Raw genomic sequence first — 72,089 nt, 5'->3', positions numbered from 1 at the left:
AGACCACGATTGCCCATGTCATATGATATGGCACGTAACGAATGAACTGTATTAATGCCACAAAACAACAAAGTTCATGACATATGCCAATGATAATAAACCCAATCCTGATTCCGTTACATGGTTCACTTCATTTTTTATCCCCAAGCTACCTGCTTGGTTCTACATGAACACAACTAAGAACTTACTGGTTCAGCTACTAACTTTCATTTTGTCATCGATACTTAACATAGACAGTAGTCTTAGCAGCCATAAAAGTTTCAGTAACATACAGCAACTGTTTGATCATTGAGGCTTGATGAATGAATGATTGTCAAATCATTGGCAAAATCTCCCAGCAGCCCCTGAAGAACTGACGCAGAGCACAGACTCAAACTAAATCAGCAGAGGAAGATGTCATTAGCTGTTCTCTCAACCCAAGATATGTCTTTGAAACGGTAAACATTTTAGTGTGTAATTAGCTCTGATACTAAAACAGATCCAACAGGAAATCGGCTGCATTCACTCAAGGCCAGAAGGCCTGTGTGATGTCACAGCATAATATGGTCATGTGACTCAGGAGCTTTGGAGCAATTCGTGCACAGTTCTAAAGAGAAGCCATCATTAATGAAGTTCCAACAGCTGATGGAGGGTGCAAATCACTTTTTAATTTTAGCCTGTTCCCCTTTCCTTTCCAGTCCTGATGAAGGTTCCAGGCTCAGAAAACCGACTATTTATTCCTTTCCATAGATCAGTCTGCCCTGCTGAGTTCCTCCAGCATTTTGTGTGTGTTGTTCTGGATTTCAAGCATCTGCAGAATCTTTTGAAATCATTTTATGAAATGATTGCATTAACTCCCACCCACCCGTGGAGATCTCCAGTGATGGGGAGACTCCATTCAAACGAATGTGCAAAAATGTGTCCGCTGAAGAGGGCATACCATGGCCACTAAATTTTCACTCAAAGTACTTGAAGCTTTCAAATCAGCCACCCACCATACCAACTGGGCACCTTGAGGTGGTTTTCTTTGGCCCCAAACAGGTGACTGGTGACTGCAAAGAGCCCGACCTGTTTCCAGCTCACAAAATCTAACCACCACCCAAAGAACCTGCCCAATGCTAGCAACAGGCTGGAGGGTTAGAGGCAGGCTTTGCGCCGCTGTGGTCATTTCTCCTGGGGACTGGATGAAGTTTTCCTTATTGTGACGGCCTGTGGATTGTGGCAAACTCCATTGTGACGGCCCTGAGCGCGTTGCTGGTTTGTTTTTGTGACGAATGGAACTCCTCACCATATCTCACGGCACATCACTCAACTCATTCCGTCCAGCGCTAGCTTCTGTGTAGATCAAAATTAAAAACCAAACCCTGGTCAGACTCTTGTTTGAACGCACGGCGAATCCAACGCACACCTGCCCGAGGCTATGTCTGCACACCAGAAAGCCACCCCAGTGGCAAAGGAGGGCGAGACCAAAGGGGACACACGCTCCACAGCGCCGGAGCTCGGCGAGTCCGAGCAAAAGGGTGCCGCCCAGGCCACTGAGAAACCTCATGACAGATCATCAGCCGGCCTGGCTTGTGACCACACAGCAGCGGGCGACTCGGACCTCCGGACAATGCTGGAAGAAAATGCCCTCCAAGCCCTGGCCGAGGAGTCGGTTTTAAAAAGACCCAGACTTGTCTACTATGAAGAGGTAGGTGACACTGACCTTATGTCACTCACCTTCCCGAAAAAGCTCTGGAAGATCGTTGAGAGCGATCAGTTTGCCTCCATCCGGTGGGACGATGGTGGAAACTGTGTAGTTATAGATGAGGAGTCCTTTAAGAAAGAGGTGCTGGAGCGGCGCGGCCCCGCCAGGATTTTTGAAACTGACTGCATGAAAAGTTTCATTCGGCAGCTGAATCTGTATGGTTTCAGCAAAATCCGCCAGGATTTCCAGCGATCTGCCTCTCTTTCTGAATTCATTGCTGAAGAAAAAGGAGCGGTTTCAATGACCAAGGTAGAAAAAAAACAAATATAGATTAACAAATGATTATTGTCGCTAATGTTTTACAACCCTCCAACCCTCCCCTTTAAACCATCTGTTCTCAAAAGTGTTTCTAGGAATGCAGAAAGTCTGCGCTAATTCGTGAGGCGAACGATTGCCACACTTTAGTTTTTGAAAATGTATAACACTACTGGATCGGAAAATAGATAATAATATTTATAAAGCTTCCAACCAAAATATAAATAGCTCAACTAATTGGCATGGACACGTGGCAAAGTATTTATAAACGCACCTGTGTAAGTGTTGATCCTTGTACATACGTTATTTAAGCTAGCGGCATAGGAATCCACAGTGTGTTTGGAAGTCTGTGATAAAATTATATTTTTTTCTATGATTATTTAAAATGATCTGTAAAAATGTAAACTGACAAACCAGGTCACTGCAACACTCTGAAAGAATTGGTTCTCTGCGGGAAAAATGTCAGTGCTTTCCCCTCAAGATCCACAAGTTTCCTTGTAAAATGCTTAAACTAATGGAAATTAAAGTGTTTCAGTGTATATAATTGGAATAAAATACCAAGAGCTGATAATCCATGCTTTTGTATGTAACGGTGATCATCACAATTATATTGCTGGTAGATTGCGACCAGACTGGAATCACTCATGGAATAAATGCATTGCAGCACAAAACTGTTGACCTCTGCCCTCAGCTCATTTGTACCAGGTTGACCCTAATAATATGGTTGCTAAGGTGATGATGTCATAAAGGTCATTCCCTGTTGCTATGCTGATTATATTATCTGTGATGTCAAAATGAATTAAAGGCTTCACCTCCCTGACTAACACACTTCTTATGTAGAGAATATGTGTTGGGGATTCATTGCCTATTCAATTAATCCAGTCTGACCAAATAAAACAAATGTTTTAGAACATTACAGTACCATACAGGCCCTTTGGTCCATAATATTGTGACCACCTTTTAACCTAATCCAATATTAATCGAACCCCTCCCTCTGACATAGGCCTCCATTTTTGTTGAAGTTAAGAAGAATGGGGGGGGGGGGTGGGGTGGGGTGTGTAATCTCATTGAAACCTATTGAATATAGAAAGGCCGATATAGAGTGGATGTGGGAGGGGATGTTTCCTACAGTAGGTGAGTCCAGGACCAAAGGGCAAATCCTCAGAATAGAGGGATGTCCGCTTAGAATGGAGATGCGGAGGAATATCTTTAACCAAAGGATGGTGAATCTGTGGAATTCATTGCTGCAGACGGCTGTGCACACCAAGTCATTGAACATATTTAAAGTGGAGGATGATAAGTTCTTGATTATTCAAGGAGTCAAAGGTTATGGGGAGAAGGCAGGAGAATGACGTTGAGAGGGATAATAAGTCAGCCATGACATAACGACAGAGCAGACTTGATGGGCTGAATGGCCTAATTCTGCTCTTATGCCTTACAGTGTAATAGTCAAGTTTACGCATGAATTAGGAATGCCCACGTATTTGGGGTTGTGGAGGTAACTGAATTTTGCTATAAATCACCTCTGTCAGCAGAAGGAGAAAACAAAGGGGGGGGGGAGTGAAGCAGGAAATAAACATTTTGCTATTGGTATTGTAATCACAAGAGATTCTGCAGATGCTGGAGATCTAGAGCAACACACACAAAACGCTGAAGGAACAGCAGGTCAGGCAGATTGTATGGAGGGGGATAAACAGTCAACATTCTGGGCCCAGGCCCTTGATTGGGACTGGAAAAGGAGGAAGAAGCCAGAATTAGAAGGTGAGGGGAGGGGGAAGGAGGACAAGTTGGCAAGCGATAGGTGAGACCAAGTGAGGGTGACTGGGATGGGGCGTGAAGTAAGAAGTTATGAGGGGATAGATGGAAGAGGTAAAGAGCTGATGAAGAAGGAATCTGATATGAGGGGAAAGTAGACCATGGTAGGATAAGAAGGAAGAGATGCATGGGTAGGTGAGGAGATGAGTATGGGTGACAGGGGAACCAGAATGGTGAATGGAAAAGGGAGGGGGGAAGAAATGATCAGAATTTAGAGAAATCAATATTCATGCCACCATGTTGGAGGTGGCCAGGTGGCATATGAGATGTTGTTCCTTCAGTCTGAGGGTGGCCTTATTGTGACCACCAAGGACAACATGGACCAACATGTTGGAATGGGAATGGGAATGGGAGGTTGAATTGGAATGGGAATGGGAATGGGAGGTTGAATTGAAATGGGTGGTCACCCGGAAATCCCACCTTTTGTGGCGGATAGGCGAAGGTACCCAACCAATTGGTTCCCCCTTTTATGTTGGTTCTCATCGATATGAAGGTCGTCACACAGAGAGCACCAGATACAGTAGATGACCCCAATCGACTTGCAGGTTAAGTGTTGCCTCATCTGGAAGAACTGTTTGGAGCCCTGAATGGTGGTGAGGGAGAAGGTATAGGGGCATTTGTGTAGCACTTGTACCTTCAATACCCAATAAGTACCACTGTGTGTATGTTCGTGGTCTTCTACTGCTGTAGCCCATCCACTTCAATGTTCAACGTTTTGTGCATTCAGAGATGCTCTTCTGCACACCACTGTCGCAATGCGTGGTTATTTGAGTTACTGTCAGCTTGAACCAGTCTGACTATTCTCCTCTGACCTCGGTCATTAAAGAGGCATTTTCGCCCATAGAACTGCAGTCTTCTGTTCATTCTCTGTGAACTCCAGAGATTGTTACGTGAGAAAATCCCAGCAGATCAGCCATTACTGAGATATGCAAACCATCCCATCTGGCACCAATGTTCATTCCATAGTCTAAGTCACTTAGATCACATTTCTTCCCTATTCTGATGTTTGAACAAGTAAATCTCTTGACCATGTCTGCATACTTTTATGTATTGAGTTGTTGCCACAGGATTGGCTGATTAGATAATTGTATTAACGAGCAGATGTACAGATGTACTAACAAAATGGCCACTGAATGTATGTGAACTTCATTTGTTGAAAATTTAAATATGGCTATTAGGAATTTTGTTTCAATGGAATGCTTAGGTGATCTGTTTGCATAAATTATAATCCATTATGCCATGAGTTAATTTATGCCATTTCCAAAGGCCTAGCTTATTACTGGGGTTAGTGGTCTACTTGGAGTACCTTGCAGAGTCAAGTAGGAAGATCTACATGTTCAGAGTTAATTTTTGGACACAGTTGTCCATTAACTGCCTAAAATAGCAGATATAGACAATAGACAATAGGTGCAGAAGTAGACCATTTGGCCCTTCAAGCCTGCACCGCCATTCTGAGATCGTGGCTGATCATCTACTATCAATACCTGGTTCCTGCCTTGTCCCCATATCCCTTGATTCCCCTATCCATAAGATACCTATCTAGCTCCTTCTTGAAAGCATCCAGAGAATAGGCTTCCACTGCCTTCCGAGGCAGTGCATTCCAGACCCCCACAACTGTCTGGGAGAAGAAGTTTTTCCTTAACTCTGTCCTAAATGACCTACCCCTTAATCTCAAACCATGCCCTCTGGTACTGGACTCTCCCAGCATCTGGAACATATTTCCTGTCTCTATCTTGTCCAATCCCTTAATAATCTTATATGTTGCAATCAGATCCCCTCTCAATCTCCTTAATTCCAGTGTGTACAAGCCCAGTCTCTCTAACCTCTCTGTGTAAGACAGTCTGGACATCCCAGGAATTAACCTTGTGAATCTACGGTGCACTTCCTCTACAGCCAGGATGTCCTTCCTTAAGCCTGGAGACCAAAACTGTACACAATACTCCAGGTGTGGTCTCACCAGGGCCCTGTACAAATGCAAGAGGATTTCCTTACTCTTGTACTCAATTCCCTTTGTAATAAAGGCCAACATTCCATTAGCCTTCTTCACTGCCTGCTGCACTTGCTCATTCACCTTCAGTGACTGATGAACAAGGACTCCTAGATCTCTTTGTATTTCTCCCTTACCTAACTCTACACCATTCAGATAATAATCTGCCTTCCTGTTCTTACTCCCAAAGTGGATAACCTCACACTTATTCACATTAAACGTCATCTGCCAAGTATCTGCCCACTCACTCAGCCTATCCAAGTCACCCTGAATTCTCCTAACATCCTCATCACATGTCACACTGCCATCCAGCTTAGTATCATCAGCAAATTTGCTGATGTTATTCTCAATGACTTCATCTAAATCGTTGATGTAAATCGTAAACAGCTGTGGTCCTAATACCGAGCCCTGTAGCACCCCTCTAGTCACCACCTGCCATTCCGACAAACACCCATTCACCGTTACCCTTTGCTTTCTATCTGCCAACCAGTTTTCTATCCATGTCAATATCTGCGCCCCAATGCCATGAGCTCTGATTTTACCTACCAGTCTCCTATGTGGGACCTTATCAAATGCCTTCTGAAAATCGAGGTACACTACATCCACTGGATCTCCCTTGTCTAACTTCCTGGTTACATCCTCAAAAAACTCCAATAGATGAGTCAAGCATGATTTGCCCTTGGTAAATCCATGCTGTCTCGGCCCAATCCTATCACTGCTATCTAGATATGCCACTATTTCATCTTTAATAATGGACTCTAGCATCTTTCCCACTACTGATGTTAGGCTGACAGGACAATAGTTCTCTGTTTTCTCCCTCCCTCCTTTCTTAAAAAGTGGGATAACATTAGCCATTCTCCAATCCTCAGGAACTGATCCTGAATCTAAGGAACATTGGAAAATGATTACCAATACATCTGCAATTTCCAGAGCCACCTCCTTTAGTACCCTAGGATGCAGACCATCTGGACCTGGGGATTTGTCAGCCTTCAGTCCCATCAGTCTACTCATCACCGTTTCCTTCCTAATGTCAATCTGTTTCATTTCTTCTGTTACCCTATGTCCTTGGCCCATCCATACATCTGGGAGATTGCTTGTGTCTTCCCTAGTGAAGACAGATCTAAAGTACTTATTAAATTCTTCTGCCATTTCCCTGTTTCCCATAACAATTTCACCCAATTCATTCTTCAAGGGCCCAACATTGTTATTAACTATCTTCTTTCTCTTCACATACCTAAAAAAGCTTTTGCTATCCTCCTTTATATTCCTGGCTAGCTTGCGTTCGTACCTCATTTTTTCTCCCCGTATTGCCTTTTTAGTTAAGTTCTATTGTTCCTTAAAAATTTCCCAATCATCTGCCCTCCCACTCACCTTAGCTCTGTCAATCTTCCTTTTTTTTAATGCTATGCAATCTCTGACTTCCTTTGTCAACCACTGTGGCCCCTTTCCCCCCTTTGAATTCTTCCTTCTCCAGGGGATGAACTGATTTTGCACCTTGTGCATTATTCCCAAGAATACCTGCCATTGCTGTTCCACTGTCTTTTCTGCTAGGATATCTGTCCAGTTAACTTTGACCAGCTCCTCCCTCATGGCTCCATAGTCTCCTTTGTTCAACTGCAACACTGACACCTCCGATCTGCTCTTATCCTTCTCAAATTACAGATAAAAACTTATCATATTATAGTCACTACCTCCTAATGGCTCCTTTACTTCAAGATCGCTTATCAATTCCTGTTCATTACACAAGACTAAATCCAGAATAGCCTTGTCCCTGGTCGGCTCTCGTACAAGCTGTTCCAAGAATGCATCCCGTAGGCACCCTACAAACTCCCTATCCTGGGGTCCAGCACCAACCTGATTCTCCCAGTTCACCTGCATGTTGAAATCCCCTGTAGCTACTGCGACATTACCTTTGCCACATGCCAGTGTTAACTCCCTATTCAACTTGCACCCAATATCCATGCTACTGTTTGGTGGCCTGTAGACAACACCCATTAGGGTCTTTTTGCCCTTACTGTTCCTCAGTTCTATCCACACAGACTCTACTTCTCCTGATCCTATGTCCTCCCCTTGCAAAGGACTGAATCTCATTCCTCACCAACAGGGCCACCCCCACCCCCTCTGCCCACATTTCTGTCTCTACGATAGCACGTATACCCTTGTACATTCATTTCCCAGGTCTGGTCTCCCTGCAGCCATGTCTCCGTTATCCCAACAACATCATAGTTACTCATTCGCACCTGAGCTTCAAGCTCATCCGCCGTATTTCTGACACTTCGTGCATTCAGATATAGAATTTTTAGCCCATTTCTCCTCCCTCTGTTTAAATTGCTGCCTATTGTGCTTAACCCAACTTTCCTATGTCGGGCTATACGCCCCTTGAATTTTGTTGTCCTTCCTAAATTTATTTATTCTTTCTGCACATTTAACTCCATGTTCCGTCAGACCATCCCTCTGTACATGTGTCCTCCTTATCACTTGTTCCGCCTCACCTTTGTCTACTATACACTTAATATTCCGGAAACTTGTAGTCCCCACCTGTAGTCTCATCATATGAGAGAAGATGGAGTGATTAAGAGCTTGTTTGCATCTTTGGTCTGCAAAGAGAGAAGGGGTTGAGAGGGACAATAAATCAGCCATGATGGAATCACAAACAAGAGAAAATCTGCAGAAGCTGGAAATCAGAGTAATACACACATGGAGTAACTTAGCAGCCTAGGTAGCAGCTATGGAAAGAGCTGTCATTTCTGGCCGAATCCTGAATGGCAAAGCAGATTTGATGGTCCAAATGGCCTAATTGTGCTTATAAGTCTTATGGTCAAAGGAAGTGTGTTGTGAGGGTTGCTTTGTTGAGCAGTTAATGCTGTGCTGGGATCATATCCAGTGTACTGAGCCAGAGGTTTTTTATATCACTGGCCCGAACTGGTGTAGATGCAGGTCTGTGTAAGGGGACTTGACCCAGAGATGCACAGACAAGTTCCAAAAGACTTAGGGTCATTGAGGTCTAGAGCACTACAGCTCAGAAACAGGTCCTTCAGCCCATTTAGTCCATGTCGGACAATTATACTGCCTCGTCCCATCAATCTGCACCTGAACCATACCCCTCCCATCCTTTTACATAAAATAGCTTCTCTTAAATGTTGAAATCCAACCTGCATCTCGCGCTTCCACTGGCAGCTGGTTCCACACTCCCACCACCCTGTGAGTGAAGAAGATCTCCCTTGTGTTCCTCTTAAACATTTCACCTTTGATCAGACGTCGTGACCTCGTTAAATTCCCACAGATACTGGGTGAATCCCAGAGTTGTTAGCTGAGCTGATGACAGGGCTGACAAACCAGATGGCCGGAGGATCACAGAGGGTCAGGCGGCATTTGTGGAGGGAAATGGACAGTCGACGTTTCATCCAGATGAAGGTTGAGACCCTTCATCTGGACAGAAAGAGAAGGGAAGAGTTAGCTTGCGTAAAGAGCTGAAGGGAAGTGGTTGGCAGGTGATGGGTGGATCCAGGTGAGGAGAGGGGGTAATAGGTAGATGGTGGAGGAAAGGTTGGGGATTGTGACAGAGCCTGGGAGGTGAAAGGCGGAGGGGACAAAGGGCGGTAGATGGTGGAATTTGATATTTCAGAAAGGTGGAGCTTGGAACCAAATAAGGGAGACAGGGTGGGAAGATAGGGTAGGAGGAGGAAGAGGAAAAACTGGGAGATTGGAGCCCTAGTATGGGTATAGCAGGAACTGATTAAGAGAATAGGCAAAAGGGTCAGAAGGGGTTCAGGTATCTGAAATTGGAGAATTCAATGTTCATGCCGTTCAGGTTGTAGACTACCCCAGGTGTAATCTGAGGTGCTGTCTTACTGGCTTGCATTTAGCTGCATCCTAGAAGTGGAGGAGGTCAAGGGCATGTCAGTGACATTTTGGGTCTGCTGGAGAAAGGAATCTCACCAATTAGATCCAGGCAATCATATACATTACAGATACATTAATGAAGTGATTAAAATCAATATGATTTCTTGGATGAGGGGGTTGAAGAGTGGGCTAGTATGTTTGAAGATGTCACAAAGATTGGCAGAGTTGTGAATTGTGTAGAAGATTGTCGTACGTTACAACAGCTCGTTGACAGGATGCAGAGCTGGGCTCAGAAGTAGCAGATAGAGTTCGACCTGGAAAAATGTGAATTGATTCACTTTGGAAGGTTGAATTTGATGGTGGAATACAAGCTCACTGACAGGTTTCTTAGTAGTGTGGAGGAACAGAGGATTCATATCTGTAAATCCCTCAAGGCACCTGCACAAGTTGATAGGGTTGTGAAGAAGGCGTATGGTGTGTTGGCCTTCATTAGTCATGGGACTGAGTTAGGGCCATGAGGCTCTATAAAACCCTGGTTAGACCACACTTGGAGTATTATGTTCAGTTCTGGTCACCTCATTATGGGAAGGATGTGTGAGCAAGAATGCAGAAGAGATTTACCAGGATGCTGCCTGGATTAGAGAGCATGTCTTGTGAGAAAAGGTTGAGCAAGCTAGGACATATTTCTCTTTAGAACGCAAGAGGATGAGCTGTTGTAAAAGATTCTTAGAGATAGGATCTCTGGGCATTTAGAGAATCATGGTCTGATCAGGGACAGTCAGCATGGCTTTGTGAAGGGCAGATCATGTCTAACAAGCCTGATAGAGTTCTTTGAGGAGGTGACCAGGCATATAGATGAGGGTAGTGCAGTGGATTTGATCTACATGGATTTTAGTAAGGCGTTTGACGAGGTTCCACACGGTAGGCTTATTCAGAAAGTCAGAAGGCATGGGATCCAGGGAAGTTTGGCCAGGTGGATTCAGAATTGGCTTGCCTGCAGAAGGCAGAGGGTGGTGGGAGTACATTCATATTGAAGGGTTGTGACTAGTGGTGTCCCACCAGGATCTGTTCTGGGACCTCTACTTTTCATGACTTTTATTAACGACCTGGAAGTCGGGTAGAAGGGTGGGTTGGCAAGTTTGCAGACGACACAAAGGTTGGTGGTGTTGTGGATAGTGTAGAGGATTGTCGAAGATTTCAGAGAGACATTGATAGGATGCAGAAGTGGGCTGAGAAGTGGCAGATGGAGATCAACCTGGAGAAGTGTGAGATGGTACACTTTGGAAGGACAAATTTCAAGGCAGAGTGTACAAAGTAAATGGCAGGATATTTGGTAGTGTGAAGGAGCAGAGGAATCTGGGGGTACATGTCCACAGATCCCTGAAAGTTGCCTCACAGGTAGATAGGGTAGTTAAGAAAGCTTATGGGGTGTTAGCTTTCATAAGTCGAGGGATAGGGTTTAAGAGATGCGATGTAATGATGCAGCTCTATAAAACTCTGGTTAGGCCACACTTGAAGTACTGTGTCCAGTTCTGGTCGCCTTACTATTGGGAGGATGTGGAAGCATTGGAAAGGGTACAGAGGAGATTTACCAGGATGCTGCCTGGTTTACAGTGTATGGATTATGATCAGAGATTAAGGGAGCTAAGGCTTTACTCTTTGGAGAGGAGGGTGGAGGAGACATGATAGAGGTGTACAAGATATTAAGAGGAATAGATAAAGTGGACAGTCAGCGCCTCTTCCCCAGGGCACTACTGCTCTGTACAAGAGGACATGGCTTTGAGGAAGTTCAAGGGGGATATTATAGGAAGGTTTTTTACTCAGAGAGTGGTTGGTGTGTGGAATGCACTGCCTGAGTCAGTGGTGGAGGCAGATACACTAGTTAAGTTTAAGAGGGTTATATGGGAGGCAGGGTTTGAGGGTCAGCACAACATTGTGAGCCGAAGGGCCTGTAATGTGCTGTACTATTCTATGTTCTATGAGAGGTAACCTGATAGGGGTGTACAAGATGACAAGAGACATAGATCGAGCAAATAACCAGGTAATTGGAAGAAAGCGTAGGGGGCTTGTCAGAGGTAAATAATTTACATTGAGAGTGGAGAGTGTGTGGAATGCACCGCCAGGAATAGAGGCAGATACTTTAGGGGCATTTAAGAGACTCTTAGAGAGGCACATGAATGATAGTACATTTGTAAAATGGACAGCTGGTTGGGAGGGAAGGGTTGGATTGACCTTAGAGAAGGTTAAAAGACTGGTACAACATTGTGGTCCAAAGGGCCTGTAATGTTCTATGTTCTGGTTACCGCAATGAAGTGATCAGTAGTATTGGCCACAGTTCCATTCCCTTGAAGTAAAAATGCAGAATTGCCCCCATTACAGTGGTCCAAAGGTATACAGGGTTGGAAAGGTTAAAACAGTGATGTCCATGCAGAGATTAATAAAATGATGGTATTCTTATTTCAGTTTCAGTTTTACCATAACCTGAATTTCAGAAGAGATTACCCTCATCTGCTGCCCAGAATGAAGCGAAGAGTTGGGATTAAAAGTGCAGTTCCTAATCTTAACTGCATGGAAAATGATTCCAGTAGTGACCCCCCTGCCAGTGGGGGAGCGACAGGTGGCACGAGGCAGATCATACAGACACTAGCCGTTAAGCAGAACAGCTTGGTCTCGCCGACGAGGGAACACGAGCCGAAATTTGCATTTGAGACTGATGTCAGCAGTCATCGGGTCGCCAGTACCGCGAACACGAGCGGCTCCGGCAACGCGGCTTCCTCTGCCTTGGCGGTGAGGCCGGCCGAGCACGTGGCGACAGAGCAGAGCGCCAAGGTAAACCACGTGGCTCAGTTCCACCCGTCGCAACACGGCAGCCTAATCCGGGCTGGCAATCACGCGGTGGAGACCAGCAGCACCACCTCCGCTACCTCCGTGTACCACCTCATGCCTCCTATGGCGGCGAGTTTCGGAGCTATGATGGGGATGCCGGGCTTCCAAGGCGTGTACCCGGACCTCGCGGCGGCCGCGGCCCAAGCCCACCTGGCCAGCTTGCTGCCATTTTGCAATCCGTGGTTCTCCATGCCCATGATGGCGGCCGCCTCTGCTATCTCCATGTCGTCGGGGTCTTCAGTCCACCACCACCGGCCTCCGCCACACCATCACCACTGTCCAAACTGCAACTGCCAAGGAGGCAGTGCGTCATCCACCAGAGGTGGCCCTAGAAACAGTGAATACATGACAGGACCACACAGATAAAATTAACTAAGTGATGAAGACACTTAACTAAATAATAACTAAAGAACATGTTAAAATAAACTCCTAAACAAATGTTCCTATCAACATTGGTGTACTTGCCTGTGATTTGTCTCCCCTCTCTATTCTCTTCCTTTGCTGTCCTTCTGTTTTTAAGTCTCCTTACCCGACTTTAATTGGTGTTTGCCATAAAAATCATTAATTCTATTTCCTAGCAAACTATGTGTGTCGTGAAATGGATATATGGTAACTGTAAAGAAGAGATACTGTTTAGTTGTTCATAGTGATACAGTGCTGGGCTGAGCTTACACTAAACCTTCAATTTTGGTTTATTTTTTATGGACATTAAAATGTTGTTTAAAAAATCTGTATTCCTGATTTGTATATCTGTTGCAACCTGTTGCCCCTCTGGAAGGGTCTGCAAGCTGTAAGAATAAGAAAGAAAAATAAAATACTAAGAAAAGCTGTAGCAATTTGACAGTTGCCTCTATATTTAAACTCATAAAATAAACTCGTTTCATCGTTCCAGTCCCTGGTAAGACAAAAGTCCTTTTAAACTTTGGCTTGTTAGTTCCCGTCCAAAGACTTTAGTTCTTCCCAATTTCTATATGACCCTAAGTGCTAAGAGGGGAGGCTGTCATGGTGGTTACTTGCAAACAAAGCAGAATTCCTCAGCAACTGACTGCGGGCGTTGACACTGTATAACTTCTAAAATAATGAATTTCCAAAGTTCAAGGTCGAAAAAGGTACGTTTGATCCTTTATTACAAAACCCGCAAAGATGAATGATCTTATAGTGATTTAAAAAAAAAGCTAACTAAATTAGAACTAGAGATATAACGAAATTAATGTTCCAATTAGCGTAACTAAGCGGTTGAACTAAATTAGCATAATCAGAAGTAGTGAAGTTAGCATAATAGAGAAATTAACGGTCAATTTAAAAAATCACCTCCGTCCCAGCTCACTCTGTGGCTCTAACCAGACCAAACTGACCCAAGACAAAGTATGAATATGTACCACACTCCAACCCATGCGAGAAACTACCCATAGGAAACACGCAACACAAAATACAAAACAGACAGACAGAAAATAGATTCATGGCTCCTGCAATTGTTGTTTCATTAAAACAATGCCCAATTTCTAAGACCCCATTGCAGGGTCAGTGGAGTAAGAACTCCAGAAGCTTTTGGTCCTAAGTTTATTCAGTAGAGCTTTCCAGATGTGTTGGTCATTAGGCATATAACTTGATTTCAAAAATCCATCTTCTTGCTTATTACAAATTGTCCATTTGTGGACATCTTTGATACCTTATGCACGCCAGTTGGAAGGTTATCTAGTCATTGGATGCTTGGTTAGATTGATTAATAGTGGTCAGTGTTAAGTTATTCTTCTTGGGGTGGTTTTGAAGAGGCAGTTCACCACTTTTCAGAGTTTTTCTGCATTGAATGCTTGTCTGGCTTGGGCGGGAAAAAGTACAACCAAGTTTTGATTTCAGTGCATTGGAACCTGGAACCAAAAAAACCTCAATTACTTTGAAAAATAGTTTTATTCCAAATCTTAGCAGAAGAGGGCGACTTTCCTAGATTTAGGATGACTGCAATTCTGAAGAATTTGCTTGTCTTATTAAATGGCACAAATTTAGAATTGCAGGGCACAGATGTAAAATTCTTTTGTTGTCCTCTCCAAATTATCTTCCCGTAAATTACAGCGATAATGAAGGAATTAGTATTTGCGGTGCACTGATTGATGCAAGTGTAGAAATTTACATTGACACCCATATGTATAAAAATTACCACTTTAACTGGCAGATTGTAAACATCATTTACTTCTAGTTCATGTGTCTGATGGGTGTTGATCTCTGTGAATGTTAAATCATTGCCCATTCAGCCCAGCCAGTCTGGTTTTGCATTTTTCTCCAAGAGTCGTGTGATTATTACTCTCTCCGATGCCTTCTCTTTATATCCCCCCTCTCAGCTTTCCAAAGCTCCTGGGGCTCTACCTCAACAGTGACCGGGAATTCACATTCTAACAATGTTCTAGGTCAAGATTTATTTTTTTCACTCCTCCCCATTTAATTTTTTTGTGTGATTATCTTAATGTGTGGTTTTCCTGCAATTGTATCTTAATGTATGGTTTTCCTTCAATTGTTTCACAACAGGGGAAATAAATAATTATGTTTCTCTGCATCACTCTTCCTCACCCTGATGATCTCATCCTTAACCTACTTTGGTGCAAAAGAAACCTTCATCACAGTTTTCAAGTATTTTTCACATGGTTTCCTATAGATCACTTGAAACTATAAATGATCTTGTTGAAGCTCAATGTTATTTCTATGCTTTTGTATTTGAAGCCACTGATGGTAATAGTGGCTGTGTCTATCTGAATTATGATCTTGAATTACCTGTGCATGTGTACACCAATTTCCTTCATCTTCCCAACTCACTTAAGTTCTCTCCGAATGCTTTTATCCAAAATACTCTATTTTACATTTTCCATGTTGCTTATGTCGTGTTTTTCCACCTGTGACTTCCTAATCCTTGCTTCAGTTTGTCACTGAATCTGCCTACCCAACCTGAACCCAATTGATTTCATCAATAGTTGGGTAGGGTATTGTTAAGAAGTCCTTGGGCATGGATAGGATTTTAACCTTAAGCCCAACCAGTTCTTGGTTATCATCCTCTTTTCTAGTGTGGTGTCACTAGCATATCTAAAAACTGTTCATTACTGTGCAAAAAGCTTAGGCATCCCAGATTTTTTTATATGGTTTCAGATGGTATGGCCTAACACAGAGCCCTGATCTCAATAGCATTGAGGCTGTTTGCGATTGCCGAGAGAGACCGAAGCAAGTGAGACAGCTAAAGTCTGCAGTAGAACTGTGGCAAGTTCTCCAAGATGCTTGGAACAACCTACCAGTCGATTTTCTTATAAAACTGCATGGTGTCCCTAAGAGAATTGATGCAGTTTTAAAGGCAAAAGCTGGTTGCACCAAATATTGATTTGATTTTGTATTTGACTGTTTACTGTTCTTTTTAGATTTTTTTGATATTTAGAAACCTTTCACTTCATTATTTTTGATAGCATCTTCACTTTACAGAATTTTTTTTATATGTGCCTAAAACTTTTGCACAGTACTCTATATGCTAATAGTCTTATCAAGTTTCTGCATTTCTAATAAAATGAGAGATAATGTACTGTATGTTAAAAATATATGAAAATAAAGTTAATTGGTTTCCTCTTTGTAAATGTTTGGCATTTGATTGGCTTTAAAATTCTAAAGGACATTATTGGACATTGCATAACACTTTTTAAATATGAATGTTGATTTGCTGTTTTAATTCTTACTGGATGCTGTATGGTACAGTTTTATATTTCACATATAAATTATGATTAATCTCAGTAACATTATAATATCGGATATGTTCAATTGTAGATTTGTTGTTTTATTATGTCACAGTTACAACTTTGTTTTCCAAAGTTGTTTCCTCATGCCTTTCAAAAGAAGCTGCAGAATGTAATTTTAAAGCAGTCCATCCTGGAATAATCATTTTATTTTTTTGGCTTGAGTTTACGATGTTTGGAACAACCCTTCCCGAAGACCGGCTGGTGAATTTATCCAGCATCAGCAAGAGTCTCCTTGAGCAGTGGTGAAGAGATCTGAGAGACTCCACTGCATGAGCATCCTTCCCAATCACCACTTTTTAACCAAGTCATGTGACCCAATTTCAAAGGAGTTGATATTGCCCTTTTTTAAATTGTTAACTGTGTTTTTTACTGTTTCACAAACTGAGACTGATAATAAACACTTTCATGATAAGCAGTCACTGTCACTTCAGATTTTCATACATTAATTGAAATTTTGTCTCCTGGTTTTGTCTGTACTTATGCATCGGAGATTATGTGTATGTATATAAGATGTAAAAAAAAGTTTAAAATTCATTGTTTTTCCTATTTTTATTTATAATTCTTCACTGTTAGACATTCAAGGGAGCATATTTGCTTTGTTTGATTTAAAACAAAAACTTGCATGTTGCTTCTTTTAAGGGAAATATCTTTTCAACTGAAATGCCAAATTACAATAAATGTTATGTCAGTAATGAACAGCGCATCCTCTGAAGTTCACAGTTACTCTTTATTGGGGTGTTCTATGCTTGTAAATCATTGTTGAAAGCAGTTCATACAGCGAGTGCTTTTTCAGCTTGAAGCCTGGCTCCAGTGGCATGAAGCATCAGCAGTTGGAGGCCCGATGTCAGAGTCCACAGCCAAGGACTCGAGGCCTGGAGGTGGCCTGACCTGGGGCTGGTGGCAGGTCTGTGTGTGTGAGTGGATGCAAGGTGGGAGGGTAGTGTGGCTATCTTGTTTTTTTATTGGTGCTGTTGTTCTGCTGAACACCGTGGGTATGCTATGTTTGTTTATTTATTTATTATTTACTTACTGAGGCACAGCGTGGAGTAGGCCTTTCCAGCCCTTGGAGCCGTGCCTCTCGGCAATCCCCCGACTTAACCCTTGCCTAACCATGGGATGATTTACAATGGCCAATTAACCTACCAAACAGTATGTCTTTGGACTGTGAGAGGAAACCCACGTAGACACGGGGAGAACGCAGAAACTCCTTACAGACAGCAGTGGGAAATGAACCCGGACCACCCGCACTGCAAAGCATTGTGCTTGCCACCATGGTACGATGCCATCCAGTTGTTGCTGATATGTGTGTGGAAACACTTGTGGGCTGCCCACAGCACATCCTTGGTTCTTAACACAAATGACACATTTAATTTGTACGTGATAAATAAGAATCTGAATCTGAAGAACGGGCAGAATGCTTCAGTTTACTATTGCTGAGAGAGGAATTAGTACTATTTGCAATCCATACATTTATTCTTGTCGAGACAGCCAAATTACAAGTCAAGTCAAGTCACTTTTTATTGTCATTTCGACCATAACCGCTGGTACAGTACACAGTAAAAAGAGACAATGTCTTTCAGGACCATGGTGCTACATGAAACCATACAAAAACTAGACTGAACTACGTGAAAACAACACAGAAAAAAAAACTACACTAGACTGCAGACCTACCCAGGACTGCATATAGGGCACAAAACAATGCAGGCATTACAGTAAATAATAAACAAGACAATAGGCACAGTAGAGGGCAGTAAGTTGGTGTCAGTCCAGACTCTGGGTACTGAGGAGTCTGATAGCTTGGGGGAAGAAACTGTTACATAGTATGGCCGTGAGAGCCCGAATACTCCGGTGCCTTTTCTCAGATGGCAGGAGGGAGAAGAGATTGTATGAGGGGTGCGTGGGGTCCTTCATAATGCTGTTTGCCTTGCGGATGCAGCGTGTAGTGTAAATATCTGTAATGGTGGGAAGAGAGACCCCGATGATCTTCTCAGCTGACCTCACTATCCGCTGCAGGGTCTTGTGATCCGAGATTTCCATTCTGAACGTGGAGCTAGAACGTAAAATCCTAGATTAAGCACCTTGGACCAATGCAAACTGCGGAGGGAAGGAGACTGCCATCCTATTAGTCCAAATCTATCTTATATTCATCCTTCACAAAGGCACTGAATTCACAGTAACCTTATTTTTTATGTGTTCAATTTCTCACATTGGAGCCTATAAATCAGGTTACCGCTTAGGTAACTGTCTATTTTACATCTGATTGGCACATTTCTACAAAAATCTTTTGTGTCTCTTTACAATATTGGTAAGAATTTAATTTAATCATAAATACTATACTGAGAATTTGTAGCATTTTATACAATGAATGCTGCATGTTATTCAAGTGCGTGTAATAGCTAATTGTCTACATCATGGTAATTTCCCTGGTATTATGCAGGTTCTATTGTGACACTTCAGTGCCCTTTGGTGCTTAATTCCTTGCCTGCTGAGATGTTAGGGAAATTCCGGACTCTTTAAGCTAACAATTTATACACTTACACTTTGGTCATAACTTAATCATGAAGTGTCATGAATAAAGATTTTTTTAAACAAGTGGCCATTTTACTCCACCTCCTCCTTTACCCCAATGCTTTTTCTCTGGAAGTGTTAACATATCTTTGAGTGCAGCTCCTGGTCACTGGCAACACTTCATGTGAGTTTCGATATTGAATGAGCAGATTAGTTTGACTTTAACCACAACTCATCGAATTGGCTTAAAGTCACCCATAAATAAATTCCTTTTAAAATAAACCTCAGTATATATTGCAATGTTCTGTTTGTACAGTGTTCACTTATATTTCATTTGTTGTAATGTAGAGGCAACATGGCAACAAGGTAAATAGTTAGAAGAGCCAGCTGTACAGTCGGGGTTCAATTCCAGCTGCTGTCTCTAAGGTGGTTGTACGTACTCCCTGTGGCGGTGTGCATTTCCAAAGATGTACAGGTTAGATACAGAGCGTTGGGGCATGCTATGTTGGCGCTGGAGGTGTGCCACACTTGTGGGCATCCCCAGCACAATCCTCGCAAATTTGACTTGATGCAAATGATGCATTTCACTGTATCTTCTGATGTACATGTGACAAATAAAGCTATCCGAAGTTGGTTTGGAGGGTGAGAATCTGAATCAGGTTTACTATCACTGGCGCATGTCATGAAATATATTGTTTTGTGTTAGCATTACATTGCAATAGAAAATAGTAATAAAAAAGATAAGTTATAATACTAATAATAAGTACTTTATTGATCTCGAGTGGGAAATTCTTTTGTTACTTGGCAGTGTGCAGACTTAACTAATAAAGAACAGAATAATAATATAATACACAATAATTTACCAATGTGCAGTAATAGTGTAGCAAATAATAAGAGACTATTGTACTATGATGTGTCTTCTCCTGTTGCACAGAGATGAACTGTTGTATATGCTGATTGCATTTGGTAGGAAAGATAAAAAAGTTCAATTAGTACAAAAAGAGAGGAAAAAATGATGAGGTGGTGTTCATGGTTTCATTGTCTATTCAGAAATCTGATGGCGGAGGGGAAAATGCTGTTCCTGAAATACTAAGTGTGTGTTTTCAGGCTCCTGTTACTAGCTGATTGTAACATTGCTATTGATGGTAGCAATGAGAAAAGGGCATAGGGGTCCTTAATGATGGATGCCACCTTTTTGAAACGTTGCCTTTTGTAGGTGTCCTGGGCGCTGGGGAGGCAGTGCCCATGATGGAGCTGGCCAAGTTTACAACCCTCTGCTGCTTTTTCTGACCCTATGCAGTGGCCCCTCCATACCAGATGGTGATGCAACCAGTCAGAATTTTCTCCATGGTACATCTGTAGAACTTTGCAAGTGTCATGAGTGACACGCCAGGTCTCCTCAAACCCCTAATGAAATGTGCTGTCATGCCTTCCTTGTAATTTCACCAATATGTTGGGCCCAGGATAGGCCTTCAGAGATGTTGACACCAAGGAACTCAAAACTGCTCTCCCTTCCCACTGCTGACCCCACAATGATGACTGGTGTGTGTGTTGCCTTGACTTCCTGAAGACCACGTTCAGTTCCTTGGTCAGTGCAAGGTTCTTGCTGCAACACCCCTCCACCAGCTGATTTATCTCACTCCCGCACGACTCCACATCACCATCTGAAATTCCGCCAACAGCAGCTGTGTTGTTGGCATGTTTATAGATGGGGTTTGAACTGTGCCTAGCCACACAATCGGTGTAGAGAGAGAAAAGCAGTGGGCTAAGCACACATCCTTGATGTGCACCATGTTAAGTGTCAGTGAGGAGGATAAATCTGTTACACGATATTCAGAAGATAAACACATTTTCCTGCTTTGAAATTGGTAACTTTCATAAATCTTTCATCATGATGTAGCACAGACAAATGTTAAGGTAACATTATGGTTAACCTGCTGGACTATTGTCCAGAGGGCTGGAATGTCAATCCGCAGATGTGAGTTCAAATCCCACCACGGCAGCAGGCGAATTTGAGCAATCAATTAAATGGTGACCATGAAAATCCATCTGGCTGTCTGACCTCTTTCAGAAAAGGCCAATCCAGTCTCTTTACTCTGTCTGACTTGCATGTGAATTCCATACTCACTGTTGCTGATGACGCTGAACTGCTCTCTCTAGCCATCAAGCATGCAATCAGTCCGAGAGCTAATTAGGGATAGAAAATATGGCCAGTAATGCCCATATTTTTAAAATAAATGAAAACATCCAATAAACAACAGCCAGATTAACACACACAAAATGCTAGAGGAAGGGCGAAGGAGCAAAAAGTCAAAATATTCTTGCTTCTTCTCCCTTCCTTCCCCGTCCAAATGAAGGGTTTCAGTCCAAAACATCTACTGTTTATTCCTCTCCATTGATGCTGCCTGACCTGCTGAGTTCCTCCAGCATTTTGGATATATTGTTCTGGATTTCCAGCATCTGCAGGATCTCTCGTGTTTACATTAAAGGAAACCAATTGGTAAATCAATGTGAACAGACTATTCTCAGGCCTGATGTACTGCTGTCAGTACTGAACCCAGTTTTGTGTTGGGGTCATATGAGCATTTTCAAAAAGTAGGACATTAAATATAGTACAATTGCGCCAGACTTCTTGTTATACAAGAATACTTTAAGAATACTTTTATTTCAAAATAAACTTTATTCATAATGAAATAGATATTCAAAATGAAAATAAATCATAAACACAGGCAATTCTGCAGATGCTGGAAATCCAGAGCAACACACACAAAATATTGGAGGACTCAGCAGGTCAGGTAGCGTCTATGGAAAGGAATTCATTAATTCGTTAAGTGCTGTGTTGTATGATATGGGCGTTCATGGTCTTTCCATGACCGTGATTGTTCTTGACAAGTATTTCCACTGAAGCAGTTTGCCATTGCCTTCTTCTGGGCAGTATCTTTGTAAGTCTGGTGACCCCAGCCATTATCAATACTCTTCAGAGACTGTCTGCCTGGCGTCTGTGGTCACATAATCAGGACTTGTGATCTGCACCAGCTGCTCATACGACCATCCACCACCTGCTCCAATGGCTTCACGTGACCCTGATCAGGGGGCTAAGCAAGTGCTACACCTTGCCCAAGGGTGACCTGCAGGCCAGCAGAGGGAAGGAGCACCTTACACCTCCTTTGGTAGAAATGAATCTCCACACACCACCTCAATGGAGAGGAATGGAGACCTGATGTCTTGGCCTGAAATATCGACTGTTTACTCCTCCCCATAGATACTGCCTGACCTGCAGAGTTCCTCCAGAATCTCGTGTTTGTTACAAAAGAAAAAAACAGTGCAAAAACGTTTTACACTTTTAGTGTCACTTGCTCAAAAAAGTCACTAGTATTAACAATTTTTGAAATAAATCATCGCATCATTGCCCCCTCCAAGTGACCCCTGGGGTAATGCACTCTTTCAGTGTTGGAGGGGCTGCCCTTCATGTCTCAGCCCCTTCACATCCAGTAGTGGACAGACCCTAGACTGTGGACCATCCCTAAAGATCCTTTGTGTTGGCCACACCAAGCTACAGTCCGTCACTCAGCACATACTCCTGCAGCCTGGAATATCCCAAGAATTATTATACATCTACACTAAGTTGCCACTTCATTTGTGACACCTGCTCGTTAATGCAAATATCTAATCAGCCAATCATATGGCAGCAACTCACTGCATAAAAGCATGCAGACATGGCCAAGAGGTTCAGTTGTTGATCAGACCAAATATCAGAATGGGAGAGGAATGTGCTCTAAGTGACTTTGACAATGGAATGATTGTTGGTGCCAGATGGGGTAGTTTGAGTATCCCAGAAACTTTTGATCTCCTGGGATTTTCAAGTACATCAGTCTCTAAAGTTTACAGAAGCACAAGAAATTCTGAAGATGCTGGAAGTCCAAAACAACATGCACAAAATGTTGGAGGAACTCAGCAGGTCATAGCCCTGAAGAAGGGTCTTGGCCCAAAATGTTGACTGTATACTCATTTCCATAGATGATGCCTGACCTACTGAGTTCCTCCTGCATTTTGTGTGTGTTGCTTTAAAGTTTACAGAGAATGGTGTGAAGAACAATAAAGCATCCAGTGAGTGGCAGCTCAGTGGGCAAAAATGCCTTGTTAATGAAAGAAGTCAGAGGAGAATGGTTCAAGCTGACAGGAAGACAACAGTAATTCAAATAACCACGTGCTACTACAGTGGTGTGCAGAAGAGCATCTCAATGTACAGCATGTCGAACCTTGAAGTGGATGGGCTACAGCAGCAGAAGACCATGAACATACAGGAGGTACCTAATAAAGTGGCCTCTGAGTGTAATTGTTTGAAACCTACAAAAGTTTCTGCTCTGGAACCCAATTTCAAGAGATATGGGTGAATTTATTGTTTTAATTCTATTTTAGTGGAGCTGGAATGTAGCACAATTCACAAATTTAGCTGAGGCGCTGAGTTTAAATCCCCACTTTATTAGGTTGAGGAGGTACTGAATGTATATCATATAGATCATAGCTGTTGTGTACTGTCAGCCAGAGTGATGTCAACTTCAAAATACCCTTCAGCGCTGAGAATAGGATGATGTGTTAAGTGTGTCATACTGGGAACAAAGACACTGAGTCATCCACCAGAGCAGTGAATATGCAAACATTTCTCCAGAAGCTCTACCAATGTTTCATTTTTTGTTATATAAGCAATTGTGGATGCTATTATTAAATCAGCCTCCATCGCCCTTCCAGGGAGTTAATTTCAGGTCATTTAACATGTTCTGTCTAAATTAATATTCACATGTTGTCTTTGGTTGTGTTTGTCAGTGAATCTGTAGATTCTGATTAGCTCCCAAACTATCAATGCACATTTTCATTCATCACGAACACAAGAGATTCTGCAGATGCTGGAAATCCTGAGTAGCAAACACAGCAAGACAGCAGGACCTCAGCAAGTCAGGGATACCTATGGCAGGGTGGCATGGTAGTGTAGTGTTTAGCACAAGCCTTTACAATACAGGTGACCTGGGTTTAATTCCTGCTGGTGCCTGTAAGGAGTTTGTACGTTCTCCCTGTGACTGCATGGGTTTCCTCCAGGTGCTCTGGTTTCCTCCCACATTCCAAAGACGTACTAGTTAATTGGTCATTGTAAATTGTCCTGCGATTAGGCTAGGATTAAATCGAGGGATTGCTGGGCTTATTCCATGCTGCATCTCAATAAATAAACAGTCAATGTTTCAGGCTGAGATCCTTCATCAGTTAAGTGTTTATTCCCCTCCATCGATGCTGCCTGACATTGAGTTCCTCATGCACTCCAAATTTCTCAAAAGAAGATTTATGTTTATCAAGCCACTGCTCCCCACCGTCCAGCCACGTTCTCTTCTTGCTGCATTCATCAGCAAGCAGGCACACACAACTAGGTTCAGGAACAGTTATCATTCCTCAACCATCAAGCTCCTGGACCAGAAGGGATAACTTCACTCGCCTCAAAACTGAACTTCCCACAAATTATGGACTCACTTTCAAGAACTCTTTGTCTCATATTCATGATATCTATTGTTTATTTACTTAACAAATTTTTCTTTTGTATTTCACAAGGGTTGTTTGTCAGTCTTGTGTGTGGATTTTCACTGACTCTATTGTGTTCCTTTGTGTCTACTGTGAATGTGTCCAAGAAAATGAATCTCGGGGTTGTATATAGTGACATATATATATATATATATATATATATATATATACTTCGATAATAAATTTACTTTGAACTCATCCTAAAAGAAAAATATCACAGACCATTACACTAAAGGGGCAGAAATAGGCCATTCTGCCCACTAAGTCTGCTCTTCCATTCCATCATGTCTGATTTATTATCCCTCTCAAGCCTAATCCCCTGCCTTCCCCTGTAACCTTTGATGTCCTTACTAATCAAGAACCGATCAAGAAGTTGTTGATCTCTAGACTTAAGTAGATGGGATCAGAAATATGATATAATGATTTCTTTCTTCTGCTACACGATTTTATTCTGTTGTTTATTCCTCCCGGCTCTGCTACTGACAGTTACTCATAAACTGCTGCTGAGAAGATAGAACAGCAATCTGCTCTGAAGGCAATCAGCTTGGCTGGGCAGCAGGAGATGTGTGAGAGTGCCCACAAACTGTGAATTTCACTTCTAAAAGGACCAGGTCGGTGTACGAAGGAGTACTCGCAATACAACATGCTCCCTCCTTGAAAATAATGTCAAAATCAAGGCACTCAAGGGAAACACGTATTTCAGACGGAACTTGTAGTTGCTGTCACACACAGTGCAGGAGGATCTCAGCAGGTCAGGCAGCATCCATGAACAGGAATAAAGACCATTTTACAGAGGAGCAGACTTAGGCCATTCGGCCCATTGAGTCTGCTCCACCATTTCATCATGGCTGATTTATTATCCCTCTCAACTCCGTTCTCCTGCCTTCTCCCTGTAACCTTTGGCACCTTTAATAATCAAGAACCTATCAACCTCTGCCTTAAATACATTCAATGACTTGGCTTCCACAGCTCTCTGCGGCAATTAATTCCACAGATTCACCACCCTCCGGCTGAAGAATTTTTTCCTCATCAGGGCATGCCCTTTTCTCACTGTTACTATCAGGTAGGAGATACAGAAGCCCGAAGACACACTCTCAGTGATTCAGAAACAGCTTCTTCCCCTCTGCCATCCGATTCCTGAATGGACTTTGAAGCTTTGGACACTACCTCACTTTTTTTAATATACAGTATTTCTGTTTTTGCACATTTTAAATAATCTATTCAATGTACGTAATTGAATTACTTGTTTATTTATTATTATGTTTATTTTATTATTTTTCTCTCTCTGCTAGATTATGTATTGCATTGAACTGCTGCTGCTAAGTTAACAAATTTCACATCACATGCCAGTGATAATAAACCTGATTCTGATTCCCATCTCTGTTCTAAAAAGATGTCCTTGTATTCTGAGGCGGTGTCCTCTGATCCTCCACTATATGAAGCATTGTCACCACATCCACTCTGTCTAGGCTAGGGAACCCCAGCCTTTTTACGTCATGTATCCTTACCATTAACCGAGGAGTGCGTGGACTCCGGGCTGGGAACTTCTGATCTAGGCCATTCTTTATCTGACAGGCTTCAATGAGGTCACTCCTCATTCTTTGGTGCTCCAGCGAGTACAGTTCTCAGCCCAAAATGCTGACTGTTTATTCCTCTCCATAGATGCTGCCTGACCTGCTGACTTCCACTAGCACTTTTGTGTGTGTTCTGGATTCCAGCATCTGCGGAATCTCTTGTGTTTGCAGTCACTGTGTTTCAGTGTGTTGTGTCTTAATATAAATGTGTCAGTGAGTGGGGGGAGGGAATGACTCGGTACAGATGGTTTCCAAATTAGATATGTTCAGTTTTCTTACATGCCCCACGTTCCAGGACAACAATGGTGATGAGTCCTGGGTCACTGCTCCTGCCAGGGGTTACCCTTTCCTGTTTGTATGTTACCTTCATGCTCTGCTAATGAAAATCCAGGGAACAGGTAACACACCTCTACCCTGAACCATGGATTGAGTCCACACTAGTGAGTGAGCTTGTTCCATCCACAGGTTGTGCTGTGAGGGCTTATTTTGTTCATGTGACATAGGAGCAGAATTGGGCTATTTGGCCCATTGAGTCTGTTCTGCCATTCTATTATGGCTAGAGAATTGGGTTGAGAGGGATAATAAATTAGCCATTATGGAATGGCGGAGCAGACTCAATGGGACAAGGAGCCTAATTCTGCTCCTCTGTATAATGGTCTTATCCCTTTCAATCCTATTCTATCTTCTACCTGTAACCTTTGACACCTTTACTAATTCAGAACCTATCAACTTGTGCTTTAAGTTTACCCAATGACTTGGCCTCCACAGCTGTCTGTGGCAATAAATTCTATAGATTCACTACTCCCCGGCTAAAGAAATTCCTCTTCATCTGTTCGAAATGGATGTCCCTCTATTTTGAGGCTGTGCCCTCTGTTCCTTGACTCCCTCAATATAGGAAAATCCTCTCCACATTCACTCCATTACAGCCTTTTCCCTTTATCCCTATGACACCCTTACTAATCAAGAACCTAACAACCTCCCCTTTAAATATACCCAACGAACCGTTCCGTGTTCTCTGCCCTGTGTAAATGTGGGTGGTCATCAGTCAAATGAAGTTCGCCAAGGAAGGAGGAAAAGGAAACATTTCACTCTACCAAAACTAAATGTGTCAAGGATAAAGTGCTGCATTGGTATTCCTTCTGCACTGCTACAAACAGCTATGTAACAGATCTCTCATGTGCTTCTGAATAGTTAATCCACCCAAATTCCACAATCAGCAGTGTATTTGTTACCACAGCTACATAAGGCCAAATGCAATGTTAGCATTCATCTCGAGGGGGTAGAATATTAAAGCAAGGATGTAATGCTGAGGCTTTACAAGGCATTGGTCACACCCATACTTTTAGAGTATGGTGAACAGTTTTAGGCTCCTTATCGAAGAGAAGATGTGCTTGCATTGGGAAGGATCTGAAGGAGGTTATTGAGAAAGATGTCAGAAACAAAAGGGTTAATGTATAATGAGTATTCGATGGCTCTGTGCCTGTACTCGTTGGAGTTTGAAAAATGAGGGGGGATCTCACTGAAATCTATTGAATACTGAAAGGCCTAGTAGAGTGGACGTGGAGAGGATATTTTCTATAGTGGGGGAGTGTAGGACCAGAGGGCACTGCCTCAGAATACAAAGACATCCCTTTAGGTCAGAGGAAGGATTTTCTTTATGCAGAGGGTGGTGAATCTGTGGAATTCATTGCCACAGATGGCTGTGGAGGCCAAGTCATTGGGTATACTTAAAGCAGAGGTTAATAAATTGTTGTTCAGTAAGGGTTTCAAAGGTTACGGGGACAAGGCAGGAGAATGGGGTTGAGAGGGAAAATAAATCAGCCAAGATGGAATGGCAGAACAGGCTTGATGGGCTGAATGGCCTAATTCTGCTCCTATGTTTTATGGTGTAATATTTTAGTTCAATGACCATCTGTGTCATTATTTTCTGTTTTTATTTCCTTTAATGTCCCATTTATTGACTGAGAAGACCTGCCCATTATTCATCGAGATTTACCTTTCGTTCCCCAGGTAACATACCCCGCCATCAGGTACTCACACACACCACAGGATCAGCTCTTTGCTGAGTGCTCATGACTCTCAAGAAGTTAGCATTCAAAAAATGACTTAATAGAGATGTACAAGATTATGAGAGCAATAGATAGAGTGCATAGCCAGTACTGGAAAACATCAACTTAAGGTGAGTGGAGGTAAATTTAGGGGAGATGCCTGGAACACACTGCCAGAGGTTGATGTAACAGGGACATTAGGGACATTTAAGAGATCTTAAGTAGATGCATGCATGTAAGAAAAATGAAGGGTTATGAACTTTGTAGGAGGGAAGGGTTAGATTCATTGTGGAGTAGGTTTATGTAATCGGCACAACACTGTGAGCTGAAGAACTCGTACTGGACTTAAAGATGTAAAAATTAGCTTTACTTGTCATGTGTATATCGAAGCATACAGTGAAATGTATCATTTGCATCAACAACCAACATCGTCCGAGGAGATGCTGGGGGCAGCCCATAAGTATTGCCATGCTTCCAGCCTCAACATAACAGGCCCATAACTTCCTTACCCTGACCTTCGGAATGTGGGGGGAAATCTGGAGCGCTTGGAAGAAACCCACATGGTCACGGGGAGAATGTACGAACTCCATGAAGACTACGGTGGGAACTGAACCCAGGTTGCTGGTGCTGTAAAAGATTACACTAGCCGCCATGCTACTGTGCAGCCCTTACTTTTCAATATTCAAAAAATTGACAGCACCGGATGTTCCAGTCAATGGGGAAAGTCCTGGAGTAATGTCTAACTGAGTCTTTGTTTCAGCAGTTTCATACAGGATGTTGGGATAACATGACCACAGGGATTTCTTACTCAGAAATATGAAGATTAACAGGATATTGAGTTACTGCAAGGAAGTGTCACAGAAATAAATATGAGTATTATTGAATGGCAATGCAGGTACAAGGGTTTCTATCTCTTATGTTCTTCAAAATTCAAAGTAAATTTATTATCAAAATACATATGAGGGGTGATTGATAAGTTTGTGGCCTAAGGTAGAAGGAGTCAATATTGGAAAAGCTAGCACATTTATTTTTCAACATAGTCCCCTCCTACGTTTACACACTTAGCCCAGCGGTTGTGGAGCAAAAGGATCTTGAACCTCCAGAAAGTGTCCACAGCAGGGGTGATTGACAAGTCTGTGGCCCAAGGTAGAAGGAGGTGAGTTACACAGCTCTCGTTACATGCATGTGTAGGTCAACTCTTCTTGTGGGCATACTCAATAATTGTATTAGTCTCTACCAATCATTTAGATTTATCAGATGTGTGGCGAGGGGGAGCTTGCCACACGGGCAACAGCTTGTTCTCCACATTGTACTGCCCTGGCTTGTGTATCTAGGCAGCTGGGATGCAACATCCATGGTCCACCATGACCAGCAGACGCCTCAGAATAAATCATAATAGAATAATAACCATAATAGAATTAAAGAAAGACCGCACCAACTTGGGCTTTCAAACATTGTGTAAAAGACAGCCATCTGTGCAAATACAAAAAGAAATAAATAGTAAGAAATAACTAAGAAATAAATATTAGGAACATGAGGTGAAGAGTCCTCGAAAGTTAATCCATTGGTTGTGGGAACATTTCAATGGCAGGGCAAGTGAAGTTATCCCCTTTGGTTCAAGGGCCTGATGTTTGAGGAATAATAACTGTTCCTGAACCTGGTGGTGTGGGTCCTGAGGCACCTGTACCTTCTTCCCGATGGCTTAGAACCACAGAACCATAGAACATTACAGCACAGAAGCAGGCCTTTTGGCCCTTCTTGGCTGTGCCGAACCGTCTTCTGCCTAGTCCCACTGACCTGCACCTGGCCCATATCCCCCTGTACCCCTCTCATCCATGTACCTGTCTAAGTTTTTCTTAAATGTTAAAAGTGAGCCCGCATTTACAACTTCATCTGACAGCTCATTCCACACTCCCACCTCTGTGTGTGTGAAGAAGCCCCCCACCCAATGTTCCCTTTAAACTTTTCCCCCTTCACCCTTAACCCATGTCCTCTGGGGTTTTTTTTCTCCTCCAGCCTCAGTGGAAAAAGCCTGCTTGCATTCACTCTATCTATACCCATCATAATCTTATATACCTCTATCAAGTCTCCCCTCATTCTTCTACGCTCCAGGGAATAAAGTCCTAACCTATTCAACCTTTCTCTGTAACTCAGTTTCTCAAGTCCCGGCAACACCCTTGTAAACCTTTTCTGCACTCTTTCAACCTTATTACTATCCTTCCTGTAATTCGTTGACCAAAACTGTACACAATACTCCAAATTTGGTCTCACCAATGCCTTATACAACCTCACCATAACATTCCAACTCTTATACTTAATACTTTGATTTATAAAGGCCAATGTACCAAAAGCTCTCTTTACTACCCTATCTACCTGTGATGCCACTTTTAAGGAATTTTGTATCTGTATTCCTAGATCCCTCTGTTCTACTGCACTCCTCAGTGCCCTACCATTTACCTTGTATGTTTTATCTTGGTTTGTCCTTCCAAAGTGCAATACCTCACACTTGTCTGTATTAAACTCCATCTGCCATTTTTCAGCCCATTTTTCCAGCTGGTCCAGATCCCTCTGCAAGCTTTGAAGACCTTCCTCACTGTCCACTACACCTCCAATCTTTGTATCATCAGCAAATTTACTGATCCAATTTACCACATTATCATCCAGATCATTGTTAGATGTGGTAAGATTTTGGAAAAATTTTTAGAGTTTAAGGTTTGGTAATCAAAACACAGCAATCAATGCTGCTCAGGAGGCCAGGGTGAGAAGTGTGCAGATATTTTGGAGGCCAGAGGAGATTCCAAACTCTAGCAAGGGTTAAGGGCATGATGGCATTTAAAAGGATTAATCATTGCAGTTCTGGAATCATGGCAGGCACATTGCTTACTGTGTTTCCAATGTTACATTGACTAATCTATAAATATGATTGAAAACCTCCTTGGGACATCGTTTTAAGTGCTATATATTTTATCTGGGGTCTCTTTGACTACAGGGTGCAGAGGAGATTTACTAAGATGCTGCCCAGACTAGAGGATACGTCTTATGGTTGAGTGAACTAGGGCTTTTCTTTTGGAGTGCAGGAGGATGAGAAGTGACTTGACAGATGAGGCAGAGACTGAGTAGCTGACTTCTTCCCAGAGCAGAAACAGCTCGTACAAAGGGGCACAATTTTAAGGTGATTGCTGGAAAGTAGAGGGTGGGGGGATGTCAGAGGTATGTTCTTTACACAGAGAATACAGAATGCATGGAAAACACTGGCAAGGGTGGTGGTAGAGGCAGAGACATTAGGGGCATTTAAGAAATTTAGATGATAGAAAAATGGAGAGTTATGTCAAAGGGAAGTGTTAGACTGATCTTAGAGTAGGTTATAATGTTGGCACAACATTGTGAGTCAAAGGGTCTGCAATGTGCTGTAATATTCTATGTCTATGTATGGAAACAATCACTTTTTAACAATGAAGCAATCAGCTTCCTCTTCTTTTTGTCTGTTCATTTTCATGTGAGATGCAGATTTCAGCTTGCTTGATACTTTACACTGCACGCATTGAATAACAGGGAGGCAATCAGAATGATTGCACCAGTGAACCCAGTCAGGTAGCAGTAGGAACATTAAGAGTTATCATGGTATTTGGTGATTCCTACACGCTGGGTAATGAACTGGAATAGTACTTTATGGTGCTCTAAATTGCTACATATTTTGGTGCTACAGATTTCATTTGACTTTACTCATACATGCAATAAGGTCCTTATTAGCTTCCTTCCAGTTTTATTCTTCCTGCTCATCCTTAATACTGCTACATTTGCTCAGCCTGTGTCACAGGATCAAAGCTTTTAATAACATTATCCCACACTCACTACCACAGAACACATTGACTGTGGCTTTCCCCTCCTTTTTAGCACAAGGTGCTCAGAACTGTAACGTACCTTCAAGATCCCCACTTCCCATTTAATTACATTTTCCTTCATCCTTGTTTAATATAGAATTAATGCCTTATTCTGGCTTCTCCCCCTTTCCTTTCCAGTCCTGTTGAAGGGTCTTGGACCAAAGCATTGGCTCTTTATTCCCCTTCCTTCACAGATGCTGCTTGAAATACTGGTTCCTCCAGCATTTTCAAAGTTGAATGTAAATTTATTATCAAAGTACATATACGCCACCATATCCAATGCTGAGATTCATTTACTTGTGGGTATACTCAATAAATACATAATAGAATAATAACCATAATAGAGTCAAAGAAACACCACACTAACTTGGGCTTTCAACCAGAGTGCAAATACTGGAAATTTTGTATTTTCTTTTTGAAAATACAAAAAGAAAGACGTGATACTAATAAATAAACAATAAATATCGAGAACATGCGATGAAGAATCCTTGAAAGTAAGTCCATAGGTTGTGGGGACATTTCAATGATGCGGCAAGTGAAGTTATTGCCTTTGGTTCAAGAGTCTGATGGTTGAGGGCTAATAACTTAATATTTGTGTATGTGGGTTGGGTTTCAGTATCTGCAGAATCCCTTGTGTTATTAATACCTTCCTTTCACTTAGTCAATGTGGAGCAGACCCAGTTAATCATGTTGCTCTTGTATTACTAGTCTAAATGGAATTTCAAATTGCTTTACTGATCTCATTAATGAGGCATGCTTTATATTGGAAACAAATCCTTTATTCTTCAATGATTTATGCTAATACACTTAAGTTTGTCTATTTCTATTATGGGCAGTCTTGTATTGATTTGAATCACCTGCTTTTATGTCACCTCCCTCATCAACTCATTTATTGTACAACGCCATATCATTGCAAAGAGCATTAATAATTGTTTGATGCTAGCTAAAACTACAGCTCTGAAAACAGATTTGAGTAGTCTTATTGTTTCAGTTTGTGGGATTGACATGATCAGGATTAATTGGTGAGGCTATGGACTCGATCTGGGGGGCTTTCAGCTTCATGTGGCATGTATTACTTGGATTCCAGTTTCTCTTTTATTTTTGCTCATTTTGAGCGGTTTGATGCAGACTGGGGTGCTTCGGCAAAGCCTGGCCCTGCAGCCTGTATTGGGTAGCAGCGTGGTGCTGAACTAAACACTACTGGTTAGATGTTTGCTATTCCTTGTGTTGTTCGCTCACATTTTGCCGTTTGCACAATTTGTTCCTTTTTAGCGCGTTGGGTGTTTGATGTTTTCTTGAACAAATTCCATGGTGTTTCTTTGTCTCATGGCTGCCTGTGGGAGGACAAATCTCAGAGTTGTGTTCTGTATACATACGTGGATCATAAATGTACTTTGAGTCTTGAATCTTCAGTACTGTTGGAACAGAACACAATTCACAACTTCAGATGGACATACAGCTGTGGTGCTGAGCTTAAATCCACATTGAAGAGGGTTCTTACTGAAACTTAACAAGTAAAATATTGAAAGGCCTAGATAGAGTAGGCGTGCAGAGGATGTTCCCGATAGCGGGAGAATCTGGGACTGGAGGGCAGAGCCTCAGAGTACAAGGGTGTCTCTTTAGAACAGGGATGAGGAGGACTTTCTTTAGCCACAGGATGGTGAATCTGTGGAATTCATTGCCATAGACAGCTGCGGAGGTCAAGTCATTGGGTATATTTAAAGCAAAAGTTGATAGGTTCTTGATTAGGTCAGGGCGTCAAAGGTTACGGGGAGAAGGCAGGAGAATGGGGTTGAGAAGGTAAATGCTCAGCCAAAATGAAATGGGGAGGGAGACTTGAGGGGCTAATTCTTTTGGTGTTATTGACACTTCTGGCACACTTTACCCTCTAGTAGACACAGAGTTCCTTCCTTCCTTCCCCTCTCCCCCTTCCTTCCTCCCTCTGCATATAAACATCATGTAGTGAGAATTGCATATTGGCTGCTTTGAAAGTGCAAAGCGAGCTAAGACTTGTGCATAAACATATCCACATCTGTTTGTTTTTGCATCTCCTTTTAAATTGTGCCACTTACCCTATGTAGGTTATCCTCTGTTACCCTTACGTACTGGAATATTTCACGTCTGTCTGCTTTGGATTTTAGCTCTGATGTGCTTGCTCATCAGAATCAGGTTCATTTCTCGCTGACACACGGAACATTGTTAAATCTGTTGTTTTGCCGTGGTAGTACAGTGCAGTACATGAAAAATATAGTAAGTTACAAAAAAGAAATTTTAAAAACAAAGTGCAAAAAAAATGAACAAAATAGTGAGGTAGTGTTCATAGTCCACAGGCCAGTCAGAAATCTGATGGCAGAGGAAAGAAGCTGTTCCCAAAACATCAAATATGGGTCTTCAGACTCCTGTTCCTTCTCTTTGACGATAGCAGTAAGAAGGCATTTCCCAGATGGTAGGCATCCTTAATGATGGATACTGGTTCTTGACCCACCACCTTTTGATGATGGTGTGCCCATGACAATAGTGCCCATTTTACTAACCTTATTGTTTACCTTGCTTTGGAGTTTCACCTTATAGAGTCAAACAGGCCCTTCGCCCAACTGGTTCAAGCCAACCAAGCTGTCTTTAGCCTATATCCCCTTAAATCTTTCCTATCCATACATCTATCCAAACGATTTTAAATATTCTCAATGTGCCTGCCTCAACCATTTCATTCCATCTACTGACACTCTGAGTGAAAAAGGTGGCCCTCCGGTTCCTATTTTAATCTGGACTGATGAAGGGTCTCAGCCCGAAACGTCAACTGTTGATTCCCTTCCACTGACCTGCTGACTTCCTCCAGCATTTTGTGTATGTTGCTATGCCATTACATTTATAAAATTAATAATTTACTATTTCAGTCAGTCAGGACATGCTCTATTCTCACTGTTACTGTCAGAAAAGAGGTACAGGAACCCTAAGGCATGAACTCATTGATTCAGGAATAGCTTCTCCCCTCCGCCATTTGACTTCTGAATGGACATTGAACTCATGAATACTACCTCACTAATTTTTACTTATGCACCACTTATTTAACTATTTCATATGTATAAATTACTGAAATCCATGTTTTTTTCTATTATTATGTATTGCATTATACTGCTGCCACAAAGACAACAAATTTCACAACATATGCCAGTGATATTAAACCTGATTTTGAAAGAAAAAAATTAGCAATAACTATGAATGATTATTATACAGTAGAATAGCACAATAAACTAACTTTTTTACATAATTTATGTAGTTCATACAATTAAGATTTTAATGATTATGTTCTGCAATTACTTTCCACATAGTACATAAAATAGCAACATGACATAAATCAGACAAATCAACACATTATTTTCAGGGGGAGCCAGTCCTGGACATTGATATGCATCTTATTATTTGATGATTATTTATGAATTTATTTGTAGACATTACTATGTGCCGTGTCATATGATGGAGGTGATCATGGTCTGCCCATGATCATGATTGTTCTTGGCAAATGTTTCTACAGAAGCTGTTTGCCATTGCCTTCTTCTAAGCCGTGTCTTTACAGGACGGGCGACCCCAGCCATTACCAATGCTCATCGGTGAGTCAGTGGTGTCAGTGGTCACATAACCAGGATTTGTGATGTGAACCAACTGCTCATACGACCATCCACCACCTGCTCTCGTGGCTTTACATTGAGTCTGATTGGGGAACTAAGCAGGTGCTACACCTTGTCCAAGGCTGTTTTGCAGGCGAGCAGAGGGAAGGAGCACCTCATCCCTCTTTTGGTAAAGAAGTATCTCTGCCCCGCCTTGCAATATTATTTGTGGAAATATTACTTTACGTGTTGTGTGTCTGAGTTTTATATACTGTGTTGTGCACCTTGGTCTGGAGAGACGTTGTTTTGTTTGGCGGTATGAAGGACAATAAACTTGATCTCGTTACGTTCCTCCTTTGTAGATCAGTCTAATTTTACTCAATGTCAATGGTGGTCATGGGATCAGCTCATCGGGGATATCAACCATCCACACATCTTTGTGTCCCCTGGCTGGGATTGGCTCACGAAGCCACCGCGGATTGGACAAAGTGGTGAGATATTTCAGCTCCAGCTCATGCAGAATAGCTCTTTTTTCCAACTCCTTCATCTCCTCAGGGTCTGAACCACTCGGGCATTGCCAGGTGTCTCCGATGTCCACTAACCCTGCAGCACATACAGAGGAGTTACGTTCTGAACAACGGCAAAGAACATCTGATGGTCTTCAGTAAGTTTTTATGAGGGAGGATGCATCGCATTCAAGAAAAGCTACTTACATCACATTGCAACAGTCTTTTCAACCCCCTGGAAATGTTTGTGTGGTTCATTCTCTGAACCGGATCCTAGCTATTCTCCAATGAAATCACTCTGCTCAACTGGGGGGGGCCATGGTAGCATAATGGTTAGCACGACACCCTTCCAGTGTTCGGACCACAAACACAAGAAATTCTGCCGATGCTGGAAATCTGGTAGGGACATGTTTGGCACAGCTTTGTGGGCCGAAAGGCCTGTATCGCGCTGTAGGTTTTCTAATCCAAGCAACACATACAAAATCTGAAGGAACTCAGCAGGCCAGGCAACATCTAGGAAAGCAGGTAAACAGTCCACGTGTCGGGCCGAGATCCTTCAACAGAATGCACTACGAAGGTCTCAGCCCGAGATGTCAACTGTTCACTCTATTCCATAGATGCTGCCTGGCCTGGTGAGTTTTTCCAGCATTTTGTGTTTGTGGCTTGGAGTTCAGAGTTGAATTCAGGTGCCTTCCTGTAAGCAGTCTCTGTACGTCCTCCCGGTAGAATGCGTGGGCTTTCTTTGGGTCCTCCAGTTTCCTCCCACAGTCCAGAGATGTACCGTGATCAAAGGTGAGTGAAGAATGGTTCAGGAGCCAGATGGTTGAAGGGTAATAACTATTCCTGAGCTTGGTGGTGTGGGACCTAAGGCTTCTGTACCTCCTTCCCGATGGCAGCAGTGAGAAGAGAACGTGGCCATGATGGTGGATGCTGCTTTCACATGGCAGCAGACAGGAAACTCTCCACTGTGCATCTATATATATCTGTCAAAGTTTTAGATGACATGCCGGATCTGTGCAAACCTCTAAGCCGTAGAGGTACTGCTGTGCCTTCCCTGTAATGGCACTTATGGCATTATATAAATGCAAGACTTTCTCTTAAACCGGTGACCTGAGGTACAGGAGCCTGAGGACACACACTCATCGTTTCAGGAACAGCTCCTTCGCCTTTACCATCAGATTTCTGAACAGGCAATGAACCAACCCGTGAACACCACCTGAATATATCTGCTCTCTTTTTACACCATTTATTTAGATTTATACACTGTATATTTCTTATTGTAATTCAGAGTATATTTTATGCATTGCACAGTACTGCTGCTGCAAAACAACAGATTTCACAACGTATGTTGTGATAATAAACCTGATTCAGATTCTTTTGCAGTACATGATGTAAAAAATAGCTGACAACGTGAGAAGCAGGAGATAGAAGCAGAAAAACTGAGAGCCATTAAACTGTATCAAAATAACAGTAGTGTTTATCAGGACTAGTCTTTCGCAATTTAGACCACAAGACATAGAGCAGAATTAAGCCATTTGGACAATCGAATCTGCTCCGCCATTTCATCGTGGCTGACCCCTCTTAACCCCGTTCTCTGCCTTCTCCCCATAACCTTTGACACCCTTACTAATCAAGAACCTATCATTCTACATTTTAAATATACCCAATGGTCTCCATGGCTGTCTGTGGCAATGAACTCCACAGATACACTACCCTTTGGCTAAAAAGAGTCCTCTTCATCTCTGTTCTAAAGGGACATCCTTCTATTCTGAGGCTGTGCCCTCTCCTGGACTCCCCCACGATAGGAAACACCCTCTCCATGTCCACTCCATCTCGGCCTTTCAATATTCGATAGGTTTTAATGAGATCCCTCCTCATTCTTCTGAACTCCAGGAAGTACAGGCCCAGAGCCATCAAACGTTCCGCATATGTTGATAGGAAGACTAGCATTTTGTTCGTGTCATTTACAGCTAATGACGGGATATAGGTATAGACTCTATACTATAGAGGGAGAAATGTGTGGATAAGGTCATAAGCTGGTCCCTGGAATGCTGGCTATGACAGGAAATTGGTGCTAAATAGGGAACTGATAGGAAAAGTGACCTTCTCCTCACACCTCAAGGTGAAGGATGAGTGGGAGAGATTAACTAGGTCAAGTCAAGTCAGTTTTTATTGTAATTTCAATCATAACTACTGGTACAGTACACAGTAAAAACAAGACAACATTTTTCAGGACCATGGTGCTACATGAAACAGTACAAAAACTACACTGAACTAAGTAAAAACACAGAAAAAAAAACTACACTAGACTACAGACCTACCCAGGACTGCATAAAGTGCACAAAACAGTGCAGACATTACAATAAATAACAAACAAGACAATAGGCACAGTAGAGGGCAGTAAGTTGGTGTCAGTCCAAGCCCTGGGTATTGAGGAGTCTGATAGCTTGGGCGTAGAAACTGTTACATAGTCTGGTCATGAGAGCCCGAATGCCTTGGTGCCTTTTCCCAGATGGCAGGAGGGAGAAGAGTTTGTATGAGGGGTGTGTGGGGTCCTTCATAATGCGGTTTGCCTTGCAGATGCAGCGCGTGGTGTAAATGTTTGTAATGGCGGTAAGAGAGACCCCGATGGTCTTCTCACTATCCGCTGCAGGGTCTTGCGATCCGAGATGGTGCAATTTCCGAACCAGGTAGTGATGCAGCTGCTCAGGATGCTCTGAATACAACCCCTGTAGAATGTGATGAGGATGGGGGCTACGGAAACCATTAGCCATGTAACCATGTCACATAGCCTGTGGGTTCACCATCAATTAAAGTGCATTTATTATTAAAGAATGTATAAATTTTACAACCTTGAGATTTGTTTACTTACAGACAGTCGCAAAGAACCTGAAAGAACCCATCAAAAAAACTAAGACCAACCCCCAATACCCACAGAGAAAGAGAGAAAAAAAACAAATCATGCAAACAATAGAAGTGAACAGCAACAGCATTCTGAACCAGATTGAATCCTTAGATCCAAATCCCCAGAGCAGTTCGGAGTAGAGCCAAAGCCCTGGTGTTCAGTTCATCATATTAGCATCACACAAGTCGCCGCAAAGTTTGCAGTCGTGAAGCACAGCAGCCAGCGGCAGTCACACAGCCTTTGTGTTGCAGACCTGAACTAAACCAACACATAGACCTGAGCTAAATTTTATAGATGACTCTTGACTTACCTACAATCGCCCCTCTGCCAAACTTCTCTCCGTCCTGCAGCAGGTTTTGTATCTGGTGCTGGCTCATTCCCACTGTGTGAGTAAGGATGCCTTCCCATTCCGAGCCTTCCCAATCCTTGTATGCCACATGAATAGCCAGGGTGCAGCCCTGTAGCTCAGCCAGCAGAGGTCGCCAACGGGTCTCCACTGTCTTTACATTGTTCAGTATCAGACCCGCATATGGTTGGCGGAAGGAGAGGCAACTCACTCTCATCAGGGGGCTTTGTTAACCGCTTCCGAAACAAAGGCACAGCAAGAACAAACCAACTTCAGACCTCAATCTGCAAATAAAAAGACACAACACAGAGTATACAAGAACTGAAGTTATAAAACATTGGCCTGGTTTCACCTGGAGTACTGTCAAGAACCATATTTACCATCACTGACATGAGACATTTAAGTTTGTTGTTTTGTGACAGCAGTACAAAAACAGTTTAAGTTACAAAAATAAAATAAGTGAATTATATAAGCCATAAAGAAAGCCTCATCAAATAATAGATTTACTCAAATATTAAACAGCCAACATAAGGTAATGATCATGGGCTTGCACATCATTCCAAAATCTGATGGCAGAGGGGAAGAAGCTCTTCCTTGAGTGTGTCTTCAGGCTCCTGTACCTCCTCTCTTCTGGTAGTGAGGAGGAGAGGGATAACGAGGGCCCTCAATGGTGGATGCTGCCTTCTTGAGGCACTAAGTCTGGAAGATGTTCTTGACGATGGGGGTGGGGGTGTACCTGTGATGGAGCTGGCTGACTACAACCCCTGCTAACTACTCTAGTTACCATGGTCAGAATAGAGTTACACAAGCACAGAAGGAGGCCCTTTGGCTCAGCTGGACCACCTTGGCCAAGATTTACATCAAAGCTAGTCCCATTTGCCCACATCTGGCCCTCATCCTTTTCTACCCATTTACTTATTCAACTGTCTTTTAAAAGTTGTAAATGGTACCGGCCTCAACCACTTCCTCCATCAGCTTATTCCATATAATGACTATCCTCTGCTTGAAAAAGCTGCCCCCTCAGGTTCCTATTAAGTATCTCTCCTCTCATGTTAAATCTGGATTCTTGATTCCCAACACTGGAGAATTGACTGAATACCCCAATTATACCCCTCAGGATTTTACACACCTCTATTTGACATTGGACAACAAAGATTTTGCTTCCTGAGTACCTTTGGGTGTATCTTATGTATCTTTGGCTGCTGATCATGAAGGTCACCATGAAATTTCCCCATCATGTACCATAAAAACTCACCTATATTTGTTATATCAATTCATAATTCAAATCAATTAAAATGTTGCCTACAATGTAAGCTGAAAAGTTTTCCATCTTGTCCAGGCATGTCAGGGTATGCTTGGGCAGGGCAGTTGCTGCATGGCAGAACAGGTTTTAGAAAGGCTATAAATTTCCATGAAGGATTTCAAAAGCCAGGACCAACAGGCTCTGGGACAGCCTCTTCCACCAGGCCAGACTGATTAATTCACGCAGATGCAATTGTATTTCTATGCTATATTGAGTGTCCTGTTGTACATACTGTTTATTACAAATTACTATAAATTTCATATTGCACATTTAAACAGAGACATAACAGAGAATTTTACTCCACATGTATGTGAAGGATGTAAGAAATAAAGTCAATTTAAATCAACATTTGAGACCGATGTTTCCCAGAATAACTGATGCCAAGATTAAGGAAGGCATTTTTGTTCATCCTCAAAATCAAACAGGTCATCATTGACAAGCAGTTCGAAGAACTTATAGTGGGACTGGAGAAAATCGCATGGAAAGCATTCAAGGATGTTGATTAAAGTTTTCAAGGCAACTACAGAGCACCAAGCTACATGCAGCTGGTTGACAACATGCTTCAAGCATACAAAACCATGTCACTAAAGATTAACTTTCTGTATTCCCATTTAGACTTCTTCCCTGCAAATTTTAGCACTGCCAGTGACGAGCACGGTGAAAGGCTTCACAAGGACATTGCGGTCATGGAGAAAGGGTATCGGGGCGACTGGAATCCATCAATGCTGGCTGATTATTGTTGGATGCTTAAGTGAGAACCTTCAGACACCGAGTACAAATGAAAATCATCCACAAAATTTTTTAAGCTTACTTAAAACTATTGCAAAGCACCCACACTGTTATACAATTAAACTCATTATATTTAATAAGTTAATGTCTTGTTTCTCCAAATCCCTACATAATACAATAGTCTGAAATTTACTTGTGTTCAGTTTCATGCAGTCTAACATAAATAAAAAATAATTTCTGAGGAAGCAACACTTCCAAAAATATTGTTGCCAGTGTAATCATTATAATGGGGCAATCAGAATTGAATGAAGCAGCCCAGATGAACCAGAATTTTGTAAAGCTGCAAAACATATTCCCGACTCTTGAACCCAATGCCTCGACTTCTTTACCACCCTATCATTCTGTGCGGCCACTTGAACGGAGCTGTGGTCTAGGACCACGCGATCCCTCACCACATCAACCGTTAAGGGTCCCTTCACATTTGGTCTCCTAAAGTGCAGAGTGTTAGTTGTCCAAACTCTTCAAGTCGACGAGTTTTAACACATTTGGCAGTACTACCCCTCAGATTGAATGAACATGAAATTAGATATCTATAATACGATATGAAAAAGGGTTAAACATTATCGCAGCTCAGTAGAATTCTCACTCACTACACAGGAAGCTTGAGTTCAATTCTTGGTCAAGCAAACGAATTTAGGTCTATTCTTGAGACTATTTGTCACAGCAACGTAAGAAGAAGAGGGGAAAAAATAACTCCACAGGAACTCCAGGCTGACCTTTCTCGGGGTCGGGCGCTTCAAGACCGTGCCTGTACAGGCTGCATTTGAAAAACAGCACAACCGCAGCCTGGAACATCAACACAGAGACGAATCTCCCTGACAACCGCGGCCTCCAAACTTCGGCCGGAAGTGCCAGCCCGAACTAATCCGCCATGCTGACAGCGATGGCCCGACAGGCAGAGGCAATCGAACCGGATGCATGGGCAACGCGCCCAAAGCGCTGCTGGAGCCCAGCAGGGCGGCCGGCGGCCGTGGAGGGGGACAGACAGTCGATATTTCGGGCCGAGGTTGAGAAGGAAGGGCGGGGAAGGGATACAAGCTGGCAGGTGGGTAACCAGGCGAGGGGGAAGGGAGGGTGAAGTAGGAAGGTGGGAGATGTGGAGGGCTGAAGAATAAGGAATCTGATAGGAGAGGAGGGTGGACCACAGGAGAAAGGGAACGAGGAGGGCAACAGAGGCAGGTCAGCAAAAGAGAAGGGGGAATGGAGCAAAAGAAAAGGAGTGAGGGGCATGAAACTACTGAAAGTTAGAGTTTATGCCATCAGGTTGGAGACTACCTGTGGTGAACTACATAGACCTGTCTGGACATGCCCCTCTACTGACTGCTCCTGTGCCTCCTCCCACAGACCCCTGTATAAAGGTGATTGGAGGCACTGCTCCTCCCTCAGTCTCCAGGATGTTGTGTGGTGGTCTCTTGCAGCTAATAAAAGCCTATCGTTCGCCTCCCGTCTCCAAGAGTTATTGATGATACATCACTACCCATATGGAATATGATGTGTAGCTCTTCCAGCCTGAGCTTGGCCTCATCGTGGCAGTAGAGCTGTGTCAGAATGGGACTGGAAGTGAAATTGTAGTGTTCATGGACTCCAGGCAAGGAAGACAATGAATGACCACATTTAGGTCACCTCACCCGCAGGTCTCTGCTGTCCCAGAACAGTGTCTGATTTGAAAACAGTGTAATGCAGGTGTAATTAAGACTGTGCTCTGGCAAAGTTGAGTATTAACCACAATATCAAGGTTGTAGAGAATACCCTGTTTAATGGCATTTTGGCACATGGAAATTGACTCTTACAGAATTTACAAATAACTACCGGAAATATTTTAAAATACAGAATAAAAAAGTCAAAGTCAGGGTTATTGTTATACAAACAAGTAGGAGGGGTGATTGATAAGTTCATGGCCTAAGGTAGACGGAGTCAATTTTAGAAAACCTAGCACATTTATTTTTCAACACAGTCCCCTCCTGCAGTTACACACTTAGTCCAGCGGTCGTGGAGCATACGGATCCCTTCTTTGTAGAGTCGGCGTATTGGACCTCCAGAAGTGGTCCACAGCAGGGGTGATAGATAAGTTTGTGGCCTAAGGTAGAAGGAGATGAGTTATACAGCTCTCGTTATATGTATCTGCAGTTTAACTCTTTGAGTGAAAATGCAGAAAGTTTGAAGTTAATAACTCATCTTCTACAAAGAAGGGATTTGTATGCTCCACGACCGCTGGATAAGTGTGTAAATGTGGGAAAAATAAATGTGCTAGGTTTTCTAAAATTGACTCCTTCTACCTTAGGCCACAAACTTAACAATTACCCCGCGCACATGCATGCACAGGAGCAGTGAAAACCTTATTTGCTGAGGCATTACAGGAAATTCATTCTTGTAGAAAATATGTGATGAAAAATTAATAAAATGTGAAAGAAACTAAAATTTTTGTAATTTTTTTTGCCGAGGATTCAAATGACAGAAAAGCAGGATATGGGCAGTTGTCTCAGCATGCAACCTTTTTGCAATGTGGGGTTTACTGTCATTTTTTTTTTCATCGGAGCTCTTGTTGATGTGGCCTACAGAGTTCTACTCTGGGTCAACATCAGCAATATTCCTAACACAAAAAGTGGTGAACACCTTTGAAATATTCCTGTCAAACCATGTGATCGATCCACTGTTAGTAAGCTTTCATGTGTACACAACCGAGTTTGATTTTACAAACTATGCCAGACCAAATGAATAACTACTTTGGTTCTGTCTTCACTAAGGAGGACATAAGTAATCTTCTGGAAATAGTAAGGGACCGAGGGTCTAGTGAGATGGAGGAACTGAGGGAAATACATGTTAGTAGGTAAATTGAAGGGATTAAAGGCAGATAAATCCCCAGGGCCAGATGGTCTGCATCCCAGAGTGCTTAAGGAAGTAGCCCAAGAAATAGTGGATGCATTAGTGATAATTTTTCAAAACTCCTTAGATTCTGAATTAGTTCCTGAGGATTGGAGGGTGGCTAATGTAACCCCACTTTTTAAAAGAGGAGAGAGAGAGAAACTGGGGAATTATAGACCAGTGAGTCTGACATCGGTGGTGGGGAAAATGCTAGAGTCGGTTATCAAAGATGTGATAACAGCACATTTGGAAAGAGGTGAAATCATCGGACAAAGTCAGCATGGATTTGTGAAAGGAAAATCATGTCTGACAAATCTTATAGAATTTTTTGAAGATGTAACTAGTGGAGTGGATAGGGGAGAGCCAGTGGATGTGGTATATTTAGATTTTCAAAAAGCTTTTGACAAGGTCCCACACAGGAGATTAGTGTGCAAACTTAAAGCACACGGTATTGGGGATATGGTATTGATGTGGATAGAGAATTGGTTGGCAGACAGGAAACAGAGTGGGAGTAAACGGGACCTTTTCAGAATGGCAGGCAGTGACTAGTGGGGTACCGCAAGGCTCAGTGCTGGGACCCCAGTTGTTTACAATATATATCGGAGATGCTGCATTTAATTCCCTCGTCTAAATCATTAATATAGTTTGCGGAGATGCTGCATTTAATTCCCTCGTCTAAATCATTAATACAGTTTGCGGATGACACGAAGCTGGGCGGCGGTGTTAGCTGTGAGGAGGATGCTAAGAGGATGCAGGGTGACTTGGATAGGTTAGGTGAGTGGGCAAATTCATGGCAGATGCAATTAAATGTGGATAAATGTGAGGTTATCCACTTTGGTTGCAAGAACAGGAAAACAGATTATTATCTGAACGGTGGCCGATTAGGAAAAGGGGAGATGCAACGAGACCTGGGTGTCATTGTACACCAGTCATTGAAGGTGGGCATGCAGGTACAGCAGGTGATGAAAAAGGCAAATGGTATGTTGGTATTCATAGCAAAAGGATTTGAGTACAGGAGCAGGGAGGTTCTACTGCAGTTGTACAAGGCCTTGGTGAGACCGCACCTAGAATATTGTGTGCAGTTTTGGTCTCCTAGTCTGAGGAAAGACATTCTTGCCATAGAGGGAGTACAAAGAAGGTTCACCAGATTGATTCCTGGGATGGGAGGACTTTCATATGAAGAAAGACTGGATCGACTAGGCTTATACTCACTGGAATTTAGAAGATTGAGGGGGGATCTTATTGAAACGTATAAAATTCTAAAGGGATTGGACAGGCTAGATGCAGGAAGATTGTTTCCGATGTTGGGGAAGTCCAGAATGAGGGGTCACAGTTTAAGGATAAAGGGGAAGCCTTTTAGGTCTGAGATGAGGAAAAACTTCTTCACACAGAGAGTGGTGAATCTGTGGAGTTCTCTGCCATAGGAAACAGTTGAGGCCGGTTCATTGGCTACATTTAAGAGGAAGTTAGATATGGCCCTTGTGGCTAAAGGGATCTGGGGGTATGGAGAGAAAGCAGGTACAGGGTTCTGAGTTGGATGATCAGCCATGATCATACTGAATGGCGGTGCAGGCTGGAAGGGCTGAATGGCCTACTCCTGCACCTATTTTCTATGTTTCTATGTAGATAACATCAGAGAATGTTATCAGGGAATGAAACTTCCTCCACCCAGCATCTTGTTAGCAAATGTACAGCTGCTGGAGAACTAGATTGAGGATGGAAGGGTAAGATTGCTGTATTGAAGGGAAATGAGGAATGGCTGTGTTCGGTGTTTCACAGAGACATGGCTCACTCCAGACGTGCCAGATATGTTGCTAAGACTCAAAGGCTTCTTGATACACAGGATGGACTGGACTGCTGTTTTGGAGAAGGCAAAAGGTGGGGGCTGTCTGTTTCACGGTAAACTCTTTGTGGTGCTGGGACGTGGCAGTCTTGTCACAATCTTGTTCTGCCAACCTAGAACATCTAACGATTAAGTGCCAGTTGTTCTACTTACCAAGAGAGTTCTCTGATCCTGACCGCGGTTTACATACCACCAAAGGGAAACATTTGATGTATTAAGTACTGCAATCAACAAATAAGAAACAGCCTACTCCGATGCCTTTCAAATCATTGTCGGGGATTTCAAATAGACTTGTTTGAAGATCTCTGCAATTTATCATCAACGTATCAGCTGCAGCTTCAAGGGTCCCAATGCACTTGGCCACCGTTACACTATGATTAGGAATGCCTACTGTTCTGTGCCTAGTCCACGTTCCAGGAAATCCGATCACTCAGCTGTCCTCCTACACAGGTGGATGTACAGTCATTGCAGACAGGCAGAGGCTAAAGGGCCTCTGATGTCCTTATCCAGAGATAAGGACAACAAGCAGGAGGCTGGGGATTGCTTCAAGTCAGTAGACTGGGCTGTGTTCAAGGACTCATTGGAGGATCTAAACGAATACATCACAGTTGTCACAGACTTTATAAAAACAGTCATAGGTGAGTGTGTCCCCACAAAATAATTTCTGGAATGAAGCCCTGGATGAGTCACGAGATCTTCAATCTGATGAGGGTCAGATCAGTGGCATTCAGGTCTGGCGACCAGGTGAAGCACAAGAGGTCCAGGCACGATCTCTGAAAGCCATCTCACGTGTGCAGTAGCAAATCCGGACCTACTTGAGTCACTGAGACTCTCAACGGTTGTGGCAAGGCTCGAATCCTGCAAAGTGAAACCAAGAGACACAGGTGACAACAAGGCTTCACTCCCAAATGAGCCTTTTCTGCTCGCTTGGACCATCAAACCATGGAGGCACCTTTATGAACTTCCACCGCCCCTGATGACCATGTGATCTCAGTCTCTGAGGCTGGCGTGGTGAACCCACAGAAAGAATCCGGCCCAGGAGGGATACCTGGCCGAGTACTAAAGATCTGTGCTGATCGGTTGGCAGGCGTGTTCACTGAGATCTTTAACCTCTCGCTTCAGTGGTCTGAGTACCCAGCTGCTTCAAGCAAGCTTCAATTCTACCAGTGCCTACGAAGAATGAGGTAACTTGCCTCAATGACTATCCTTCAGTAGCACTTACATCCACACTGGTAAAGTGCTTTGAGAGGTCAGTGATGACACATCTCAGCTCCTGCTGGGAAGCAATTGGATCCACTCCAATTTGCCTTCTGTCACAACAGGTCAACAGCAGATGCCAATTCATTAGTCCTTCACTCAAAACTTCACATCTTCACTCTGGAAAGCGAAGATGTATATATCAGGATGTCCTTCATTGGCTATCGTTTTGAGGGAATGATACTCTCATCCCCTCAAAACTAATCAATAAGCTTCAAGGCCTCTGCCTCAATACCTCCTTGCGCACCTGGATCCTTGATTTCCTCACATTCAGACCCCAGTCAGTTCGCATTGGCAACAACATATCCTCCACAATCTCCCTCAGCACAGGCGCACCACAAGGCTGTGTGTGTGGCCCTCTGCTCTAATCACTTTATACTTGTGACCGTGAGGCTAAGCACAGCTCTAATGCCACATTTAAGTTTGCCGATGACGCCACTATCATTGGCTGAATCAAAGAAGTTGACAAATCAGCATATAGGAGGGAGACTGAAAATCTGGCTGAGTGGTGCCATAACAACAGCCTCTCACTCAATGTCAGCAAGGCCAAGGAGATGATTATTTATTTCAGGAAGAGGAAACTGAAAGTCCATGTGTCAGTCCTCAGGAGATCAGTGATGGAGAGGGTCGGCAAATTTCTCAGCGTTACCATTTCAGGGGATCTATGCTAGAGCCAACATGTCAGTGAATTACGAAGAAAGCACAACAGTGCTTCTACTTCCTTAGAAGTTTGCAAAGATTTGACATGTCATTAGAACTTAGACAAACTTCTATAGATGTGTGGTGGAGAGTGCTCTGGTATGGAAACACCAGAGCACTCTCCCTTGTATGGAAAAGTCTACAGAACATAGTGGATACGGCCAAGTCCATCATGGGTAAAGCCCTCACCACCTCTGAGCAACTGAGCACATCCACATGGAGTGCTGTCGCAGGAAAGCAGCATCTGTTATCAACCCCCCCCAACGTTCCAGGCCATGCTCTCTTCTCACTGCTGGCATCAGGAAGAAGGTGCAGGTTCCTCAGGATCTGCACCACCAGGTTCAGGAACAGTTATTACCCTCAACTATCAGGCTCGAACCAGAGGGGATAACTTCACGAACTTCACTTGCCCCATCACCAAACTGTTCTCACTGCCTATAGACTCACTTTCAAGGACTCTTCATCTCATGTTTTTGATATCTATTGTTTATTTATTTATTAGTGTTATTAATATTTTTTATCTTTCCTTTGGTATTTGCATAGTTTGGTGTTTTTTTTTTGCTTATGGGACTTTTGTCCATCCCGTTGGGTGCAGCCCTTCAGTGATTATATTGTGTTTTTTGTAGTTACTGTGATTGCCCCCAAGCCAAGAATCTCGGGATTGTGTATGGAACATCTTTCCTTTGATAATAAATATACTTTGAACTTTATGAATTAACTACATTAAATATGTGGTCAGGTTTGACTACAAGCTGAGCACCTGATCCACCCTTGCCACAGTTAATATTTCTTGAGATCACCAAAATCTACAGTCTATCATGGTTCACTGAGAAACCCTGGTCTCTCATTTCACCACAGAACCTGGTACGGTACAGTAATGGCCCTTCGGCCATGATGCCGTGCCAACCTTTTCACCTATTCCTAGATCAATCTAATCCCTCTATCCCACATAGCCTCCATTTTTCTTTCATCCAAGTGTCTATCTAATGTTCCTAATGTATCTGCTGACAGAATGTTCTAGGTACTTATCGCTCTCTTGACTTTTCCCCTAAACTTTCCTCCACTCACCTTAAATGGATGTCTTCTGGTATTGGCCATTGCTGTCCTGGAAAAAAAAGTACTGGCTATCTATTCTATCTATGCCTCTTATCTTGGAGGCCTCCTCTGTCAAGTTACCTCTCATCCTCCTCCGCTCCAATGAGAAAAACTCTAGCTCACTCAACCTTTTCTCACAAGGCATGTTCTCTAGTCCGGGCAGCAGCCTGTTAAATCTCCTCTGCACCAACTCGAAAGCTTCCAGATCCTTCCTGTAATAAGGTGACCGGCACTGGACACTATTCTCTAAGTGTGGCCTAATGAGCTTTGTAGAGCTGCAGCAATATCTGCATCTGCACCCCTGTCCAATGAAGGTTAGCCTTCTTAACAACCCTACCAACTTTGCAACTTTGCGTGGCAACTTTGAGGGATCTATGGATGTGGACCCCAAAATCGTACTGTTCCTCCACACTGCTAAAAATCCTGCCATTGACCATGTACTCTGCTTTCCAAATGGTTGAATTTGGAGGGCTCATCTTTGTCCCTCAAGTTGCAACACCCTATATTTGTCATGCCTTAGTCTGATCACCTGGGGGCGCCAGAGTCCTCCAGGCTCTGCTTCTCTGATTATTGGTTATTTTCACTCCTGTCTTGTTTTAGTTATCAGTGCACTTGTGCCTTGTTTTGTTTGTCTATTTAAGTTCCCCCTGTTTTGATTGTGTTTGCTCAGTGTTGAGTTTACTGTATATAATGAATTCTTGAGTCCTAGTCCATGTTCTCTACTAGCCAATCCACAAGTGAAGATTCTTTGATCAATTCCATCCTTGCCTCTGGTCTCCACCTGATTGAAACCTCTCCTGATAGGCCACTGATTAAAGATACTGAACTTCACCATAACAATCCCAGTTCAAACACATCCTGGCAATCACTCCTAACACCCGCGGTGTCTGTAGGCTCTTCAACTTTGCTGACAAGAAACAGATGCCAAGCTGCTGTCTTTTATCAAAACACTAAACTTTCATTTAACAGCAATGGATGGTATAATGATGAATCAAAATCATACAACGTAGTCATAGAACATTACAACACAGATATAGGCCCTTCGGCCATTTAGTTTGTGCTGAAATATTGACCGATTGCTCTGCAAGTCCCACTCACCTGCACCCGTGGCAGAGCTTTCCATCCCCCTCCCATCCATGTACTTATTCAAGTTTCCCTTAAGTGTGGAATTCAAACCCACTACAACCATTTCTGCTAGCAGCTCATTCCATACTCTCTCCACCCTCTGCGTGAAGTAGCACCCCCTCGTGTTCTCCTTAAATATTTTACCTATCACCCTCAACCCATGACCTCTATTTCCAGTCTCACCTAGCCTCAGTGGAAAAAACCTGCTTGCATTTTTCTCTCATAATTTTGTACACTTCTATCAAATCTCCCCTCATTCTCCTATGCTGTTGGGCATAAAATCCGAACCTATTCGACTTTTCCCTGTAACTCTTGGTCCTCAAGTCCTGGCACCATCCTTATAAATTTTCTGTTCACTCTTTCCATCTTATTGATATCGTCCCTATAGGTAGTAAACTAGGAAAGAGTTTCTCAAACTCTATTTATTTTATTCCTTTTGCATTAATTATTTATATTTTATTGTAATCATTTTTTATGTCTTGCACTGTACTGCTGTTACTGAACAACGAATTTCACGATACAGTATGTCATTGATAATAAAGCTGATTGTTACATTGGACTAGAGAGTATAAACTGCAAGAGGGGTTGACAAGCTTGGTTTGGTTTTACTGGAGTGTTGGAGGCTGAGGGAATACCTGATAGAAATTTATAAAATATAGACGGTCAGAATCTCTTTCCCAGTCAAATACTAATGGACAGAGCTTTAAGGCGAAAGGGGGAAAGTTTAAGGGAGATGAGGAGGGCAATTTTTTTTACACAGAGAGCGTAGGTGTCTGGGACGTGCTGCCAGGGGAGGTGGTGCAAGCAAAGATTCAATAAAGGTTAGCTTTATTTGTCACACATACATCGAAACAGACAGTGAAATGTATCACTTGCATCAACGATCAATACCATCCAAGGTTGTGCTGGGGGCAGCCTGCGAGTGTTGCCATGGCCACATCTTGCTAATCCTAACTCGTACATCTTGGACTGTGGGAGGAAACCGGAGCACCCGGGGGAAACCCACGCGGTCACAGGGAGAACGTACAAATTCCCTACAGACAGTGACGAGAATTGAACCCCAATTGCTGTAACTGGCATTGTAAAGCATTATGCTAACCGCTATGTTACTGTGCTGCCCTGACAGATATGACAGTGGTCTTTAAGAGGTATTCAGAGAGAGATATGAATGTGCAGGGAATGGAGGGATGGGGACCTCGTGCACATATATGAGGGTCGAAAGGCCTGTTTTTATTCTGTATTGTTCAATGCTTGCTTATATACAGAATAACCTTGAACAGCGCAATTGAGTAGAGAAAAGAAAGAAAACTGAGAGGAAAGGACTTGCTAGATTGCTGTCATCATTGGGGTATCAATAGGACAGAGAGTTTGAGTCTTTTTCCCAGAGCAGGGAAACCTAGAATTAGAGGTCTCGGGTTTAAGGTGAAAGGAGATCTGAGATCAAGGTGTTTGCACAGAATACGGGGTGGGAGGAGGGTTGCGTGGGTCTTAAACATCACTGTTCCGTCTAAGCTGCGCAGATGCACGGCCGCACAGTAACGGAAATGTTCCCGCGCTCGTAGCCTTCGCGCAGCTGGAATTCTCTTTTATATAAAGTGCTGCACATTTTACAGGCTGTCTTAAATACAGCAGATTCTGCAGATACGGACTCCAGACTTGTGAGGTTGGTGGCTGGTTGGGGGACTGCTTTGTCAAGCGTCGTCTCTCTGTCCATTGCAAAAGGCAGGATTTTCCGGAGGCCACCCATTTCAATTTGACTTCCGTTTCCAATTCTGGTACATCTGTCCACAGCCTCCTTTACTGCCACGATGAGGCCAAACTCAGGATGGAGGAGCAACACCTACTTCACATTCCACCTGGGTAGTTTCCAGCGATGTTCTGGTGGCTATACATAATACTTCTAATTATAGCTCTTCTGAACAAATCCCACTGAAATTTGCAGCATGTCATTTCCCTTTAAGCAATGTACTTTCAAATCCAGTGGTCTGTAATTGATTCTGATATAGTTATTATTCTATTACTGATTTATTGTGTATCCCCCCAAGAAAATGAATCTCAGGGTTGTATATGGTGACATATATGCACTTTGACAATAAATTTACTTTGACTCTGAACCTAATGGCATGAACATCAATTTCTCCAACTTCCTCAATTTCTCCCTCCTCCCAATTTCTCTCTTTTTTTCACTCCCTATTCTGGTTCCCCTCTCACCCGTTCTCTTCTCACTTTCCCATCACCTCCCTCTGATTCCTCTCCTCCTTCCCTTCCTTCCATGGTCCCCTATTAGATTCCTTCTTCTTCAGCACTTTACCTCCTCCCCCTCTCTTCTCCCAGCTTTTTACATATCCCTCCTTCCCCACTTTCACCCTCACCTGGACTCACCTAACACCCGACAACTTGTACTCCTCACTGTTCCCTCACCTTTGTGTTCAGGCTTCTACACCCTTCCTTTCCAGTCCTGACAAAGAGTCTCGGCATGAAATGTCGACTCTTTAATACCCTTGCCAAAATGCTGCCTGATCTTCTGAGTTCCTCCAGCATTTTGTCTGTGCTTCTGTCTACATTATTATGAATCTCTCTATGGTGTGTCACTCATTTAGAGCAGTGTATGAAATAATGTATAAGAGGCAAAAACATTGTTCAAAGTAACAGGAAAGGTGTAGGGACAAGCTTCAGTGGACTTTTGCCTCCCTCCCCCCCTCCCTATTCCTTTCTGGTCATCTAGCCTGCAATACCAGTGGCTACCAGCTGGCGGTAGTACTGAGAAGCCCAAGAGACCCACCAACCAGGCAGAGAGTGGCACCGAACCTGTTTGTGAAGCAGACTTCGGAGAACGCTGCGTGTTACTGTATTCCGAGGGCCGCATCTTTACCATTGGGGAGTTTACTGTTACGCTTCATTCCTGAAGCAGTCATCTGCTACAGAGGCCAGTGATCCAGTGGTTGCCATGGCAAGGTCGTTTTGGGAGCAGTCTCTAAACGTGCTGAGGCGTAAACTTTCACAGCGCTGTTTTCATCTTGCTGACCCAGTAATGTTTTGTGCCACTAATTATCTATTGTGGACTTTGCACTTGTGAATGTGATAATGCCCCTTTAAAAAGAGTCCACTCTCATTAAAGCAGCCCTCAAGCATGCACAGCAAATTATGCGCAATATAAGTGTAATCTAGCTCCAGTACTCAGCCAATAGAAGGAACAGCAGAGGTCAGGCGTGGCATATTCATTATAAAAAATAGGACAAAAGGAACGGTGAAAGATTATTCATCTCATGTAGCTTGCTGTGTTGTTTGGCTTCATATATAGAACCAGACAGGAACAGGACGCTGTAGCCTCTCTCCTGTTGCAAGCTGCCCTTATTAATGTCCTTCCTCCTGAGTCAGGAATCTGTCATCTTTTAATGTTTCAAATCAGTTCAGCATTCCCTGCGCTAGATGGCAGTCCACTCCATCTTCCACACCGAGGAAAGAGGAGGCTCTCCTTTAATCCCGCCGAATGCAGGATCATTCCGGGAATGCGGTCGATGTGCCAAGGACTGTCTCAGTTCAGTCCCTCCCTGCACTCCCTTTCTATTGTGGAGATTAAGGGAGTGTAATTTCAAGCCGATTAGAGGGAAGTATGGGCGTGATGTTAGAAGGAGGTTTTTTTTTACACGGAGAGGGTTGGGTGTGTGGAGCGCATTGCCAGGGGTGGTGGTTGAGACAGATACATCAGGGATAATTCAGAAGCTCTTGGTGATAGAAAAATGGAGGGAGGGTTAAATTGATCTTAGAGTAGGTTAAAAGGTTGCCACAACATTTTGGGCCAAAGAGCCTGTACTGTTGTATGTTCTATGTGCTATTCAGGTCTGGCTGTTCGTCAAGCACCTGATCTTCTCCTGACTGTTACCAACCTCAGGTAGAACGCCACAAAGAGGCCATTCAGCCCACTTACCCCATGTTTTGTATAATCTGCCCAGTTAGAGTCAGAGTGTACCACAGCTCTGAAACAGGCCCTTCAGCCCATCTGGTTCATGCTGATCTAGTCTTATCTACCTGTACCCAAACAATATGGTCTCATCTACTGGGCGCCAAGGTAGAATAGCAGTTAGCGTGATGCTAGCACAGCTTGTGGCACCAGAGTTCAAATTCATTCCCAGTACCGTCTGTATGGCGTTTGTACATTCTCCCCATGGCCAAGTAGGTTTCTTCCCACAGGCTAAAGATGAACCGGTTAGTAGGTTAATTGGTCTTTGTAAATTGTCCTGTGATTTGGCTAGGGTTAAATAGATGAGTCGTTGGACCGGAAGGGCCTGTTCTGCACTGTGTTTCTAAGAAAACAAACAAATAAACATATAAATAAATAAATAATGTCCCCTCAAGCCCCTCTCATCCATGAAAGGCCTAATAGAGTTTTCATCCAGAGGATGCCTTTCATTCTCAGTGGAACAGTCAAGAACCACAGGACACAGCCTCAGAATTGAAGGATGACTCCTTAGAGATGAGGAGGAATTTATTTAGCTAGAGGGTAGTGAATCTGTGGAATTCATTGCCATGGATGGCCATAGAGGTCAAGTCATTGGGTATATTTAAAGCAGAGGTTGATAGGTTCTTGATTGCTAAGGGTTTCAAAGGAAAAAAGCCCACATTCATTCACTCTATTTATATACCTTCAAAATTTTGCATACCTCTATTAAATATCCACTTCTCCTGTGTTCCAGGAAATATGTTCTAACTTATTCAACCTTTCCCTGTCCGATGAATTCCATTCCTTGTTTTTTTTACCCCACCACCATGCATTTTTTTTCTTTTCGAAGTGAACCTCCAGTTCCCTTCTGAAGTTTTCTGGAATATCTTACGTAAAATTTCCTAGCTTCCCTCTCCCATTAATTGCTGCGTTAATCCCAGTCAGGACTCTCAGGTAGGACGCCAAGGGTCACTTCTTCAAATTGGATCTTGGCAGATCTTCCATCTGACACCAGGGATCAACCTTGAAATACCTCTGTGTGCCCAGAAGTAACAGACTTCCTTTCTCTTGAAAGTTGCCCCAACACTATGTTGCAAAATGCTGCTTGTTGATACTTATCACAAAAAGAAAATTGCCCATCAGGCAGAAGGAATCAGGAACCATAAAATTTAATGTGGCCCATTCCCAAGCAGAGTTCCTCAAAAGACAATGCCTACACTTTGATATGTGTTTTTTTCACTTTCTAACCTGCTGGATCACTCTTGTAAACGACCGCCGGACCCTCTCCAAATCCAGCATGTCCTTTCTTAGATAAGGGGCCCAAAACTGCTCACAATACTCCAAGTGCGGTCTGTCCAATGCCTGACAAAGCCTCAGCATTACACCCTTGCTTTTATATTCTAGTCCTCTAAAAAATATGCTATCATTGCATTTACCTTCCTTACTACTGACTCAATCTGCAAATTAACTTTAGGGAATTCTGCACGAGGACTCCCACGTCCCTCTGCACCTCTAATTTCTGAATTTGCTCACTGTTTAGTCTGTGCCTTTTACTGCTTCTACCAAATGCACAAACACAAGTTGCTGTAAACAACACATCTGATGTCACATGGGAGGAACAGCTTAGCTCTTTACACACAAAGGTACAATGTTCACTTATTGACCTTTCAAATGATCGTCAGTGTGGCCACCTTTCTGGACAATCCTCCCTGTTTACTGAGGTGCTTATGGTTTAAAAAAAAACAGACAATGAATAAAAGAAAAAGTAGGGCTAGTCACTTGAAGGGTCTCAGCCCAAAACGGCAACTATTTATTTCCTTCCACAGCTGCTGCCTGACCTGCTGAGCTCCTCCAGTATTTTGTGTGTGTTGCTCAAGATTTCCAGCATCATTGTCACCACCCTCTGCCTAAAGAAATTCCTCCTGAAAGGCCATCCTTATATACTGCAGCTGTGCCCTCTGGTCCTTAACTTCCCCACTATAGGAAACATCCTCACCACATCCACTCTGTCCAGGCCTTTCAATACTTGGTATGTTATCTGTATATTCGGTAGATTTGGGGAAGTTGGGGGACACACAGCAGTGCTCATCCAGGGATCAGCAGTGGAAGTGGTGATCCCTGGATCATCAAATTCCTGGATGTAAACATCTCTGAAGATCTATCCTGAGCCCAACAAATTGATGTAGTTACATAGAAGACACCACAGCGGCTAGATTTCATTAGGAGTTTGAGGAGGCTTGGTAGGTTACCAAAGACACTGGCAAATTTCTACAGGTGTACCATGGAGAGGTTCTAACCGTCAAATCACTATCTGGGATGGAGGGACCACTGCACAGAATTGGGAAAAGCTGCAGAAAGCTGTAAAGTCATCCAACTCCATCGTGGAGTTCCTAAGACCTTCAAAAAGCAATGCCTCAAGAAGGTGTAATCCATCATTAAAGACCCCCATCACCCAGGACATGCCCTCTTCTCATTCCCATCAACTAGGAGGAGGTGCAGGAGCTTGAAGACACATATTCGATGTTTCAGGAACAGCGTCTTCCCCTTTGCCTCCTGAGTTCTGATTGGCCAATGAACCCGCGAACAATTGTTTTGCTCTCTTTTTGCACCACTTAATTTAAAATTTTAAATGTATTTCTTATTGTAATTTATAGATTTTAAAGTAATTATGTATTGCGATGTACTGTTGCCACAAAACAACAAATTTCAAGACATTTGCCGGTGATTCTGATTCTGAGAGGTTACTTAGGCCTTTCAATATTTGTTAGGCCTGAGCAGTAAGCAGGGATGGTTACTCAGGAGGGCAACTATACCTGTGGAACTACCGATTACCATTGTGAAGGTCAAGAAATGGGCATTGTACCTTTGGGTGTGAAGAGATAAAGTGCTCAGCACATGATCCTCCAAGTCCTTATCCAAATGCCTGTTAAATGTTGCAATTACACTTGCCTCCACCAGTCCACCAGTACTCACCCCCATTTCTGTAAGGAAGATACTTCTCATGTCTCTTTCAACCTCTTCCTTCTTATCTTGTAAATGACAACTCTAGTTTTGGACTCCACAACTCTAGGGGAAAGACTATGACAGTTCATGTTATCCGTACTTTCATGATGTTATGAACTTCTATGAAGTTCCCCTGTCATTCTTCTACATTCCGAGGAATCAACCTCTCCCTAACCCTCAGGTAACGTCCTCTCCAACTTCACAATATCCTATAACTTGGTGACCAAAACTATACGCAATACTCCAAGTGTGATCTCACCAACAGCTTATTATGTCTCTACTCCAGACTCGATGACCTGACAACATGATAAACAGCTTCAGTGAACTGTTCACCTGTACTGTCTGTTCCACAACACTCATCAGTACCCTGCCATTCACTGTATAGACCCTACCGAGGTTTAAATGTCCAAAATCACACTAATCTAAGTTGAAATCCATTTGACATTCCTCCCATGTGACTTCTGCTGTGTTGTACAGTAGATCATAGCCAGATATCATTACAGCAACTTGTAATTGTACATTTTGTAGAAGGAATAAAGACATGAAATTAGAGGTGCAAAGGTACTTAGGAATCTAGTTCCACAAAGGTTAGCTTGCAGGTTGAATTGTTAGTAAGGAGGGCAAACATAATGTGGCACTCATTTGAAGAGGACTAGACTACAAAAGCAAGGATGTAATGCTGAGGCTTTATAAGGCATTGGTCAGATGGCACTTGGAGTTTTGTGAACAGTTTTGGGCCCTTTATCTGAGAAAGGAGGTGCTGGCATTGGAAAAGGTCCAGCAGAGGTTTGCGAGAATTATCCTGGGAATGAAAGCATCTTATGAGGAGCCTTTTAAGGCCCTGGGCCTGTACTCACTGGAGTTTAGAAGGATGAAAGAGGATCTTATTGAAACCTAATGAATATTGAGAGGCCTAGATAGAGTGGATGTGGAGAGGATGTTGCCGATATTTGGAGAGTCTAGGACCAGAGGGCATGGCCTCAGAATACAAGGATGTCCCTTTAGAACAGAATTGAGGGAGAATTTCTGTTGCCAGAGGAAGGTGAATCTGTGGAATTAATTGCTACAGATTGACTGTGGAGGCCAAGTCGACGGGTATATATAAAGCAGAAGTTGATACGTTCTTGATTAGTAAGGGTGCCAAAGGTTGCGGGGAGAAGTACGAGAATGGGGGTTGAGAGGGAAAATAAATCCGCCATGGTGGAATGGCAGAACAGACTCGATGGGCCAGATGACCTAATTCTGCTTCTATGTCTTTTGGTCTTATGGTCCTAACATGCCAAATTCACTGAGTAGTTCAATTCTTTGAGGATGGGGTCTGCAGAGTGGATGTGGAGAGGATGTTTCCTATAGTAGGTAAATCTAAGACCAGGGGACACAGCCTCAGAACAGAGGGGTGTCTATTTAGAACAGAGATGAGGAAATTTTTTTTTTAGCCAGACGGTGATGAATTTGTGGATTTTTTTGCTAGACAGTTGTGCAGGCCAAGTCATTATGTATATTTAAGGTAGGGGTTGATAGGTTCTTGATTAATCGGGGTGCCAAAGGTTACTGGGAGAAGGCAGGAGAATGGGGTTAAGAGGGAAGATAAATCAGCCTGGTGCAATGGGGGAGGAGTCGATGGGCCTGAAGGGCATAACATGCAAAATTCACCGTGCAGTTCAACTCTTTGAAGGTGGGGTAAGGTTGGCTGTCTGTGGGAATGTCTTCCCCTCCTGTCCTGCTAATGGATATCCTTCTTGGACATCTCCTGGGAGCATCAGTGGGTCCCCACAGTTTGTCACAGAGTTCAGCTGGAACCAGAACCAGTTGGTTAATTTCAGCTTTCGTCTTATCGAATTGGCCGTCTTTGATGTACCTCAGCCAATTTTCCCTTTGATTGCTTTCAGCTTCATGATTTTATCAGAATGTATTTATGTGCTCAGACGAGTTTAGAGATATTCAACCCCCATCAAGGCAGCTAAGGAATTTAAACTTAGTTAATTAAGTAGAAATGGGATAAAATGTTAATATTGGTAATGGCAATTCTTAAACATTGATTTTAAAAACTGATTTGGTTCAAGCCTTCATTGAAGAGAATCTTGCATGCCTGACATACACGTGATTCCAGACCAATAGCCAGAATGGCTGACTCTTCATTGACCCGTGAAGTGACTGGGGAAGCCACACAGTTCAAAAGGTGCCCTTCGGAGTAATGCCTCACACGCCGTGAACAAATAAACACAATTACTCCAGTGTAACTTGGGGTAAAGCTGGAGTTTGTGGTCCTGTTATCGGCTTGTCCTGAAGTTGATACCAAAGATCAAGGCCAGAAGGTCAACTGGAAGTCTGGAAGTCAAAGCCCGATGGTCGAAGTCCGGGATCCACGAGTCTGAAGCACACTAGAGAAGCTGGAGGCCCATTCTCCATGTCTGCCAGATGCCGGTTCTGGGGTTGGAGGACCAGTGGGTGGGAGAGGGAAAGAGCTTGCTTTGCTGTTGTTTCGTTGTGTTCCGTGTTGTTCTGCTGAACACTGTGGGCAGGCTATGTTGGCACCGGGAAGTATGGTGACTCTTGCGAGCTGCCCCCAGCAATCCTTTTGTTGTGCTGGTTGTTAACGTACACAGCATTCTTGGATGTACACCTGAGAAATAAATCTGAATCTGGAGATCTCTGAAACTGGCAATCGTTGTTCTCTTCTGGTTCAGGGTCTTGGCTCCCATATCTGCGAGGTCTCCTTGTGAGCGCCATTCTCGTTCACTTCCTTTGATCAAGGACCGGTTTGATTTAAGTGTTTAAGATGTTAACATGAAGACCCATTAGGACTTCATAGCTGTAAAAAGAAAGTCCATAGCTCTGGGCACAAACAAGAGAAAATCTTGTAGATGCTGGAAATCCAATCAACACACACAAAATGCTGGAGGAACTCAGCAGGCCAGGCAGCATCTATGGAAAAGAGTAAACAGTCGACGTTTCAGGCTGAGACCCTTCAGAAGAAAACATGAGGAGTAAAGTCAAAAGGTGGTTAAAGGGTAGTTCTGGGTGCGTAATCCACAGGGTGCATGTAGGTAACAAGATTCCATTGTATTACAGAACACCAGCATAGACAGAAGATTGGCTGACCAGAAGGAGGAAAAAGGGGGGAATAAAGGGTGTGTTTTCTGGTTGGCTGCTGCTGACTTGTGGTGTTCTGCAGGATTTGGTGTTGGGTCTGCTACTCTTCTTGTTGTATGTTAATGATCTAGATGATGGGATTGATGGCTTTGTGGCCAAGTTTGAAGACAATACAAAGATCAGTGGAGGGTTAGGCAGTGTTGTGGTAGCAGGGATTCTGCAGAAGGAATTGGACAGATTAGGAGAATGGACAAAACATCTTTAATATCTCTATTCTTCTCTTTCAGGGTATTTTTGAAGACCCTGACCTGGAGTTACACGTTGACTTCGGTTCTTTGTGGGATTGGGACTCACTCTTGGGGTTTCACAACTGACCATTATTCGACATGCCAAGGAAGTGGCCCAAGAGCTTAGCTCACCTTCAGAGGGCCAGGATCTCTGGAGATGGGCAGATCGAAGGCCAGTGTGCCGGCAGGAAATCGGTGTGCCATGGGAGCTGGAAGATCTCTGGCTGTGTGCCCAGAGACCTGAGATCTTTGGGGACAGAGCTCGGAAAAAGCGACGCAACGGACTTTCAACATTGTAGACCAGCAAGTTGCTTGTTATGTCTCCCCTCTCGCTGTGAAACAGAGACACCTCTTTCTCCCTTATTAGGGAGAGAGAGAGAGCCTGTGGTATGTCAAATACTGGGTGAACGAGTAGTCTGTGGGATATTGTAAGTCTGTGTCTTTGCTGTCGCTTTGCTGCATGCTTGAGTGCTTGGTGGTGGGTGCCAATGCTTTTTTTGCTGGTGGGGGTGGGGGGTATTGTTGCTTTACTGCCACCTGCCCGTGGGAGGGGGAGCTGGGGGGTGGGGTTTGGGGTTCTACCATTTTTTTTTGGGAAACTCCTCTGTTTTTGTGGATGGTTGTGAAGAAAAAGCATTTCAGGATGTATACTAGTGGTGTGCCTCAGGGATCTGAACTGGGTCCAATGTTGTTTGTCATATATGTTAATGATCTGGATGATGGGGTGGTAAATTGGATTAGTAAGTATGCAGATGATACTAAGATAGGTGGCGTTGTGGATAATGAAGTAGGTTTTCAAAGCTTGCAGAGAGATTTAGGTCAGTTAGTAGATTGGACTGAAAGATGGCAGATGGAGTTTAATGCTGATAAGTGTGAGGTGCCTACATTTTGGTAGGAATAATCCAAATAGGACATACATGGTAAATGGTAGGGCATTGAAGAATGCAGTAGAACAGAGTGATCTAGGAATAATGGTGCATAGTTCCCTGAAGGTGAAATCTCATGTGGATAGGGTGGTGAAGAAAGCTTTTGCTATGCTGGCATTTATAAATCAGAGCATTGAGTATAGGAGTTGGGATGTAATGTTAAAATTGTACAAGGCATTGGTAAGGCCAAATTTGGAGTATTGTGTACAGTTCTGGTCACTGAATTATAGGAAAGATGTCAACAAAATAGAGAGAGTACAGAGGAGATTTACTAGAATGTTACCTGGGTTTCAGCACCTAAGTTACAGAGAAAGGTTGAACAAATTAGGTCTTTATTCTTTGGAGCGTAGAAGGTTGAAGGGGGACCTGATAGAGGTATTTAAAATTATGAGGGTGATAGATAGAGTTGACGTGGATAGGCTTTTTCCGTTGAGAGTAGGGGATATTCAAACAAGAGGACATGAGTTGAGAGTTAAGGGGCAAAAGTTTAGGGGTAACACAAAGGGGAACTTCTTTACTGAGAGAGTGGTAGCTGTGTGGAACGAGCTTCCAGTAGAAGTGGTAGAGGCAGGTTCGATTTTGTCATTTAAAAAACATGGATAGGTATATGGACAGGAAAGGAATAGAGGGTTATGGGCTGAGTATGGGTCAGTGGGACTAGGAGAGAGTAAGCATTCGGCACGGACTAGAAGGGCTGACTTGGCCTGTTTCCGTGCAGTAATTGTTATATTGTATACATTTCTCTGACATTAAATTGTACCTTTTAAACCTTTGAGACCTTTGTGATGGAATACACCACATGGAAGTGTACTTTTATCTACTGTGGTTGAAAGAATAGAAGGAATAGACTATTCTGTAAACGGGGAACAAATTCTGAAATCAGAGGTGCAAAGGCACTTGAGAGTCCTAGTCCAGATTCCCTAGAGGTTAACTTGCAGGCTGAGTCGACGATAAGGAAGACAAATGCAATGTTAGCATTCATTTGAGAGGACTAGACTATAGAAACAAGGATGTAATGTTGAGGCTTATAAAGTGTTGTGCAGACCTCGTTTGGAGTAGCATGAGCAGTTTTGGGCACCACATCTAAGAAAGGATGAGCTGGCATCGGAAAGAATCCAGAGAGGGGTCAGGAGAATGATCCTGGGAACGAAAGAGTTAATGTATGAAGAGTGTTTGCTAGCTCTCGGCCTGTACTCACTGGAGTTTAGAAGAATGAGAGGAGTATCTCACTGAAACCTACCGAGTATTGAAGAGCCTAGATAGAGTGGACATGGAGAGGATGTTTCCTATAGTGGGAGAGTCTAGGACCAGAGGGCACAGTCTCCGAATTGAAGGATGTCCCTTTAGAAAAGAGATGAGGAGGAATTTCTTTATCCGGAAGGTGGTAAATCTGTGGAATTCATTGCCACTGATGGCTCTGAAGGCCATGTCATTGGGTATATTTAAAGTGATTGATTGGTTCTTGATTAGTAAGGGTGTCAAAGGTTATGTGGAGAAGGCAGGAGAATGGGGTTGAGAGGGAAAACAACTCATCCATAATCAAACAGCAGAGGAGACTTGATGGACCAAATAGCCTAATTCAGTTGCTATGTTTTATGATCTTATGGTCTAAGACTCCCATTTCTAATAACACCCTTTCATTGTGAATTCCCTGCCACCTTCGGTTTCTCCCTCAGTTAAAAAGGCCTAATGATGTTAAAATTTGACAGTTTCAGTGTGTGGGGTGATGCACACTGCGATGTTTGGTTCTAGGTTCTGTGTCATTGGTTACTTAGTTTATGAAGAATAAGAGACCATGGGCTAGATTCTGTATCAAGTCCGTACCATGGCATCGAGATGCCAGTGCGTAGAGCAACTTGCTGATGTCTTATACTGTACCCTTGCTGGATGTGGTCAATGTCTTTCCTTTCTCCCTACCCAATCCCTCCGGAGCAGAGCGAATAATCCCCAGGATGAGATTTAAATCATTGTACAGTAGAGTTCCTTGGAGTGAATATGACCAATATCCTGTTCTCATCCAACCATGTTGATGTCACAGCCAAGTAAATCTCTCTTTCCTCAGGAGGCTAAAGGAATTCAGCGGGTCCTTGTCGACTCTTTTTCCATTGATGCATTTTACATGATACATCTCGGCTTGGTACGGCAACTGCTCTGCACGTGACTGCAGGAAACTGCAGAGCGTGTAGATGTAGCTCAGCACATCAAAGGAACCAGCCTCCCCTCTATGGACTCTGCACTTCTCACCACCTCAGTAAAGCAACCAGCATGTTCAAAGACCCCACTCACCCCAGGCATTCTCTCTTCTCCCCTCCAACTGAGCAGAAGATACAAAAACCTGAAAGCACATTCCACCAGGCTCAAGGACAGTTTCTATTGTGTTGTCATCAGACACTCGAACAGACCTTTTGTACAATGAGGTGAATCTTACAATGTGCCTCATTAGATCTTGCTCCTTATCATTTACTGCACTTTCTCTGTAGTTGTTAAACTTTCATTCCACATTGTTATTGTTTTACCTTGTTCTACCTCAATGTGTGATGTTTTCATCTGTATGCAAGACAAATCTTTTACTGTATTTTGGCACAAGAGTAAACCAATACCAATAGACACGCAAGAGATTCTGTAGATGTTGGAAATTCTGAGAAGCACACATGAAATGTTGGAGAAACTCAGCAGCTCAGTACTTATGGAGGGGAAATGAACAGTTGTTGTTTTGGATCGAGACTCTACATCAGAACCAGAAGGAAAGAGAGCAGAATTGATATTGGGAGGGGGAGGAGTGCAAGCTGGTGGGCAATAGGTGAATCCAGAGGAGGTAAGGGGGTAGACAGGTGGGCACAGGGGAAAGTGGGGATGATGTGGGAGGCTGGGAGGCGATAGGTGGAAGATGCAAAGTGCTGACCATGATAGAATCTGAGAGGAGAGGACAGTAGACTATGGAATAAGGGGAAGAAGTTGGGGAACCAGAGGGTAAAAGGTAGGTTAGCTAACATTCAGAGGGTGTGAGAATCAAATCTAATAAATTAAATTAAATCTAATAACACAGGTTGAATGTCCAAGTTGGTGAGGTCTTCCATTGATTCTATTATGGTTATTATTCTATTATTGATTTATTGAGTGTGCACACAAGAGAATGAATTTCAGGGTTGAATATGTTGACATATATATGTACTGTGGTAATAAATTTACTTTGAACTCTGAACTTTAAACATTTTGTGAGACATTTCCATGATGAAGCCAAAAGGTACTTATACCAAAAACTTAACAGTTCCTTTCCCTTCACAGGTGCTGCTTGACCCACTGAGTTCCTCCGACAGATTGTTGCTTTATATCTTATTTGCCTAGATATCCCTGTAAATTGGTGCCTTTGTCAATATTTCCATCCTCAGAATATCACATTTTCCCAAAATAGGTTCCATTTAAAACATAAGATATTCTATTTGGAGGCATTAGTAAATACAAAGATCTACAACAGGAAGGTCTTTATCATGTGCCAGGATTGCTAAATTAAAACTATTACCGTTGGCAAATGTTCGGTTATTCCCATTTGTCCTTCCATTGCCAGCAGAAGATATTCTATCCAAGCCTGCTCCGTGTCCTGAGCCAGACACCAGTGTTGAAAGCCTACAGAGCCATCAGCTTCACGATGGCATCACCATACGTGTACGTTCTTCAACGATTGTACACCAAACCCCTAGCAGCAGAATTAGTCCATTCAGCCCATTGAGTCTGCTCCGCTGTTCCAAGATTGCTGACTTATTATCCTTCTCAACCCCATTCTCCTCCCTTCTCCCTGTAACCTTTAATGTCTTACTAATCAAGAACCTATGAATCTCCACTTTAAGCACACCCAATGACTTGGCCATCACAGCTGTCTGTGGCAGTGAATTCTATAGATTTAACTCCCCCTGCTAAAGAAATTCCTTTTCATCTCTGTTCTAAAGGGATTTCCTTATATACTGAGGTTCTGACCTCTGGTCCTAGACTCTCAACAATTGGAAACATCCTCTCAGCATTCACTCTATCTAGGCTTTCCAGTATTTAATAGGTTTAATGAGATCCTCCCTCATTCTTCTAAACTCCAGTGAGTACGGGTACAGAGCCATCAAATGCTCCTCATATATTAACTCTTTCATTGCAGGAATCTTCTTTGTGACCTCCTCTGGGCCTTCCTCAAAGCCAGAACAACCTTTCTTAGATAAGGGGCTTAAAACTGCTCACAATATTCCAAATGCAGTCAGACTGGGCACAGGACAGAAGTACAATTATGAAGAAAGCAGGGCAGAAGCTCTACTTAGGAGTTTGTAAAGATTCGGCATGACATCTAAAACTTTGACAAAATTCTATAGATGAGTGGTGGAGAATACATTGACTGGCTGCATCACAGCCTGATATGTCCTTGAATGGAAAATCCTACAAAAAGTGGTGAGTATGGCCCAGTCCATCACGGGTAAAACCCTCCCCACTATCAAGCACACCTACCTGGAGTATTGTTGCAGGAAAGCAGCATCCATCAGGGACCACCAACACCAGGGTCATGCTCTCTTCTTGCTGCTGTCATTAGGAAGACAGTACAGGAGCCTCAGGACTCACACCACCAAGTTCATGAACAGTTAACCATCAGGCTCTTGCACCTGATGGGCAACTTCACTTACCCCATCACTGAACTGTTCCCACAACCTATGCGCTCACTTTTAAGGACTTCCTCTCATGTTCTTGATATTTAATGCTTAATTATTTATTAGTATTATTATTGTTATTTCTTTCCTTTTGTATTTGCTCAGTTTGTTGTCTTTTGCACACTGGTTGAATACCCAATCTGGTGCGTGGTCTTTCATTGATTCAGTCACGGTTATTATTCTGTTACGGATTTATTGAGTATAGCTGTGAGGAACTGAATGTCAGGGTTGTATATGGTGACATATATGTACTTTGATAATAGATTTACTTAGACTTAGACCAACACCTTATAAAGCCTCAGCATCACATCCTTGATTTCATATTCTAGTTCTCTTGAAATGAATACTAACCTCACACTGGACTTCCAATTGTGGATGGTATCCAGGACGGTGATCTGAACCAAATGGGACAAACTGGAGGCAATTGAGAGGAAGCTTGCTTCCTAATTAGAGGTCATCATGGTTAAGAAAGTCTGGTAGGAGGTGGCAGAGGGAATGCAAACCAGTGACCAATATAAATGTGGAAGGCTTTGGAGGCCTGGGCTGGTATGTCTGGGAGTCAGAGGCTGAGTGTCTGCAGGCCCAGGCCACCTTCTAGGGGCTTGTGCTGATGCTGTTTTGTTTTGCTGCTTGTGTTGTTCTGCTGAACGTGGTTGGCGTGCTGTTCTTGTGCCGAAATGTGTGGTGGCAATTGTGCGCTGCCCCCAGCACATCTTTACGTTGTTAAAGCCAATGGCACAGTTCACTGTGCATATTTTTCGATGTAAGTCTGATAAATAACAACAACACTGAACAACATTCATGGAACTGTTTGGCAGGCAGATTTACAGCTCTTTATAGAACTCACATCTTTTCAATCAATTGATTTCAATATTTTAAATCAGCACCCAGATCACCCTTCCCTACTCCCATCGCCTCTCCCCACCCCACACACACCCCTCCACTCTTCCCCAGTCCAGTACCCTCAGAAATGAAACATCTCTTCCTCATTCTAATCCATTTATAACCATATAACAATTACAGCACGGAAACAGGCCATCTCGGCTCTTCCAGTCCGTGCCGAACGCTTACTCTCACCTAATCCCACTGACCCGCACTCAGCCCATAACCCTCCATTCCTTTCCTGTCCATATACCTATCCAATTTTGCTTTAAGTGACAATACCGAACCCGCCTCTACCACTTCTGCTGGAAGCTCATTCCACACAGCTACCACTCTCTGAGTAAAGAAATTCCCCCTCATGTTACCCTTAAACTTTTGCCCCCAAGTCTCAACTCATGTCCTCTTGTTTGAATCTCCCTTACTCTCAATGGAAAAAGCCTATCCACGTCAACTCGATCTATCCCCCTCATAATTTTAAATACCTCTATCAAGTCCCCCCTCAACCTTCTATGCTCCAAAGAATGAAGACCTAACTTGTTCAGCCTTTCCCTGTAACTTAGGTGCTGAAACCCAGGTAACATTCTAGTAAATCTTCTCTGTACTCTCTCTATTTTGTTGACATCTTTCCTATAATTCAGTGATCAGAACTGTACACAATACTCCAAATTTGGCCTTACCAATGCCTTGTACAATTTTAACATTACATCCCAACTCCTATACTCAATGTTCTGATTTATAAAGGCCAGCATACCAAAAGCTTTCTTCACCACCCTATCCACATGAGATTCCGCCTTCAGGGAACTATGCACCATAATTCCTAGATCACTCTGTTCTTCTGCATTCTTCAATGCCCTACCATTTACCATGTATGCCTTATTTGGATTATTCCTACCAAAATGTAGCACCTCACACTTATCAGCATTAAACTCCATCTGCCATCTTCCAGCCCACTCTTCTAACTGGCCTAAATCTCTCTGCAAGCTTTGAAAATCTACTTCATTATCCACAACACCACCTACCTTAGCATCATCTGCATACTTACTAATCCAATTTACCACCCCATCATCCGGATCATTAATGTATATGACAAACAACATTGGACCCAGTACAGATCCCTGAAGCACACCACTAGTCACCAGTCTCCAACCTGACAAACAGTTATCCACCACAACTCTTTATATGCATGATTATCTGTTTATGGGATTCTACTATGTACAAAGTCACAGCAATGTGTTACATAGTCTGGCAGTCTGTGGAGGGAAATGGGAGGTTGACATTTCAGGTCAAGACCATTCAGCATCCAGAACCTGAAACATTAAACTGTCTATTTCCCTCCACTGATACTGCCTGACCTGCTGAGTTCCTCCAGGGCCTCTGGTGTTGCTCCAGATTCCAGCATTGGAATTGTCTTCAGTTTCTTGTCAACCCTTTGAGTTCATTCAAATTATCAGATGGATATCTACCCACCATTTTAGAGCTCAGGTCCTGGCAGACGCGGGTCAATATCAAGTTCCCTGTCCAGTCTTGATGAAGGGTCTCAGCGTGAAACATCGTCTATTTATTCTCCTTCATAGATGTGGCCTGACTCACCAAGTTCTTCCAGCATTCTGAATGTGAACCTCAGATTTTTGCTGATATTGTGTCCCTCTGGCTGTTGCTACATTATCAGGAATCCTGTCACTTCCTGACCCATCTCCCCTCTGGGAAAGGCCCACCACGCCTCAGCCGTCTGGGTGATCTGCCTCCCAGTCTAGTTCTGGAAGTCACCTGGTTAGCACGTCAGCCGAATCTGAAATTACCTGAAAATTCTATTCCTAACAAGTTTATGGGTGGCACAGTGATACATCAACTGAAGCCGAGGTCTCACAGGGCAGAGTCCTGACTTGAATCCTGACATCAGGTGTCTTCTTTCTAGAGTTTGTACTGCATATTCTCCCTGTCACCACATGGGTTTCCCAGCATGCTCCAGTCTCCTCCAAAAATGGGATGAACCTGAGTCAGAATCAGGTTTATTATCACTGATATACATCATACATCATGAAATTTGTCATTTTGTGCAGAGCAGGATAAAATATTACTATAAGCTGCAACTAAATAAATAGTGCGATAATGAGCTAGTGTTCATGGATTCTGATGCACCATCAATAACTCTCTGAGACGTGAGGCGAGATATCGGCTTTTACTGACTGGAAGAAAGAACAAGCAGCAATTGACCACCATGCTACATCCTGGAGACTGAGGCCGGGCTCAGGCCCCAATCGCCTTTATACAGGGGTCTGTGGGAGGAGCCACAGGAGCAGTCAGCGGGGGGGGGGGGGGAGGGCGTGTCCAGACAGGTATATGTAGTTCACCACAGATTCACCATTCAGAAATCTGATGGTGATGGTGCAGGGGTAGAATCTGTTCCTAAAAAGTTGAGGGTGGGTCTTCAGACTCCCGTGCCTTCCCCCTGATGGTACTAGTGAGGAGGGTTGCCCAGTCGACCGGGATCCCTAACAATGGATACCACCTTCTGGAGGCACGACTGCATGAGGTTTCCTCCATGGTGGGGAGGGTGATGTGCGTGATGGGTGATTGAGCCTACAACGCTCTGCAGGCATTTTCGATCCTACGTGTTGGAGTCTCGGTAGCAGGCGTGGTGCAACCAGTCGGAATGGCCTCCACCGTACACCAGCAGGCATTTGTTGGTGTCTTTGGTATCATCCCAATTCTCTTCAAACTCCTGATGGAGCATTGCTGCTGTTGTGCTTCCATCATGAAATCTGAGACATGGACTGTCTATTCCCCTCCACAGATGCTGCCTGACCGCTGAGTTCCCCCGGTGCCTCTGAAGTTGCGTGTGACTACTCTGTGCTGATGCACTGAGGTCTGTTAAGGAGCATGCTGAGGCTAATCATTCCCCAAGCCTATTCTGCCATTTGCTGAGACCCTAGGCAGATATCTGACCCAACATGCCCTTGCCTCTGAAGCATGACTCCTCCACGTTCCCTTCTGATCCACTTTCAGTAACGCCTCGGAATGGATGCAACATGCACAGAAGGTGTCGATACAGGCGTTGCGACATGCAGCCATTTTGTTGACATCAGTTGATGCAATAGCTTCTTCTCCTGGAAGGGAGTAGTGTTGCATAAAGTCACAAAGAGGTTACCCAGACTCCACTGCAGCCACTTCCACACAAGATCCCATGCAAGCCGTGCAGAATTCAGTTTCCTTCCCACTCCTCTTGCATTCCTAGTCTTGCTTTGATCCTGATTGTTTTTGCTGGACAATGGAAGCCCCTAAAAATAAATTTACAACCGATACGAATCATGAAATCTGACGCCTGGCTGCAGAGACAGAGGAGGGATTCGGGCGATATTACACAAGGATTAACGACTTCAGAAAATAACTACAGTGCTGAGTGTGTCAGCAGAACCGTCAAATTCAGAGCTCAGTCAAAAGGAGCCTGGAACTGCTGAGTGCAGCACAACTGTTACGGTTTTTGCTTTGTCCCCTTTACAAAGATTCTTGGTGATATTTTGACTCTCACAACCCAAGCCAGGCTCATTGTATAAAACACGGAGAAATATTTTGGCCCAATGCAGACATAAGGCAAGCTGGAAAGACTTGTATTTCTACCACACCTTTCATCAACTCAGCACATCCCAGAAAGCTTTGCAGTCAACAAAATATTTTGGTGTTGCCGTGGAACCACAGTGCTGACAGTGAATTTAACATAGGACATAGACCATTGCAGCACAGTACAGGCCCTTCGGCCCACAATGTTGTGCTGACTTTATACACTAAGATCAATCTAACCCTTGCCTCCTACATAGCCCTCCACTTTTCTATCATCCATGTGCCTATCTAAGAGTTTTGTAAATGCTCCACAAGTATCTGCCTCTACCACCACCCATGACAAGGTATTCCACACACCCATCACTCTCTGTGTAAACCTCTGACATCCTCCCAATACTTTCCTCCAATCACCTTAACATTCTGACCCTTGCATTGGCCGTTTCCATCCTGGGGAAAAAATCTCTGGCTCTCCACTCAGTTTATGCCTCTTATCATCTTTTACACCTCTTATCAGATCACCTCTCATCCTCCTTTGTTCCAAAGGGAAAAGCCCTAGCTCGCACAACTTATCCTCACGAGACACACTCTCTAATCTAGGCAATTCCTACCAGGCAACCTTCCCCAGATAGTAAATAGCTGATGGAAACGCAAGACATCTCTAGAGCAACATACAAGATGTTGGAGAAATTCACCGGCTCAGGGAGCATCTATGGAGGGAAATGGACGGATATTTTGGGTTGAGACCTTTTGCTTAAATCCATTTCTGGGTTGAGACCTGAAACATCAGCCGTCCGTTTCCCCCCAGGACTGAGGAAGCCTGATGAACTGCTCCTTGTGATATTGGTGGAGGGATAAGTGTTGGACAGGAGACCAGGGAAGCTGCTGTTTGTCATCTCCAGATCTGCAAATTTCCAGTTGAGAGGATGGAAATTCCCCCTGGATTGAAGTCTCGGCTGAATGATGGCTCCTCTGTCACTGTACCACTTCCTGGAGTACTAGAAATATCTGCCCTAATTCTGTGGCTAATGAGAGACAGAGTAATTCAGCTTGAAACAGACCCTTTGGTCTAACTGGCCCACACCAAACGAGATGTCCACAAAGGCATTCATTTCTAGAGGCATAGAATATAAGAGCAGGGATGTGATGTTGAGGCTCTATAAGGCAGTCGTGAGACCACACTTGAAGTATTGTGTGCAGTTTTGGGCTCCTTATTTTGGAAAGGATATACTGACATTGGAGAGGGTTCAGAGAAGATTCACGAGAATGATTCCAGAAATGAGAGGGTTACTGCATGAGGAACGTCTGGCAGCTCTTGGGCTGTATTCCTTGGAGTTAGAAGAGTTATAGAAACATTCCGAATGTTAAAAGGCCTGAACAGATTAGATCTGGCAAAGTTATTTCCCATGGTAGGGGATTCCAGGACAAGAGGGCATGACGTCAGGATTGAAGGACGTCCTTTTAGAACTGAGATGCGGAGAAATTACTTTAGTCAAAGGGTGGTAAATCTGTGGAATTTGTTGCCACGAGCGACTGT

The 72,089-nt window shown here is 43.2% G+C and overlaps 2 protein-coding genes and 1 long non-coding RNA gene across 5 annotated transcripts in view; 2 read left to right on the top strand and 1 right to left on the bottom strand.

Annotated features, from left to right (window-relative positions):
- Nucleotides 1-12,878, top strand: part of LOC132397872 (heat shock transcription factor, Y-linked-like) — a 13,483-nt gene extending 605 nt beyond the window's left edge. The window contains exons 1-2 of the mRNA XM_059976629.1: nucleotides 1-1,975; nucleotides 12,090-12,878. The exon at nucleotides 1-1,975 is cut by the window's left edge and continues 605 nt beyond it. Of these exons, the coding sequence (XP_059832612.1) occupies nucleotides 1,400-1,975; nucleotides 12,090-12,878 (1,365 nt within the window). The 5' untranslated portion in view covers nucleotides 1-1,399. The remainder of the gene's footprint in view (nucleotides 1,976-12,089) is intronic.
- A 4,898-nt stretch (nucleotides 12,879-17,776) lies between these two features.
- On the bottom strand, nucleotides 17,777-42,172 carry zgc:110222 (uncharacterized protein LOC550336 homolog). 2 transcript variants are annotated; one of them, XM_059976749.1, is made up of 4 exons: nucleotides 41,897-42,036; nucleotides 39,179-39,498; nucleotides 33,092-33,267; nucleotides 17,777-18,326 (listed from the first exon to the last, which is right to left on the bottom strand). In XM_059976749.1, exons 2-4 carry the CDS (start codon nucleotides 39,429-39,431, stop codon nucleotides 18,264-18,266), a joined length of 492 nt encoding a protein of 163 aa, XP_059832732.1. In that variant the 5' UTR covers nucleotides 39,432-39,498; nucleotides 41,897-42,036; the 3' UTR covers nucleotides 17,777-18,263. The 2 variants fall into 2 exon arrangements, with proteins under 2 accessions (XP_059832732.1, XP_059832733.1); XM_059976750.1 differs by lacking the exons at nucleotides 17,777-18,326; nucleotides 33,092-33,267 and adding an exon at nucleotides 34,069-36,060 and having other exon boundaries at nucleotides 42,023-42,172.
- Nucleotides 42,173-42,261: 89 nt separating this feature from the next.
- Nucleotides 42,262-64,657, top strand: LOC132397932 (uncharacterized). 2 transcript variants are annotated; one of them, XR_009513489.1, is made up of 3 exons: nucleotides 42,262-42,351; nucleotides 60,511-60,938; nucleotides 63,499-64,657. It is a non-coding gene; the product is annotated as an uncharacterized LOC132397932 (long non-coding RNA). The 2 variants fall into 2 exon arrangements; XR_009513488.1 differs by having other exon boundaries at nucleotides 60,511-60,897; nucleotides 63,499-64,656.
- Nucleotides 64,658-72,089: the final 7,432 nt, after the last annotated feature.

This window comes from Hypanus sabinus, chromosome 8 (genome assembly GCF_030144855.1).
Source record: "Hypanus sabinus isolate sHypSab1 chromosome 8, sHypSab1.hap1, whole genome shotgun sequence".
Lineage (NCBI taxonomy): Eukaryota > Metazoa > Chordata > Chondrichthyes > Myliobatiformes > Dasyatidae > Hypanus > Hypanus sabinus.
This window is presented reverse-complemented; position numbering and strand designations above follow the sequence as displayed.

What these genes read in the sequence shown, in the direction of transcription:
- zgc:110222 (XM_059976749.1), bottom strand. Translation starts at nt 39,431, where the DNA reads ATGAGAGTGAGTTGCCTCTCCTTCCGCCAACCATATGCGGGTCTGATA. An exon ending in TGGCAGAGGGGCGATTGTAG is followed by an intron (nt 33,268 to 39,178) that starts GTAAGTCAAGAG and finishes CTGTTCCAACAG; the next exon opens with TACTGAAGATTCAAGACTCA. An exon ending in AATTGTGCAAACGGCAAAAT is followed by an intron (nt 18,327 to 33,091) that starts GTGAGCGAACAA and finishes TTTACGTTCTAG; the next exon opens with CTCCACGTTCAGAATGGAAA.